This window comes from Squalius cephalus (assembly GCF_949319135.1).
Source record: "Squalius cephalus genome assembly, chromosome: 25".
NCBI classification, from domain to species: domain Eukaryota; kingdom Metazoa; phylum Chordata; class Actinopteri; order Cypriniformes; family Leuciscidae; genus Squalius; species Squalius cephalus.
In genome coordinates, this window is record NC_137146.1 from 6194882 (window position 1) to 6266970 (window position 72089).

Here is a 72089-nt window from a genome sequence, read left to right on the forward strand (position 1 = left end):
AAAATTGGAATTTGGAAAAAAAATGGATTTCAAAGGGCCCTATGTAGCTTTTTATAAAGCTTCAGCGATAAACTCATTTTACATTCAAATAAATATAATCATAAGAACAACTAGTTAAATTAGATGGACACAGTACCAATGTATTCTGTTATCTTACACAAGTGAGCATTCTGTCATATTCCCATTACCTGTGTCTCACTTGGCCCTAACTCTCCCTGTTCTGTGGTCTCTTCATCTCCTGTCAAAGTAACACATGTCTGAGGACACAGAACTCATTTTACATTCAAATATATATAATCATAAGAACGACTAGTTAAATTAGCTGGACACAGTACCAATGAATTCTGTTATCCTACACAAATGAGCATTCTGTCATATTCCCATTACCTGTGTCTCACTTGGCCCTAACTCTCCCTGTTCTGTGGTCTCTTCGTCTCCTGTCTAGGAAATTAACAAATGTTTGAGGACACAGAACTGGTTTCAATGCAAACTCTGATGACATGCCGTTGGCCTAATTTTACTGATCTAAAGTGCTTTTACTATGTGAATTTTAGAATATACTGTATGTAGCTATCCATACAACTTACAAGCTCGTTCTCCTCTGTCCTCTTCCTCTTAAAGTACTGTAGGATGCTCATCTCTGTGTGAACATTTTGACTAATGTTACTTCTACATAGTTTATGGACACGTATCAATGGCACATTCACACACTCTTGGCTGTTCATCGGCTTTGATAGCATATAGCTAACGTTAGCTAATTAGCTAACATTTGCCTGTTTTACACAACATAAAATTAGATAGTTTGCTTCTAAGTGGGCTATATTTGACAGTTTCAAAATACAACAAAACAACTGAAAACCAGCAATGTGCCAATTCATCGGCTGAATTAGCCTACTCCTACCTCAAATACAAAGTGAGTCTCTGAATGCTGTCGTTATTCTGTTGTAACGTCAACCGTCCACCAGTGTTGCCAGATCCAGCTGATGAATTCCAGCCCAAAAACTGTTCAAAAACCGCCAAAATGCACACAAAACCACCTAAAATATGTTATTAGTATTTATTTCAGTATTTTAACTTCCACGTTTCCTTACCTACTTTACGTTATATTTACATACAAGAAATAAACACCGGCTGCCGAAGCCATAGACAATATAAGAAATTGACACAGCGACCCCATAGACTTCAACGGAGAAAAGTGAAGCAAATTAGAAGCACTCACTTCCTGATGGCTGAGCGTACTGCGCAGACTCAAACTGAGCTTGCCGACGTAGATGTGACGTAGGCAACCTGTCTGACAGTTGTAAGTCTTCTAGTAGCTGTGCCAAGAGAAATATGAATCATTCCCTTCCGAATCTTGCAGAGACGGAGAGCGTGAGTAGGAGCTGTCCATGAGCTAGGAGCAGGAGCAACTTTATGACTCTCTATTGGCTTCTTCTCCCTTGACTTTATCGGACTTTATGCCTCCACGTCCGCCCGATTGACTGCGAGCTTCTCCTCCTGTCTATACGGTAATTTCCAGAGAGTCGCGTGGTTATGACGCAATCGTTAGCCTATTTTTACAAAAACTGCTTCTACGGGGCCATAACGTAGGATACAAGGTAATGGAGCCTTTTATACATTGTTGTGTTTCTTTAGAAATAAACAATGGACAAATGGAGTCTTTAAACGCCTCAGATGTAAAGTTATTCGCTGTCAAAGTGACCCCAAAATGAATGGGAGTCAATGGAGTGCTAACAGCAGGTGATGGCTTGTTAGCCAATGGCGGCCCCCGGGGGTGGTACGCTTTTCGGATGCTGGATTACCCCCCTGGCCGAAGCATACATAAATAAACCGTTTTAGGTGCATTAGCACCACCTCCTGAACTGGAGTGTTGCCCTCCTTATAAATAAATGACGCCATCAAAACCTTACGGCGAAATGACAATATCCTCCGCACACTCGTTTGTAAGGCGGCCTCCTGTATTTTTGCTAGTCGATTTTATTTCATCCAGTGACATGATGGGTTTTAACTTCATTCAGGAGATTTTGGGTAACTGCACACAAATGACTTTGAGCGCACCGCCAACGGTGTGTGTGTGTGTGTGTGTGTGTGTGTGTGTGTGTGTAACCATAGTGACAAAACAACCAACTTTCGGACCCTGCACTTAAGCCTATAATTTAGTTTTTAAAAATTTAATAAATGTATTTAAAAGTTGCAGAATGGATTCATTTGGAGACTCCGAAATCGGCAGAGACAGGCAGGCAATGCAAAACAAAACATCTTACATTGGGAAATAGTGGGGGAGACACAACTTAGATTTTGAAATTACATGTCTCCCCCCACGTATAATGGCTCCTACGCATATTTGTATTACAAAGCTATGCATGAAATAGCCCCTTCTTATATCTGTGACTTAATCAGCCTGTACGCGCCTACCCGTTCCCTTCGGTCTACTGATAAGCTTACTCTTCAGCAGCTTCCCTGTAGATTAAAATCTATGGGGGCGAAAGCTTTCTCTGTTGCTGCACCCAGGTTATGGTATGCACTTCCTCTTATTGTTGGAGATGCTCCCACATTAGCCAGTTTCAAGAAGGTGTTAAAAACTCATCTTTTTAAAATTGCTTATGTAGACTGTCATGATTAGTGTTGATTATTTTTGCACTATTCTTGTACTTCGGTATTTTATTTGCTTTTACTGTAGTGCTTTGGGTTTTAGAAAAGCGCTTTATAAATAAAATGTATTATTATTATTATTATTATTATTTCCAACTCCCATTGAAGTAGACACACCCAAAGTCCCTGAGCAGCTTTTGAAAATGTTCATGCCTGGGTGGTTACGTTGATGGTGCAGTCGATGTGATTTATTTAATGTGTTGTCCTGAAGATAGTGAACTTTCTCAGGGAAGAAAAAAATGTGTGACTGACATACCAAATATTTTGCTGTGTAAAATTCAGTTGCAGGTCAGATGCAAGCAGTTAGTATTTGGGATGTGGAGGGTGAGGTCGCTGTAAAGGATCTGATGTGTAATGCCCCTGTACTTTCTGCTCCTGATTTCTCCCGTCTATTTAAATTGGAGGTGGATGCTAGTGCTGTTGGAGCAGGTGCTGTACTATTACAGGAGAGTGAAAAAGGAATTGATCACCCTGTGGCCTACTTTTCCCTATGAGCTCAATGCAATTACAGTACAATTAAAAAAAAAATCTCTAGCCTTACTTTAGCACTTTGGCAATTTGAGGTCTATGTCTGTGTTACTATGTAGTAATTTATACTGATCACAATTCCGATTTTTTTTTCTTCTTGTTTTGTTCTGTTAAACTAGCAAGTGTGCCACCTTTTGTTTTTTACTTTATTGTAAATAGTGTAAATATTACAGTGCTTTTTCACCAAAAAGGCTGTAGGGATTGTGGATGCCATTTATTTTTTATTGTAAATCCTTTTCTCCTGTGTTTAATGCAGTTAGGAAGTCAGGGCAGAACGCTGTCATTTATTTGGCTTTATTTATTTATTTTTTGTAATTTTTTTTTATTTTTCGAGGAAATCAAAGACACTTGTAAGTATATGCAATTACATATATACAAAAACAGTATTAATAATAATAATAATAATAATATATAAATAAATAATAATAATATAAAAAATATATATAAAAAAACAGTTATCATTACAGACTGTATTCTCTCAGGCCTGGAAGCAAGTTTCAAAAGTGTTACCAATGCTTTGTTTCCTCCTCTTAACAGTAACTATATACAACAGAACATGGGGAGCTATTACTTACAGCAAATTCAAAAAGTTGCCATATTCCAAAAGTAAAAAAGAAAAGTAAAGAAAAATAACCTTTCAAAAGAGGTCTGGGCGTACTGGTTTAATGTAATCATTCCTGAGGATGCGTCCCAGTGCATCCATGAGATGTTTCTGCAAGATTTCCATTCATAAATTTCCATTTAGCACTGAGGTAACAATACTTGCCATTGAGTTGTCCCACAGTCCATAGTTCAGTTATACAAAACACAAACCAAGGGACAACAGAGTGTATAAACCCAAAACAGTGAATAAGCACAGCAAAATTAAAATTAAAAACCTGCCTACAACCCTTTATATCTAGATTTTTTGTTGTTCATATAATTGTTTTAATTATTATAATTGTTATAATTATTTTTGTTTAAATAAAATGATTCAACTTTTTCTTTGAATAGGAATATAAAATTAGTAAAGAATCACAGATAATACCGTGGGAGTTGTTCATTTGTCAGCCTGAGTCATAAGGTAACCTGACCTCCCTCACTGTTGCTAAACTTCCTGGAAACTAAGATACTATTCAAAACTCAGTAACAGAGACAAAGCTGATGCATCAGTCATGAGGGCCTTTATGTGGGTGAGTTAAATCAAATAAAATGTGTACACAGAGTACACTAGCAGTATTTAAAAAAATAATAATATTAACACTGATCGGCTAATCCTGTTGCGTTTAAACAGAGATTAAAGGGGCCCTAACACATGCACCTGCTGAACCCCTGGTGATACGTGGGATCTGGAGAATGCATTTACATTGAAGCTCCATAAATGGGCTATCCAGGATAGAGACAAACACAATGAATCCTTAAATAGCTAAAACATAACAAACTGAGGAAACAACAGCTTACTGTTCCCAGGAGAGTCTGGCGGTCAGAGAGCCGTCTGATGTGGAACTGTATGAGAGGAAGTATTACAGAGTTTCATATTCTCGTATATGTGCCTGTAAAGAGGGTAACGAAATGTCATGTGTAGCTCAAACATCACTAAATGGTGGCAGCACACAGTATAGAAGAATAATTCTGTGCAAAAACATTTTTCTTATTCACTAACCAGTTCTTTTTCCAGTTTAACTGAAACTGCGCAGAACTATCTATGTGCCATGAGAAAATGTATATTTTTACACTCATAAATCAGTGCTATTTGTCAAGGAGGACGGTTGGGGTTAATGTTGCACTATTACCACCAACTGAAACATAAGCCTGTTAGTGTACATTTTCACATGATGATTGACTGTTTGAGAAGATTAGATCGCAGCTCCTTGATGGTTCCATTAATGGTTCTTTTTGTTTTGTTAAGACACAAATATTTCACAAATACAGTGCTATGCATAAGTTTAGACACCCATACTAAAGTTGACTAAAAAGAGGAATAAAAAATCATCTTTTGGAAACTGAACTTAATGCCTTAATTTAAAAAATTAGGAAAAATCCAACCTTTAAGGACACCAATTTTCTTTGTAAATGAATAATGTATCGTAAATAAATAAATGTTCTTCCTTAAAATACAGGGTGCATAAGTTTGGACACCCCTATGTTAAATTCCCATAGAGGCAGGCAGATTTTTATTTTTAAAGGCCAGTTACTTCATGGATCCAGGATACTATGCATCCTGATAAAGTTCCCTTGGCCTTTGGAATTAAAATAGCCCCACATCATCACATAGCCTTCACCATACCTAGAGATTGGCATGGTTTTATTTCAGTTAGCCTAATAGCTAGTTTGATTTGCATTGAGAGATGATCTTATGGAAAGTACTCCATGCCAATCTCTAGGTATGGTGAAGGCTATGTGATGATGTGGGGCTATTTTAATTCCAAAGGCCAAGGGAACTTTATCAGGATGCATAGTATCCTAAAAAAACTAAAAAAAAAAAACTTAAAAATAAAAATCTGCCTGCCTCTATGGGAATTTAACATAGGGGTGTCCAAACTTATGCACCCTGTATTTTAAGGAAGAACATTTATTTATTTACGATACATTATTCATTCACAAAGAAAATTGGTGTCCTTAAAGGTTGGATTTTTCCTAATTTTTTAAATTAAGGCATTAAGTTCAATTTCCAAAAGATGATTTTTTATTCCTCTTTTTAGTCAACTTTAGCATGGGTGTCTAAACTTATGCATAGCACTGTATGAGATAATTTCAATGATAATTAAATGTAATACAATTCTTACAAAAGGTTAAAAAAAAACATGGTGACAAGCTATTTAAATAATTTATTTTTATTAAAATACAACAGCGAAATAATGTAAAGTTTCATCCAGGAATCTAAGGCAATGCTTTATGTTTTTGATTTACTAAAAGAAATTACTCAGAGTCATTCGTTCAGGAATCATTGGTCACACTGTATGGTTTTGATTCACTGAGTCATTCATTCAGGAATCATGGAAACTAAGATTCTATTCAAAAACTCAGTGACAGCGACAAAGCCGATGTATCAGTCATAAGTGCGATTTAAATAAAGTATGTACAGAGTAGCTGTAAAAAATAAATGAATCATTAAAATCATTTGTTCATGAATTGAACATGGGCTGTGCTGTATGTTTTTGAATTACTAAAAATAACTGGTTCTTAAGAGTCATTCATTCCTGAATCGGACTACACTGGTTGCACTATACTGTGTGTTTTACACAGTAGATTCAGTAGAGGTGTTGGTTTGTTGTTGAATAAATACGTCAAGAGTATTTTAGTATATTCCTGTGGAAGAATGGACAGTAAGCAGAATGGTTGCTTCTGCAAGTGTCAATAGTCTCAAAACGAAAGTGCACAGTATAACAATTACCACAATTCTCATTTCTCATTTCCTTTTTCATGACTTTACCAAGTCATTCAGTTTAGTACAAAAAGCTCCATGTCAGCTGATATTTATTGTTTTACCTCATGGAAACATTCAGTGACCGTAAAGTGACCTGTAAGAGCTTGATGTGACTAAAGATAAGAGCTAATCCGTCTAAAACACTACCATGAGCTGAGACAGTGATAACATTTAAGAATCCACATAAATTGAGATGCAACTGTCATTGTATTAAAGTCAGCATGAAACAGAAGGTGTGATAGTCTTTTCTTCCCAATGTACTGCAATGTATATGTGAAATGGCTTCTAGAACCAAAAAAAGTGAGGCGGGAATTGATTTTGTCTGTCGGGAATTGATTGGATGGTTGTGGTTTGCTATTGGTCAATCTTATGTGAGTGACAGGTGGCCCCGCCCTCACGCCAGTAAACACATCATCAGAGAAGAGATGTCGCTGGAAGAGGAAGGGAAAGTTATTTTGACTAAAGATTATGAGGCCTCATGAATTAAAAAATATATTTAAATAATAAATGTATTTATAATAATTACTGCAAAATTTCATATAAAAACAAGAATTGTCAGTTTTGATCTCTTGGTGACTTTAAGATAACAGAAACTTATCTGAACATAATTTTCCTTTCTTAACTCTGAAAAATAGCACACTTCTTTGTTCAGACTTTTTGTTTTGGGCAAATCCAACTTGAATTTGTTTAGTTTTTTTGAAGTGTGAGCAGCAGGAAAAATAAAAAATAAAATCCGATCTAAAACAACCCAGCCGTTTACAAACCCATGATCCTATATCAATTCCTGCCTGGAATAGTTGTAGATCCCTATTTACATCAGTACAAATTTTGCATTTGGGAGACACAATTACCCAAAGTGACATTGCATTCATATATATATATTGCATGCATATATTTTAAAGAAAAATTCTAAATGAATTTGTTGACTGCTCATGCACGCAACATATTTCATTTTGGTCCCTGCAGCTGTTATATCAGCTAGACAGAATGTGGCTTTCCCAGAACATACAGTGCTATGCATAAGTTTAGACACCCATGCTAAAGTTGACTAAAGAGAGGAATAAAAAATCATCTTTTGGAAATTGAACTTAATGCCTTAATTTAAAAAATTAGGAAAAATCCAACCTTTAAGGACACCAATTTTCTTTGTGAATGAATAATGTATCGTAAATAAATAAATGTTCTTCCTTAAAATACAGGGTGCATAAGTTTGGACACCCCTATGTTAAATTCCCATAGAGGCAGGCAGATTTTTATTTTTAAGTATTTTTTTTTTAGTTTTTTTAGGATACTATGCATCCTGATAAAGTTTCCTTGGCCTTTGGAATTAAAATAGCCCCACATCATCACATAGCCTTCACCATACCTAGAGATTGGCATGGAGTACTTTCCATAAGATCATCTCTCAATGCAAATCAAACTAGCTATTAGGCTAACTGAAATAAAACCATGCCAATCTCTAGGTATGGTGAAGGCTATGTGATGATGTGGGGCTATTTTAATTCCAAAGGCCAAGGGAACTTTATCAGGATGCATAGTATCCTGGATCCATGAAGTAACTGGCCTTTAAAAATAAAAATCTGCCTGCCTCTATGGGAATTTAACATAGGGGTGTCCAAACTTATGCACCCTGTATTTTAAGGAAGAACATTTATTTATTTACGATACATTATTCATTCACAAAGAAAATTGGTGTCCTTAAAGGTTGGATTTTTCCTAATTTTTTAAATTAAGGCATTAAGTTCAGTTTCCAAAAGATGATTTTTTATTCCTCTTTTTAGTCAACTTTAGTATGGGTGTCTAAACTTATGCATAGCACTGTATATTGCACATGAAGACCGACAGAAGACCTTTGACTATCTTTAAAAGGTTCTCACAGCGGTTTCATAAGGAACAGCCTGATACATCTCCTTATCACATGAACACACAAACCACACTGCTATTTATGGTGAATGCTGATTATGATCATTTTCGTGGTAACACTTTCAAGCAAAGACTCAAACTCATTTGACAGATCCAGGAATGCATTTATCATCTTGCATTTATGTCAGATTAATTGATATACAGTATAATAGAATAACAAGAACAGCACAATGGAAATATAGATGTTGCAAATGCAAACACAAATACCACTGAATTCAAAACAGGTCCTATTTAAACACACTGATTGTGATCAAACTTCCTCCTTGATGATAAGGCAGGTCTTAGAACATGTATGTACACACACAATCGTTCTGCAATCAGCCTGCATGTACCAGGCCGCCTGGCGCCTGTTCAAAAACAACTATGAGACAGTAAACAAGTGGTTTGTGATATGGCTAAACGACATCCTGGTGGTGTGATGTCTCCAAAGACAAAGTCACTGTCTTTATTTTCAGACGCAAGTTGCCCGCATGGGATTTCTGAAGATTCCTATCTTTTCTTTGACCTGTCACTGACACTTGGCTCTTCCAAATGTACAAGTACAAAAAATATTTACACAGAATATAAACAACTTCAGAATCATAAGCATATATACCAAGTAACTGCACATGATAAATGAAGCATGCTCAAAATAAGCATGCAATTATTTATTCAAATATTATCTTAAAAAAATATTATACTTGTCTAACGTGTTGATAAATATAAGTGGGATTATGCACTGGATTTTACATCACCCTAAAATCCTATAAAATCCTATAATATATTAATTATGTAAAATATATATTGATCAAATTAAAAAGCTTTTGAATCCCTATGTATGTACTTACAATACTTTCATTACACAATTGCATGGACAAAAACATCATAAAATAACGCAGAGGAAATGACAGACTGGTGATGAAAGAGTTCATCAACCACCAACCAATCAGTCAACATTTCCTTTTCGCATTCAAAATAGTTTATAGTCCCAAAAGAAGCTTATTGAGTAACAAAGCCTTGCATTATTTCGAATTTGGCTATTGGTCTAATGGCTCTAATTCACTTTGCACATTGAACTCAGCTGTTTTCCAGATAAATGAAAATGGAAACCCACAAGAACAAGTCTTTTGAACCCTAATTATAAAACAATATGACTCATTGTGAAAATGCTACCAAATTATGGCTCTACTTCATCTGTGCAATTACATCCTCACAGATCTCATTATCTTTATATAGAACATGGAGCAATAAGCATCTTAGCTAAATCCACATCGTTACGGCATATGGAGGCTGTTCCAACCCTTCACAACTGTATCTGTGGTATTAACTGAACATCTTGACACAGTTAACAGGATTGCATTACCTGGTTAATGAACACAGCGGCTACCGAAGCACATTAGATAACCGTGATATTAGTTTTTTATTGTTAGTACACTGTAGCCTACATTTAAACTAGATATTTCATATTTTCTAAGTAGAATGTGAGCAATGCTTGCCTCATGATTTCCAATCATCTCCATGTTATTATTTAAAACACCCATTTACCACAATATAAAAAAATTAATTGTTTTAAAATATTTGGCCAATTTACACTGGCCAGTGAAAAAAAAAAAAGTTGCTGTTTGCATTTAAATAGGCAAATGCTTAAAAGTCTCTGATTGGATCATTATTCCAGAGATTATTATGTTTGTAGGATGTTATATGTTTAGCACCAGTTCTTCTAGCCCTAACTGATGGAGTGTGTAGCTTTTTATTTCTTAAACAACCATGTATGAGACACATCATGACCATATTCCAGGATGACAATGTCAAGATTAATCAGGCTCAAATTGTGAAACAATGGTTGGGAGGGAGCATGAATAATCATTTTCACACATGAATTGGGATTTGGGAGTGAATTTCACACATGAATCATTTTCACACATGAAGTCCCAGACCTTAGATTCAGCGAAAGTTTCTGGGATGTGCTGGAGGAGACTTTACAGAGTGCTGGACTCTTGCATTGTCAGTACAAGATCTTGACCAAAAAAATGGATGCACCTCTTGATGGAAATAACATAACATTTATTTCCATAAATTTTTCAGCCTGATGAATCTTGTCATTGTCATCCTGGAATATGGCCATTATGTGTCTTCCAACATGGTTGTTTAAGAAATGAAACGCTACACACTCCATCAATTATGGTTAGAAAAACTGTTGCCAAAAATATATCATGCTGAAAAACTAAATAATCACTGCAATAATGATCCAGTCATAGAGTCTTAAGCATTTGCCTATTTAAACAGCTACTCACTCTTTTTTTTTTTTGGCCAGGCTGTGTATAATGGTAATCATTTAATGAAGAAATTATAATTATTGAATAAATCAAAGTGTCATGAAACCATTTATTGTAAGGGAAGTTTTGTACGTTTCTGTAAATCAATGTTCATGCTAAAACAAAAAAATTAATTCATAAAGCACCTGCCATGGTCTGAAATATAAAAATTATTAAATAAAAAAGCTGTTAAAACACCTACTCAAGCCGCGGGAGATGAGATCTGAGGATAGGCGTTTGCTTCTCTCTCAGTTTGACTGTGCAGCTCAGAAGGGATGCTGATCTCTGTTTCCTTCCTGGATAAAAAAAAGAGAGATCTGGGGAGTCATTTGTACTGTATATATACAGCCACCCATAGTCCACAGCATGTGCCAGATGCATGATTCATTTCTAAAGGATCTACCTTGGTGTATGGGCTTAGAAACTGCAGCCGATTGTTTCTCTCAACTCTACCTTTACATTTTTTATGTAATGTGTTGATTTCCTGACAGAATGGGACTGATAAACATTTATAGGAAGAACTGTTTTGCTTGGCCTGCTAATTTAGTCACACAGAAGAGCAGAGAATAAAAATATTAGTGGTTTCAGTGGTTTTAGGATATTAAAGAAACATTTTAATATCAGTACAGAGTAATTTCCTTCTCTGATACCGAAATTACTCTGAAATTAAGCAGTAGTCATGGCTGATGAGGTGTTGTTCTGAAAGTATCCATGACAACATGCTAATGTGCTTATTATGGGATGGTAAAAGCCAGATGTTTGGCAAGGACACTAGTGCAGAACTCATTATGTCAATGTAATTTGCACAGTGAGGCAAATCAAGTGCAGTATTATAAGGATACAGATACTCAAGGCACTTTGATTAAATGCTACTTAATAAATATTGCATTGTGTTTACATGTTCTCCAAATGGTATTTCGAAAATATCACCTTTGTATTCTCACAGTTCAAAAAAACCATACCACGGTACGGAATGGTATCAGATGGCAACATTATGATAATTTGATACATTACTAAAATAACATGCTCTTTTGGGCATGTACCATGACGATACATGTAAATCCTATAGTACATGAATTAATAATACCACTATCTGATACTATGGTATCTTGGATATGTACCAAACTACATTTTCCACTCAGAAACAGAGAAGTGTTCAAAATATTTTTTCCACCCATTTATGGTTCTAGACCCTGAAGGGATTTTGACGAGTACGAGTACATACTAAATTTAGCCTGCTTTGAGTTTGCATCATTATAAACTTTTAAAAACAATTATGAGCACCGGATTCAAAACTCATGTCCTAAAGGGGACAATTGATCTGGTCTGTTCTCTGACTACCGTCCGAACCAATAATTCACCAAATAGAGCAATTGATTTGCTACAAAAAAGGCAAGCAGAGGTTAAGGCAGTGACAGGGTGATCATTTCTAGCAGAACAAATGTGACCTGAATTGCACACAGAATGACCTCCAATAGAGATCAATATTGGGTGGTCAGAGTTTCCTTTCTAAAGGGAAAATGTTAGAGATACAAACTCATAGGAAGCCTTTACAAAACCAAATATATTCCGAATAACTTGTTGTCCATGTTGTGGTACACCGAAATATTGAATATTCGGAATACCAAAAGGAAGCTTGTTTCCAATATATATATATATATATTTTAATATAAAAGGTCATTTTTTTCTTGCAATTGGGAGTTTATATCTCACAGTTCTGAGGGGAAAAAAAATCAGAATTATATGAATTAGAATAAACAGAAAAAAAAAAAATCTACCCAAACTAACGTGCTACAGTATTCTGCCAGTGATGTTCTGCCTCAGGCTTTGATTTAAAAGGAATTAATAAGCAATACTGCACAAAAATATAAGCACTCCAAAAATAAAACTAGAGAAGGACAATGACAGAACAAACACATGAAGGACCGTCTTGTCATTTTTCCCTGTGAGTAACACGTGATGGTTTCTGATCTTTCCCGCTGAGGGATCCGGGAGAACATAGATAAGAGTTGGTTTATTTGTTCTGAGGCAGGAAAAGCTGTGCATTTCCTTTCTATTAGCCCAGAGTCTTCACACACACACAACTAACATCCCCCACTGACGCCAGTGTCCTGCGCTGAGGGAAATAATCTCACCTCTCTAACCTCAACCCTGACTCTGAACCTAACCTTAATATAAACCTCAACCCTGACTCCTGTAAATAAGGTCAGTGCTGAAAATAATAATAAATGTCATTTTACAGTATACACAGCATTTGACAGTAGACAGCGCAAGGGAATAAATGCAGAAGAAGCTTTTCTAAAACGTTGCTGATCAGGGTGACTTCACCAAGTAGGACAACATTTCAGTCAACCAATCAGATTTGAGGGAGTTTAGGTTAGTCACGTTTACAACAAGGATTAGGGGCTTTTACGCCATTCTTATTTACCTATCATTTCCCTCTGATTTTAGAGATAAGTTATGAGTAGGTAGGGATAGGGTTATGTTTTTGGACAGGAATGTTGTTCCAGGATCAACAAAAGATGTTGATCCAGGAACGTGTCTGACTTGGCAAAATCACGTTGACCTTAACACGCCATCTTATAAAAAAAATTGCACTGTGAAGGCTCTGCAAAAACAAAAGATACATTACATGTCACGAGGGGCTGCAACTCAGGAAATAGAAGGCAGGATTTAAATGCTGCAGTATTTTCTCTTCCATCCAACAAAAACTTAAAATACACTTCAGATAAACGGGAAATCAAACACGAGTAGCAGAACAACACCTATGACGAGAACAGACAAAGACTAAAACTAACTAAAACTGAGGGCTATATCTATATGTGTTCAGTTCAGTCTAGACACGTTACATGTAGTGTTTCTTTACGATACGCCAACTACTGGCCCGGCAGCATAATACAGCGTTTTTAATCGTTTCCGCGGATCCGTGTGAAGTGAACGTGGATCATTTTGAAAATGGTGTCATCCTGTCGTCGTCTGTATGCGAAAAACGCGAAGGAAAGACATTTCCGTTTTTACTAGGCCTACATCGTTGTCGTGTAAACATACACTCAGACTCAGACAGACCCTTTACATCACGACAGTCAATAGTCTGTTTACATACAGCAACAATTAAAAAGAATGTGTCCAAATGGACTCAAAATCACATATTTAAGGGTGAATATAAAAGACGAAGACTGAAAAAAAGTCTAATAGAAATAAAGGTTCCAAAAGCTGGTGATATCCCACATGGAAATAACCTATATAAACATATATGTTTTAATATAGGTTTTGATATAGGTTTTATGTGACATATATAAAATTGGGCGTTTTCCTATATGTACATATATGCACATATGCACATGTGTACATATATATTTGTGCATACATGTACCTATAGGTACATATATGCACGTATATATGTGTGCATATATGCACCTGTATGTTCACCTATATATGCACCTATATGTTAACCTATATGATTACCTATATATTAGTAAAATTATTAAAATCCATAGCTAGGCAACATAAATAAAAGCCCAAAATGTAGAAATTTGCATTATGTATTTACTTAAGAACAATCAAATAGTACAAGAACAAAAATAAGACAAAAAACTGAACAGAAAAAAAAGAAAAAATCTTTTTGATCTTCTCAGCTCCGTGAGCTTCGAATTGATAGATGTGCCTATCTGAGCTAGGCATCATGTACGACAGTTGCCAAAGTGAGATATGAGCTACAAAATGACCAGATCCTGCCATGAGCTATATAGGAGACATATTGTATGTACATATAGGGCTTATATGTGGATATAAAGAAGCAATACAGGAGACCTATATGGCCTGTATATGCACATATATGCACCTCAATTTTGCCTATATGTGGCATATATATGCATATATGCAGCATATATATTATCATATATGTGCATATATGCTGTATATAGGTTTCATATATGCGCATATATCCTCATATAGGTTCTTTCCATGTGGTATGCCATAGAAAAAAAAAAACACTTTTGGTTCCCCAAAAAATTTTTCAGTCACAGTTCTTAAATTAACCTTTTGTGCAATCCATAGAATATAGTGTAACATTTAGAATGCCATGCAACATACTTTTGCCATGTTTGTGTATCTTTCATTTAAAGATGATATAAATACAGCAACTTTGGTGACCAGTCGGCACATATCTCTTTATATGTGCATTTTTATTTGATTATTTATTTTGTGTGAATTATTCATTACATTGTACAGCCCAGTGGTCAACTGTTTTAATGTGTGCTCTATACATAAATTGGAATTGGAAATTAATTGAATTATACAACCTCACTGAAACCTATGCAAAGATTAAGGGGGTTTGCCTGGTCACTAAAACTGCACAAGTTAAACAGTATTAGAGTAAAGTATTAGGTATAAATTAGGAATAAAGTATTAGAAGCCACTGTGGAGGCAGATGCCTGCCGTTTGGGAATGCAGTTGAGTAATTATCCTGAACTACTTTGACAACAGACTTTCAGGGATTCCAGAACAACCAAAAGCATTTCAGATGCTGTGCAACGAAGGGTTAGTCCAACAAACCAATCAGTCTGCTGGTTAGTCCAGTTGCAGTTGTCTTATCACAGTCACACACCTATTGTTTATGATGCGCATCAAGGAATTTATTCAGTTAATGTGTTTCCAGTTTATGAGCCTGTATTCTTATCAGATAAAAAGTTTATCTGACTCAATTGAGCGCATATGTTTTTTTATGCACATTTTGGTATTTCCATCCAGCGGGGTTTTTTTTATGCGAATGATTAAAATGCACAAAACATTAGGTGGATGGACAGAACACATGAAGGACTGTATTTTTCCCAATGAGAAACACGTGATGTTCTGAGGTTTCTTCAAGGTTCTCTACTTGCTTGTAGTTCTTAAACCATCTACTCACCCAAAATTGGTTATACGGATGCAATGAGAGAGGTAGAGTCCTTGGACAAGATGTTAATCTATTTAAACGGCAACATGAACACACTTGTTAAATGAGTAAACATCTTGAGACATTCATGGGAAAAAAGAATCAGATATCCAACTTGAGTTATGAAGGTGCTGACTAACGGTTTTTAACTGTGCGATGAGATCTAGAGAGATGGATCTTACTCTCGATCACACTGAACACTTGATCTGTCTGAGCACGCTGGTTTCTGCGATACCCAACATATCAGTTAAGGGTGCAAGGCATGCCAGGCCATCGACAAGGTTTTAAATGTCAAATATGTTTGACCAATCATTTAAGTTTATTAGACATAATACCCACTCAAACTTCTCAATTACATCTAAATTAATTTCAGTGCCAAACTAGCACAAAAATAGCCATGGCTGTGGGTGTGACCCTGTTGAGATGAGTTATACTGTAGCTCAGGGCTCCTATGAAGTCACTGTAAGTCCAGGACAGTATTAACATAACCCACATTCATATCCATTCCAGAATGCTTCACAGAGACTTAAAACTCTCTCTTTGATGCAGAAAGCCAAAGCCATACATAGCGCAGGTCCTTATAGCACAAACACACTCATTAGGTTATGAAGGTGACCTGGTCTACATCAACAGGTGAGATCAACAGGAATTAGTGCAGGTAATTTAATCTCGGGAGAACAGGGATAAATTGGGAGTTGCATCTGGGACATTTCTATATGACACTTGAAAACACTGAAACTCGTTTGAAGTGAGTGTAGCTAAAACTTAATTGTATTATCTTCTGTTTGATGAGCTTATAGACTCATGTAGACTTATAGGAAAGAATAATTTTATTATCTCAATTGCTTTTCATATCGATGAGATACATTTCCGGGTTTTTATGCTGAGAAATGGAGCCCAGTGTAACCGTACTCAGATTTTCTGCAAATAAAATATTTCAACACTACAGCGCCCAAAAGCTTGGGGTCACTTCGATTAAGAAAAAAAAAGAAATGAATATATTTATTCAGCCAGGATGCATTAAATTGACTGAAGTACAGACATTTATATTGATACAAAACAATCCTGAAACAAATGTATCACGGTTTCTACAGAAATCAGCATTTGAATGATTTCTGAAGGATCATGCTGAAAAATCAGCTTTGCATCACAGGGATGAATTACACAAGCGTATAATAAAATAGAAAACAGTTATTTATAAACTGTAATAATATTTCACAGTATTAATGTTTTATGGATTTTTGATCAAATAATATATTACAGAACTGGAAATCACATGCCTGGAAATCAGCGAAGAATATCTGATTATGTAATTCAGACCCTTTTAACTTCATTTGAAAATTATAATACCCATTTTGTGTGTTCCTGTGGACTGTGTGTGTGTGTGTTATTCGGGGGGTGATTTATTTCTGTGGAATTATCTGGAGATCAAAAAAGGAACGATTCCAAAGAAAATTATGATGACACAGTTATCAACCCAGTTTTTGTTACACACACACACACACACACAAACAAAATAATCCAGAAAATGCCACCACAAGTACTGTACCTTGACTCAAAGAGGGTAAATAATGAATCACAATCGTCAAGGTATTCAGGAGAAGTGAGAAACTTGCACAGGTGACATCATGCAGAAACACATTCAAGTCTGAGACAGGTTCTTTGAGCTTTTGTTCACGCCAGTTAGTCGTGAAAGAACCTGAGAAGACAAACACAAAAGGAGAAATTCGAAGGCAAACTTGCATCTATCCTTCACAGAGTAGGCTATCCCAGAATGCACTGCTACAACATGGCAGTTGAGAGAGAATCTTGATTATAAAGTATAGCCTACACTCTAAAAACTGCTGGGTTGTGTTAACCCAATTTTGGGTCAAATATGGTCTCACCCAACGTTGGGTTAAAAAAATGCAATTTAAAAATGGACAAATTGCATTTTGGACAAAATCAAAAATGGACAAAAATGCAATTTAAAAATGGACAAATTGCATTGGTTACATTAAAAATGTAAACCAACGGCTGGGTTTGTCCATTTTTAAATTGAATTTTTAACCCAACGTTGGGTGAGACCATATTTGACCCAAAATTGGGTTAACACAACCCAGCAGTTTTTAGAGTGTATACTTCTATTTCAATCAATACTGAAAAGTATCAATAATGATTATTCAGCTCATTTTTGCATGTGCTGTATTTTGTAAGTTTGTGTTTTGATTGGTTCCTGTTTTCCCGCCACTCCTTTGTTTCTATGGTTACTGTCTTTTAGTTCAGCTGTATTACCTGTGTGTTTAGTTAAATCATCATCATCTGTGTTACCTGTGTTCCGTTAATCAGAGTCATCTGTATTTGTATTTAATGGTGCGTTCAAGTCATCTCGTATAGATCGTAATTACGAGTTGAACGCACTTGAACACCACCACAATGTCGTAAATACCAGTGGGGAGCTCCTGATTTTCTTTAATCCCCGATCTGTAGGAGTTCGGGGCGTGTCAGTGAGAAACATGGCGGAATCAATGGATGCAACGTCTGTAGTTGACGGTAAATTTTAATTGAGAGAAAAGTGATAGTAAAATATATATCATACTTACAGGCATTTAGCAGTGACATTGTAAGGCTTTTTCATTTATAACAAAGTAAGCTTTCTGCACAAAATATGATATCATTGTAATATAACAATTATATAATAAGTAGGCCTATATAATGATCCAATGTAAACTGTATCATTATATAGGCCTACTTATTATATAGGCCTAATTGTTATATTACAATGATATCATATTTTGTGCAGAAAGCTTACTTTGTTTAATTAATTAATTAATGACAGTTAATTAAAAACATAAAAAGAAAAACACACCTGATGCGCATTCTTTGTTCTTCCTTTTCTATAAGCAGGAGTTAACAAACCTTGCTGTATTTTCGTGTAATCCATTAAAAGAAGGTACACCGCCATCTTGCTCCGACGAAATTTTGACCTGAACGCACCTCACGTCGTAAACACGACTTCCCACCTCGTACGTACGAACTTCCCAGGAGGACTTGAACGCACCATAAAGTTCAGTCTGTTCAGTCAGTCTCGGTCCGATCTCTGTTATACATCTGCTAGCTGCCAACTTTTGAGTTTTGCTTGGAGTGGATGTAAAAAAAAAAGTGTATTGTGATTGTCAAACCATTTTAGTAGCCTAACTAAACTGAATTTTATTAGGTTTAGTGACAACATGTTACAACGTTTACATGGTACAATTTCTGGTAAGCTACACTTTTTTTATTATTTCAATTCAATTCAATTATTGTGAATTGATTTAATATTGACTCATTTGGATAAATATTAGGTAGGCTACACAAGATAGGCATTCATTTTTCTCAAGAAAAAAAACAACTCACCTAATGCTGTAAACATACAGAGAGCCCTATCAGCTGGCAGTATTATTTAAGGTTAAAAATAACTCAAATTTATAAAAAAAAATATAATAAATATGTAATATAGTACACATATTTAGCAAAACACTCTCTATAGCTCTTTTTTTTCTAGCCAACTAACGTGCTATCCCATATTATGGTCATCAAATGGCTTTCCTGAGGTAAATGTTGTGTGACATAATTGTTCTCCAGCTGTTTTATTGACCCCTTTGTTTGATTGATTGGTCGATATTATGTATGAGGAATATACATTTCGGTAAGTTGTACTGTATCTTTCAACAGTGTTCATTCGTGTTTATTTTACTATTAGCTAGAGATGATCGGTTCACGTGCCGCTAGGGATCTGTCGCGTCACATTTACAAGCGCCAAAACGGTATTTATTGTTTGAATTTCGTAATAAAAGTGACAGAATCTGAGAGCTGAGATTTTTTTATATCATAAGTAACCTGCAGCAGGTTACCTCTGTCTAGTCTCGGTCTCCGTGTCCTCTTTGCTTCGCGATTTTTCTGTGCGTGAGAAAATTGATGTGTGGCGTGTGAAAAGTGTCAATTGCGTGAGTCTCACGTGAATGCGTGAGAGTTGGCAGCTCTTAATTATATTTAGTGTGTGTTGCTACCTGTTCTGCGGTCCTGTGTATCATTACATTAAACCTTCGTTCTTTGAAATATGTCCTCGTCTGCCTTCCTGCAACCACCCGTGACAAATAGAGTATTGTGTCATGCTAACGTCAGACTCTATTGAATGTAAAGTCTCAATTTCATGAGCACAATCGCATACTACTCTAAGTATACTGTGCACATGAATACATGATTGTCCCATTACATTTGCCAAAGTGTGCAGGCATACAAATCACCTCAACTATTAATTCCGAGTGTGACAAATAAACCAGATAGAATGTCATTATACATTTGTATATATTGTTGTATAAATGTTTATAATTGCATAATGCATTATTTTTACATAATAAAAGGAAAATATATGTATTCATATACTGTGCAGTACACAGTAATCAACAAGCTTGTATTCGATTCCAAAGATAGAAAATATTTCTTTGAAAACAATGTTTTCACTCAGGTCCTGTAATTCTACAGCAGCCACATTCTTTCTTATTATTAACTAACACATATCATGTTGACAGACCAAGCAAAAGAAAGAAGGGCCCATATTTAGTATTGCACAGTGGTTCATTATAGAACCACATTAATGAGCTGGTCCAGAGCGCTCTCTCTCTCTCTCTCTCTCTCTCTCTCTCTCTCTCTCTCTCTCTCTCTCTCTCTCTCTCTCTCTCTCTCTCTCCTTCCATTTCTTCACCATTCTCCAGTGAAACCGTGGGACGGGAGGCGACAGACGGGGCGTTGTTAATTTTTGAGGAAGATCAATTTGTCCTGCCTTACTAGCTTAACTCATTTAATGTAATAAGGAGGGCTTTCCGAATGAGACTCGTTAGTCATTCAAGATGTTCCACTCATTTAAACTTGTTAAGTGAGTCATATTTGCATATCATTCTCAAGAAGTGAAGGTGTGGGAAAGGCTTCTCGTGGCAATCAGGCCTATAATTATTTGTATGTCCGATTTAAGTGTTTCAATATCTAGCTTGTAAACGTCACTTGTAAATCAAAAAAAGAGAAGTGCTGCAGAATGCATTGCACTTCAGGTTTGTTTGTTGGACTAACCCTTCAATGTGTCATCTGTGAGATGACTGTTAATCATAGCTCTCTCTGTGAATGTCCTGTTTTTTAACAGGTGAAGGAAATGTTTACTTACACACTATCATCTGATGGCTGACAACGCACTTCCTGTTTCAGATGCCTGTGTGCTTTAAATGTAAGGTGTCATAAACATTCATGGTGCACAAGCACACAATTGGGCTGTATATTCACTAATAAATCTCGCCATGAAAATCAATAAACACAGAAATTGAAGATGGTAATACTGCCCTCTGGTGCTATATATATATATATATATATATATATATATATATATATAATATATATGTGTGTGTGTGTGTTAAATGCATATGGCATTTCTCTGCATACACACACACACACACACATATATATATATATATATATATATATATGTGTGTGTGTTAAATGCATATGGCATTTCTCTGCATACACACAGATGCTGAATTACTAATAAGGGCATCCCTGCAATCTGAGAAACTCTGCTTTAGTCCTTTCTTAGACATAATATTCTTTTCATCCAATGTGTCTTAGAGCAGCACAGTGTGTTTGAGAGCGATGCTGCAGTTCCTGAGAAACATCACAGAGAAAGAGTGACATGTGGGTTGGAGTGTTAAAGTGTTGAAGCTAAAAATATGTGATGCTGGAGGATGGCAACCTTCTGACAGTTTCGGCAAAGTTATGAATTACTGAAATAAACTGGGGCATGAAAAGGCAGTTTTTGTGACTTTTACCAGAAGCAAACCGAAGCTGATTTGAGCTTTCTGAAGATGCATTTTTCACAGCACATGATCTATTTAGGTAATGCTAAAAGGTTATTAAAAATGGTGAAAATGGAATGGAGATCAAGAGAACATGATATTGCTGATAAGTATAATACAATATAAATATGTTTTTATTACATTAGAAATATGCAAAATATCCCACTTTAAGTCAATTGTATACAAAGCAAATATTCAGACGCCTGCTTATTTCTTTACCATTCCTCTACTGACATCTCCTGGTTAAACTAAGAATCACATCGTCTAGTCATTTTAAAATGTAAAATATGCCCATTCTCTCCGTTTTCCAGATACTACTGGTATATAAGTTGACATATAATAAATATAAAAATCAAAAATATTTTTGACTTCAAGAATTAATGTTTAAATAGAATAAAAAATAAAACCACGTAATAAAGGGCGGGGTTTACTGTCTCTGACCAATCCCAAACTACAACTCCACGATTCTTCCTTGTACGTCATCTGACTCCTCCCACTAGCGATAGTGCGAGCGTTTTGATCTAAGCTACTCAATTGATTTCTGCGTAATCCCACTAACTTGTTTTTATAAAATTTATTTTTTGTTTCTGGATACAAATCATCGTAAAATGCAAGCACTAAGGTATGTACAGAACTGTATATATTATATTTAATCGCTGTTATAGTAGATGTTGACAGTGAAATGTTGCACAATACCTTGTGTCGAGGAAGTAACGTTAAAGCAAAGGTATTTTCATTCATATATGATGAAATATTTCTGATGGTTTGAATACAGGACTGACCAGACATGACTGGGCAAAAACGAAGGATTATGAAAACATGTTTTATTACTTTTGAATTGATCACGCGAAACTAGTTCAATGATTTCAAATCAACGCCCATAGAAACCAAGTTGAGTAATATGAAATATAATTACCTTTATCCTTTCCTTTTCCCCTCAGAAATATGTTTCGGTCGTGGTCATCTGATGCCAGACTTGACGGTAAAATTGTTATAATAACTGGAGCTAATACTGGAATTGGCAAAGAGACAGCCATTGACCTGGCAAAGAGAGGTAGGAAACCCTATTTCTATAAAGTTTAATATTAATATATTGTCATATGGAAAATTTTTGTCTTTCTGCTGTCATTTCTTTAGGAGCACGGATCATTATGGCATGCCGAGATCTGGAGAAAGCAGATGCAGCCCTGAAGGAAGTTAAGGATGCTTCAGGAAACCAGGATGTTGTTACCAACAGACTTGACCTCGCAGATTCCAAATCAATCAGAGAATTTGCAGAAAAAATCAATAAAGGTGACTTATAAAAATTCCTCTATAAATGTCTTCCTCATATAGCACTACACTGATGCATCTGGAATTGTCTTTCAGAGGAGAAACAAGTCAACATCTTAATCAATAACGCTGGTGTGATGGTTTGTCCTTACGGAAAGACAGCAGATGGTTTCGAAATGCAAATAGGGGTGAACCACATGGGTAAGCGTATCTAATTTGTCCAAATCTGTCACCTTTTTTAAACCTTAAAAGAAATTAAGGGAGACATCAGAGCTGTCCTTCTTCCTGTAGGTCACTTCCTGTTGACATACCTGTTATTGGATTTAATTAAAAGATCAACGCCCGCAAGGATTATTAATGTCTCGTCCATGGCACACCAATGGGGGACCATCAACCTGGAGGACATCAACAGTGAGAAGAACTATGATAAAAACAAAGCCTACAGCCAGAGCAAGCTGGCAAACGTTCTGTTCACTCGCACGTTGGCCAAAAGACTAGAAGGTCTGTCAAATTTACATTGTATGTTTTTTATTTATTTAAATGTTTAAGCTCTATGTTTTTAATTTGTATATATTTTTATTATTTTAAAATGTATTATTTTACTTATTATTTGTTTTTCTATTATTCTTTAGTGTCTAAATAATCTTTAATTTTTTCACTCAATTAACTTTTTAATAAATTATTTAAATATCACTAAAATGCCTAAACCAGCTTCATAGAACTAAAATAGATTATAAAATATAATTTTAAATAATATACAGTGCTATGCATAAGTTTAGACACCCATGCTAAAGTTGACTAAAAAGAGGAATAAAAAATCATCTTTTGGAAATTGAACTTAATGCCTTAATTAAAAAAATTAGGAAAAATCCAACCTTTAAGGACACCAATTTTCTTTGTGAATGAATAATGTATCGTAAATAAATAAATGTTCTTCCTTAAAATACAGGGTGCATAAGTTTGGACACCCCTATGTTAAATTCCCATAGAGGCAGGCAGATTTTTATTTTTAAGTATTTTTTTTTTCTTTTTTTTTTAGGATACTATGCATCCTGATAAAGTTCCCTTGGCCTTTGGAATTAAAATAGCCCCACATCATCACATAGCCTTCACCATACCTAGAGATTGGCATGGGGTACTTTCCATAAGATCATCTCTCAATGCAAATCAAATTAGTTAGCTATTAGGCTAACTGAAATAAAACCATGCCAATCTCTAGGTATGGTGAAGGCTATGTGATGATGTGGGGCTATTTTAATTCCAACGGCCAAGGGAACTTTATCAGGATGCATAGTATCCTAAAAAAAAAAAATACTTAAAAATAAAAATCTGCCTGCCTCTATGGGAATTTAACATAGGGGTGTCCAAACTTATGCACCCTGTATTTTAAGGAAGAACATTTATTTATTTACGATACATTATTCATTCACAAAGAAAATTGGTGTCCTTAAAGGTTGGATTTTTCCTAATTTTTTTAATTAAGGCATTAAGTTCAGTTTCCAAAAGATGATTTTTTATTCCTCTTTTTAGTCAACTTTAGTATGGGTGTCTAAACTTATGCATAGCACTGTAATTGAATAAAAAAGAAAATAAAACACATTTTAAATTCATTTCTGTGCCATTTTTTGCCCCTGATCCTGGATAATATCTGACCGTGTCGTGGGTTGTGCATTTGTACTTTACATTATTCTAGTCCAATAATATGATGTTAGATGATTTCTCGTCTGGTATTTTCTCAGGTACTGGAATAACAGCGTATGCTCTCCATCCTGGTGTGGTTCAGACTGAACTGTGGAGGCACTTGAATAAAGCTCAGCAAGCCGCCATGTGGTTGGCAAAGCCCTTCACCAAAACATCTGTGCAGGGAGCTCAGACCACCATCTACTGCGCCGTGGCCCCTGAACTGGAGACAGAGAGCGGCAAATATTACAGGTCAGTGGATTTTCATTTTTCAAGTTTTACCGAAATTGCAGTAGAGCTTACCATGTAATTTCATCTACCTCTATAGTACAGCGTGAACACACAAAAGTCCAATAGGTCATGTTCTGTTATCTTTCAGTTCAATATCACTGTCATACCGCATTCAGTTACTGCTGATAATCTTTTAACTCTGATATCATGATGTTTCATAAAACTAACAGCTACAGTTCAGTCATGTTTTAAATAGTCGATTAGACGGTGCTTAATTTGAGCTGGATCCTGTTCTGGAAAATGTCCGATTTTGGATTTGGCTTTAAATGATCCGACATTAACAAGTGCATAACATGGTGACAGTGCATGCGTGTGAGAGTGACAGCGACACACAGGGCTGGCTTTGCCGACAGGCGACACAGTCACTCTGAAGTGGGTCGCACACCGGACGCGCAGCTCAGCGCCGCGCCGCGCCACGTCTAGGACAACTCTCACCTGAAAATCCGATAACATCAGCAATTTTCTGATTTCTGTAAATAAATATAAAACTAAATGTATATTGCAGCACAGGGTAAAGTTCGTATATACATTAACTAAGATTTGAGACACATAAATGTAAATTTAATATAAAACTATGTAAATGGCGCTCTGTGGCGCGGCAGGATTTTGAACACGGTCCTGAGCCGTTGCTGGGCGCCGCGGACAGACACTCTCGCCTTTGGCACCAAATTACCTAGAGCCGGCCCTGGCGACACAGAGCGAGCGCCAGTTTATGCGGATGTATTTGTATTCATGTATCGCTATTGGCCCTCAACATAGTTTTGACCAATCAGCTTTCTTTAGTTCAAAATCACTCTCATTGGTCGGTGCTTATTGTTTTGCGCGCAGTGAGTAGCTTAATGTTTAGAGAGAGTGTATATACCTGATTAATTATTTGAAAAAAAAAAAGTTACTATCACCAAAATGTAAAAAAAAAAAAAAAAAAAAAAAAAAAAGACAGTCAAGCATATTTACATTTTTCATATCCGCGAGTAAAGCTGATGGTGTTTCTGATCAAAAGAGATCCAGAGACACCTGGATAGCGGGAGACACAAGCAACTACAGTTCGATTTAATGGAAGAGCCAAGAGAGAATATCGGTAAACGCGTTTCCATTAACCTTCAAATTGCGAATTGAAAATACGCCCAATGGAAACAATGGTTTTTCATGCAATTCGAAAAAGAAATATTTCGCAAAACTGCTATGGAAACAGTTTTTGTGCATTTCCAGGTCACCTGACGTAGATGACGCGGTGTGTTTGGACAGAATACGAGACAGAGTTTTTTATTAAATTCATAAAAGACAAAAGAATGACAGGAATAATGGATTTTAAACCTCAAATAAATGCCACAATCAAGACCTCGAAGCAGATATGAGGGATAAACACTCAGAAACACCTCATATGTGCCGCCCACAAGTAGCCTATAATAAGGGTCGTTCCTTACCATTAATGCTTTGAAAACACACATACATCTCCTTCGATTAATAATAATGGCTAGTGCAGTGGCTGGGATATAGTACATAAACCTACCAACGTCCGTTGCTATGGTTTTTGGAATGATTTTACTTATCGCGAGAGGAAAAAATTACGTTTTAGTCGCATAACATCGGTTAATGGAAACGCCGTCATTTAGAAATAGTTTTTTGTCGACATTTAGAAAAAATCAAATCTGTAATGGAAACGCGCCTACTGATCAACTGAATGATATTTGGTCTCAGTGTAGCTATACACATAACATAATAATAATACACTAAGATGAAGTTAGGGCCGTGCAGAAACTTGTGAATGATGCTTTTATTGTGCCATCACCGTTTAGTCTTTGTATTCTCCTGGAAAACTGAAGTTGTATTGTCACCTTTTAATTGCTGTTTTTCATCCTGCAATTATTCATTTACAAATGAAGCACCGCTGTGAGACGATGGTAGCACATTCTCACCTGTTTTCTGCTCTCCACGCAGTGACTGCGCTCCTGCTAAATGCTCCCGGGCTGCCATGGATGATGAGACGGCCCAGCGCCTCTGGGAACTCAGCTGTAAGATCCTCGGCATCACATGGGAATGAAAACTCAACTCTCTTCCTGATGACTTCAAGTTTTATTGCAGTCTGCCTGAGATTGGCCCATCTGTCAAAATCAGAAATACTACTACTTTATATTAACATAATATCAAAATGAGAACTGAAAGACTACCAAATATAATCCAATATGATGGGCTTTACATTATGTGAAATTTAAAACATATTTTGTAGTTTTTGGTTTCAGGTTGCTTATATATAGTAATTAAGGTACATATGTATGCACTAAATTATGTATTAGATGCCAGATTCAGGTAGTTGAAAATGCACTAAGAGTTTATGTAAATATATATTTAATACATTAGATTTTTTTGTATCCAAGTATTTCCAATAAAAGGCTATGGATATTTATACATATATTTGTTTAATATGTCTCATATGAATATTGTACATTTTACATATTTTTTCTTTAGACAAACACAATGTCAAAAAACTTTATATATATATATATATATATATATATATATATATATATATATATATATATATATATAAAGTGCTGTGAAAGCGATATATTTACAAACATTTATATATATATATATATATATATATATATATATATATATATATATATATACATGATACTATAAAAAGATGCCAGTGCAGCAACTCTTCCTGATTCGGTATCCATGGCAATCTCTCATCTTTATTTTCACCCTGACCCAGTCACCATGACAACCTTTAATCAGCTCTGCCTTCCCCTCACCCAGTCTCCATGACGACCTTCAACTGCAGCTTTTCTCTCCTTGTGACCCATCACCATAACAACAACTCATTGCCCAACAGTGATGCAGGGGAATATGAAAAATGGTCACTTAGCACCACCTAGTGCTCAACAAAAATGTACATGGCCTGTTGTATCTTATTTCTCAGGAAAAAACTAAAACTGCAACATTAAATGAAATAATTTTTTTTTTTTTTTTTTTTTTTGATATTTCAACCAAACAGATGTGTTTGAACATGTTCCAAGTAAGGTACTCTTTGATACAGTAAAATAAGAGCTGTACAAACAAAAGAGCATGATAATAATTTGAGGCCCCTACTGGCAAATCACAAGCGCTATGAGAATGGAAGCCACTTTTGTTGAGGCAATTAACCACTGAGGTAATTGAAAGGCATGAATGGAGCTCTGTGTTCAGTAATGAACTTGCATGTCATTCTCTCCTCACATCACTCTGTCCTGATGGAGCAAAAGGAGCAGAAACCGCGACGTAAGTCCTGTTTTCGCCTTAAATCAACTGGTCTACATTTCTAACATAGCATTTGAGCTGAAATAGTTTATTTATGCAGGGATGTTAGCCTAATATTCATTCACTCTAAAGGTTCCAATCAGAACCAAAAAGGTTTTACAGTTTGGTGGCCATTTGATAACCATTTACACAAACTTTTTATTCTCTAGTTGTTTAGAAAACCATCTTGCTTTAAAGACCCCAGAAATATGCTACTAACCTGAAGAACCAATAATGTGACAGAAAGAATGTTTTTAAAGGTGCGTAGTTACGGAATGATTCTGAACTGTAAAAAGCCTTCACATGCTTGTAGAACTTGTAATTACAACGTGTAAACTCTAAAATGTTTATAAAAAGCTAACTTGTACCATGCAGCTGTACCACATGACCACTGCAAAAGGTGTGTTCGACTTGAAGCGGCGCTGTGCCGACAGATCGGCTTATGATATCAAATTAGAGAGCAGATGGCGCTTTATTTACGATAATTACGGCATGGCGTGAAAACAGCATAATCTCCAAAGAACCATAACGCCAATTCAGCCCTGTACAGCCAAATGTTTTTGAAGAGGATTCTTTGCTGAATCTGATGAAGTCCAAATAAAGAACCTTCATTTATGAGAGTTTTTAGCTTTTTAAACTTTTTTCAAATTTATAGGCCTATTAATTATGTGGGATACTGCTGCGTTCACTAACTATTCTGACTTGTAAAAAGCATTCACGTGATCGTAGAAGTCCCCAGACAACATGTAGGCCCAGATCTGGTACCAGTGGAATCCACATGACCCAGATGTGGCCAACACTATTGCTGTCTGGGTCGTAATTACAATTTTAGACTCCAAATTTTTGAGAGCTACGACTTTGTACCACATGACCACTGCAGATTTATTTTGAGCAAAATAAACATTTAAGTCCGAATCCGAGGACATGAACAGCTCTAACGCCGGTTTCACACTGCATGCATTAGCAGAGCGTAAGCAGCGCAGGAGCAGTGCATATGGTGAGCAGGAGCAGGACACGAGCGTTTTGCTTTCACACTGGCAGCGTTTGTCACGCGCGGCTGAACCGCAGCGTGTGTATAGACAGAGTACTCTATAATCAGGGTAAGTTGGCATTGCTTTATTTCGTTTACAAATACATTTAAGAGAAAAGACTTGTCAAGAAGCTTATTTTATTAATCATTTCATTTATATAACTTTTGATTCGTCTTTGTTTTTATTGTTCGGGCAACAAGTTTGTTTTTGGACATTTGTTTTCTTTTTAAATTGCTGTTGGTCATTTGAGTGACTGTTTAAAACACAATAGATATCATCAATGCGCTTTTGGGGTAAAACTGCGGTGTATTTTGGCCTTGATCAATGCGTGTCACTTTAATTCAGCGTAAGCGGCGCGTTAAAAATAGACTGGGCGCCGAAACTATCGCCGCACTGCTGTTCCTGCTCTGCTCCTGCTACGCGCTGCCGCGCCGCTTCTGCGTGCGGTGTGAATGCACTCATTGATTAACATGGACGCCGAAAAAAATACGTGCTGCTCACGCGCCGCTGACGCTTGCGGTGTGAAACCGGCGTAAGCCTACAGCGTCACGTGTTGTCTTCTCTTATTTACGGCAATTACGACATGGTTTGAACCCAGCATATAAACCTTCATTAAATCAGCAAGAAATGTAACTTTTTATGAAATACAGATCAGATCATGTGACTGATTATTTAATGTTCTGGGAAGACAGTTACAATAACTTCAACAAATATTTAATTAATAATTTTAATTTACCTCACTACTAGGCCTAGTGCCCTGCCCTTTTATGTATAGCTAATGCTGCACATTCAACATTCGATTTTTAATAAAATAATGCTAAATAACTTATTTTATAATGCATTATTTAATAACTCATGCATCAAGCTTAATTAAAGCACACTCCTACAAAAACAGGAACGTTTTTTGCGTTTGTGGCTATTTTGTCAGTCTAAATATAATTTTCTGCATGTGCCCGTCAGTGGTCGCTCTCGGCTTATTCCCTGTAGATTTTCACGCAAAAATGCGTCAGGATATTCAAATACTCCGCATGCATTATGCTCTTTCTAAATCAAATTTGAACTAGTTTATAGTTATAACTTTTCATGCTTCAACCACAATACTGATATAGAGAAACTGAGTTTTATGTTAATTTAATCCATTTAGCTCCCCCTTAACTTTTTCCCTTTAATCCTTCAAAATGCCGGTGAACATGGCTGGATGCACCACAGACTGCGTGGAGAAGCCGATCTCCATCTGCTTCCAGAAGTTCGGCCGCTTTGTGGGAACTTACCCGTGGTGGTTCTTCATCTCTCCTCTGGTGATCTCTGCGGTGCTGGGGAGTGGGTTTTATTTCTTAGAAGAACGTGAGGCCAATGACATTGAGGATCAGTTCACACCTGTGAACGGTCCTGCCAAACTGGAGAGGCAGTTTGTGCAGGAAAACTTTCCGCAGAACGACTCGGTGTTCTCCAACCAAAGACTCTACACGGATGGAGTTTACGCGTCCTTCATAGCGGTATCAAGATCCTCCAACATCCTCACAGATGCTGCCTTTCAGGAGATAGTCACTTTAGACAGGAAGGTCAAGGAGCTGAATGTGGCTATGGGTCACGAGGTGCTCACTTTTGAGGGACTTTGCGCAAGACGGTACAAGAAATGCATACCTAACAAGATACTGGATATTTACAAATATTATGGTAACAATTTAGAAAAGACCGAGCTCACCTTCCCGTTCTTTCGTTTCGGATTCTCGTACATTTTCCTGGGCTATTCGGTTGGTGGAGTGAATATAAACTCCACTGTTATTAAAAGTGCAAAGTCAGTGCGCCTGTTATATTTCCTGAAGGAGGATAATCGTACCAGAACAGATTTATGGCTGAACGAATTCCTTAAGGTTTTTCCATCTAATTTATCACTAAACTTCATTAAGGTAGGTCATATTTATGTATGTACTGTTTGAGGACTTTATTGATGGTAAAGTTGCTAGTTGTCACAAAATGCTTTTAAGTTTGTTAAAATGCTCTCCTGATGTAACTATTCTTTAAATCTGAAACGATGATGTCCGTATAATGGTAATGTATGTTAGTATGATCATTTTCCTCAGGTGACCCATTCCACATCTCTGTCAAGGCAGGTGGAATTTGAGGCAAACACAAGGGATGTGATTCCCCTCTTCTCTATCACATATGTCATTGCCATTGCATTCTCAATTCTTTCTTGTTTGAGGTAGGCTATGTTAACCTGAATAGTTAGGATATTTTTGATGATCAGTCTAGATAGGCTAATTTTAATGCACACCTGATTTGTTCAACTCTAGAATCCCTACTGTATTCAAAATGAATTAAGGAATCTTGTTTGAAAATGATTTGTATGTTGTATTTAACCATGAGAAATTCTTTCAAATATATGCAAATATATTTTGTCTGTTTTCCAGGTTTGACTGTGTCAGAAATAAAGTATGGGTTGCAACATTTGGGGTGCTCTCCGCTGGACTGGCTGTTCTGTCGGCTTTTGGGATGATGTTACACATTGGTGTCCCATTTGTCATGACAGTTGCTAATTCTCCATTCCTAATATTAGGTAATAACTTCATTAAACCAGTGCTGTACTATGTTAAAGGATTAGTTCACCCAAAAATTAAATTCTATCATGAAATCCTCATGTCGTTCCAAACCTGTAAGACTTTCATTCATTTTCAAAACTCAAATTAAGACATTTGAATTAAATCTGAGAGCTTCTATCCCTCCATTAACAGCTACGCAACTACCATTTTGACACTTTAAAAAGCTCATAAAGAGATTGTAAAACTAATCCATATGAATTGAGTGGTTTAGTCCAAATTTTCTGAAGAGACATGATCGCTTTATTTGATGAACAGTTTTAATTTAGGCTTTTATTCACATTTAAATATTGATTAGTGAACATAAAAAAAGCTCAACCGAACCTGCTTGACACACAAGAACAAACCTCATTGGTTCTTGCAGAAGCTCAAACGTGCTGCGTAACACGAGAATAAACCTCATTGGTTCTCGCACATCAAGGGAACATGCTTGAACTTCCATTTCCACAACTGATGTGTGAGTTGATGAATGTTTATATGTGAATAAAAGCCTAAATTCAATCTGTTTATCATATAAAGCGATCAAGTCTCTTCAGAAAATTTGGAATAAACCGCTCAATTCATATGGATTCGTTTTATGATTTCTATATGAACTTTTTGAAGTGTCAAAGTGGTAGTTGCGTAGCTGTCAATGGAGGAACAGAAAGCTCTCAGATTTCATTAAAAAGATCTTCATTTGTGTTCCAAAGATGAACGAAAGTCTTACAAGTTTGGAACAACATGAGGGTGAGTAAATAATGACAGAATAAACATTTTTAGGTGATCTATCCCTTTAATTTAACAGGGATTTTCTGTTGTGTTTTAAATAGGGATTGGAGTGGACGACATGTTCATCCTCATCTCCTGCTGGCAGCAGACGAATGTTCACGATCAAGTAGAGACTCGACTGTCTAAGACGTACAAAGAGGCGGCCATTTCGATCACCATCACAACGCTCACGGACGTGCTCGCTTTCTACATCGGCCTCATGACGCCTTTCCGGTCCGTCCGCTCCTTCTGCTTGTACACCAGCACCTCCATCCTCTTCTGCTACATCTACAGCATCACATTTTTCGGAGCGTTCCTCGTTCTTAACGGACGGCGAGAGAACAGCAACAAGCACTGGCTGACCTGCAAGGAAGTACCAGAGGAGTGCCCTATAGGTCAGTCGAAGTGGTATGAATTATGTTGCGTGGGAGGCGCTTACGACCATCACACTGGCAAGGAGGAGGTACAGCCCATGAATCACTTCTTTAAAAAATACTACGGCCCTTTTCTGACAAAATCGTGGACAAAGGTCTTTGTGATTGTGCTTTATTGCATCTATTTGATTATCAGCATTTATGGCTGCTTCCAAATTCAAGAAGGAATCGATCTTCGTAATTTGGCAGCCGATGATTCTTATGTGGTAAAATACTACGACAACGAGAAGGCATATTTCTCTGAATATGGCCCAAACATCATGGTTGTCATCCGACGGGAATTTCCGTACTGGGATGAAAAGTACATGTCAGATCTTGAAACTTGCATTGAAGATTTCAAAAATTTATCTTTCATTGAAAAGGATATATTCACCTCCTGGATCAAATCATATAAGTACTATGGATATCACTCAAAACTCAATCTGAGTGCTGAAGATGTCTTCAAAGATAATTTGGGATCATTCCTGCGATTTTATTCCGATTTCAAACAGGACGTCAATTTCACCAACAACTCCATTCACGCGTCTCGCTTTTTCATCCAGACCGTAAATATCTCTACTGCCCTGGATGAGATGAATATGTTGAATAAATTAAGAGAGACAGCACAAAAGTGCCCTGTTCCTTTACTGGTTTACCACCCTGCCTTCATCTACCATGACCAGTATGCAGTAATAGTCACCAACACCATCCAGAACATTGCGGTTACGACGGCCGTAATGTTGCTCATCTCCCTTCTCCTCATCCCAAACCCTCTGTGCTCTCTCTGGGTGACTTTTTCTATCGCATCAGTCATTGTGGGGGTCACTGGTTTCATGGCATTATGGGATGTTAATTTAGACACCATCTCCATGATCATTCTTGTTGTCTGCATTGGTTTTTCTGTAGACTTCTCTGCTCATATATCTTACACCTTTGTCTCCAACAAAAAGCCCAGTGCGAATGAAAAGGCAGTGGAGGCCTTGTTTCATTTAGGTTACCCTATTTTGCAGGGGGCTGTGTCTACTATTCTTGGGGTGGTAGTGTTGTCTGCTTCGAAGAACTACATCTTTAGAACTTTCTTTAAAATTATGTTCTTGGTAATATTATCTGGTCTCTTCCATGGCTTAACTTTTATCCCAGTTTTTCTGACCTTTTTTGACATGTGTAGTGGCACGCCAGCTAACAAGAAATCAGGCCCAGAAGAGCAGGCCATGAAGAACAGTCACGCCAATAATGTTCAAGCAATGGCAAGGGATGTTGAGGTGAAAGAGCGGGAAATTTACGACAATCGCAATTTTCAACCCGACAACCACCGAACATGTCAGACTCAGCCGGGCTCTGCCATATGGATGATAACCGGCAATAATCATCATGTCCAAGAAAATCACATGTGTCTGGCAAGCACCATCCCAATGTTCAGAGTGGACAGTAAGACCTATGAGGTTCACATGTATACACCCTCTGATGATACCATGTTAAGAGTCAACTGTCAATCAAAAGGTCAAAATTCTGAAGGTCAGAATTGTGTTTTTGGAAATAGCAACCACATTCAAGATTCAAATGTTCCCACTCTTAACTCTTCTGATTTGGCCATTTTGTAAAATCCTTATACTTCATTTTCTTCTGAATATATCCTGTTTGTATGTGTACTACATTTATATGTTTCAAATTACTAATTAAATTTTACTAATGTAATATAAATCAACAAGACAACAACATTTTTTTTCTACAAAAATATACTTGGGCCAATGGTTTTAGGACTCTTTAGGAGTTTCAGGAATTAGTGGCCCCGATTAATCTGTAAAAAAAAAAAAAAATTAAAAAGCCAAAAAACACTTTTAAAAATATGTTTACAAAATACATCACTGATGCAAGCAATGTACACCTAAATGAAACAACAACTAGATTCGTTTACGAAACACAAGGATTTGTGTAAATCGTTAATTAAAACCTTAATAAATTGTCAAATTCAATTGAATGCAACAATTTAAGTAAAAATGGGTTTAAATGTATTTAAACAGAAATGTAATGTTTCATGAACGAGCCCAATCTCTCAGAAAATTTTGAAATGTCTTATTTTTGCTGGATATGCAAATATTTCTATTTAGTTATATATAAAAAGTACAATTTTGTAGTTTTTCTTCATTTTTGTGAAATAAACTAACTGAATGCACAAATGTAACCGTATTTTGCTCTGTATTTATGAGAGGTTTACAGTGTTTTCTTATGGATTGTTCAATGTGTGAAAGCTCATTAAAGACATAACTAAATACACCGATTTTAACTATTTTTATTGGCTTATTTAAACAGCCACAAAATGATTCCTGCCTTTTATATTTTCACTGTGTTTTAAACTATATACTTTCCCTTTGCTTCTGTAGTGCACGTGCTGTTGTACTCTCTTTGAGAAAAGAGGATTGCCCGAGTAAGGATTATAATAAGAACTGTGAATAGTTTCATCTTTTACACCAGTTTTGGTGGTTGAGGATTATCATTTTAGGGAGAATATACATTTCTTTTAAAAACTATGTTTAGTTCACTCAATGTTTACAGTGTTTCATGAGCCTATTTCTGCACATAGCTTAATATGCATGCATAAAAACATCAGTGGATTTATGCATTTGGCAGTAAAATGACGAGGCATGCCTGACCTTTGATCTCTTTGAACAAAATTGATGTTTGAAATCAAGATTTTAATGTTTGACATCCAATATCTGTCACACATAACAATATTGTGGTTAAGATTGCAAAAATGAGGTTTAGATAAACAAAACATAAGCACAAAAAAATAAGCACATTTAATTTTTATGCAATTCAGTCTGATGGACAAAATACATAACTTTGCATTAACTTTACAGGTGCACAGAAATCTCACAATCCTCATCTGAACTCTGTTTTATCAATTCAGCCAATGAGGATAGTGTACTGCTTGGATCAAGCAAAGCAACAAGAGGAATATTCACACCTATCTCTTGAAACAAGCGATTTTGCAATGTCATGGCCAGCATTGAGTCAATTCCTAGTGCAGTGAGCGCAGTTTCATCACTAAGATCATCAGTATCAACACTGCATATTTCAGTCATAATCCCTTTAACACAGTCATCCACTGATGACTGAACATTTATCCTGGAGTGCTCATCAACTGTGGTGTTTTTCAGTTCTTCCTCCACTAAAGCAGACAGGCGAAACTTCAGAGACACATTCTGAGAAAGGACATGGTTCTTCAGGTTCCTGAAATTGAATTTGCAGACCACCTGCTGGGGATTGTTATTTAACAGACAGTGCTCTAGTGCTTCGTGGATCTCTGTCACATCCATGATCATCAGCCCTTTTGTTTCCAGGAACTTTTGAAAATTGTCTTTGTTCCTTAGCAGGCCCAGTTTAAGGGGTCCCCAATTGATTGACTGGCCTGCAAGTCCAATATTGTGTCGGTAGTGGCAAAACGTGTCCAGAAAAGAATTAGCTGCTGCGTAGTTTGCTTGTGCAGCATTTCCAATGAATGAGGAGATTGAGGAATAGCACACAAAGTAATCAAGAGTCTGGCTTTGCAGAGTGGCAAGGTGAAGATTAAGAGCACCACAGACTTTAGGTTGCAGGACTTTTTGAAAAAGAGATCTATCAAGGGTTTCCAGTAATCCATCATGTAGCACAGCAGCACTGTGAAACACCCCTCTGATTGGACATAAGAAAAAATGTTTTGCAATCACAGCAATGGCTTCCATCACCTCTTCTGACACAGAGACATCACACTGAAGAGTGAGGATTCTTACCCCGTATCTCTTCTGGAGACTGCTCATTTCCTCTTGTACCTTCTCAGATGGTGCACTCCTTGAGAGAGTGGCAATGCATCCCCCACCCCTGTGGGCAATAAACTTAACAGTTTCAAATCCCAAACCAGAGAGACCACCTGTAACTATGTACACACCTTTCTTTAAGAACAGCTGCTTTGTTCTTGGAAGCAAAGGGATGGCAGACATCTTGATCCTAGTGTCATCACTGGCCAGAGCTATCACATCCAGAGTGCTTGCACTGAAATAAGACCCAGACTGTTCAAACGACTGAGGAGGAATACCTTGAGGGGGAGCCATCTGAAAAGTACTGCTTTGTATTGATGGCCATGCTTTGTGTAAGTGCATTCCCTTTAGCCATTTCTGTAGAAGAACTCCTTGTGCCTTAAGACCTGATTTCTGGAAGATTTTGGACATCTCAAGTGTCTGGAAGCAAGTTCTCTCACTAACCCTCTGAATTCCATTTATTGTAGAGTAGCATGGCTCACGGATGCCACATACTGCAATGATGTGATTTGCATTGACAACTCTTACAATGTCTGTCAGAAGCAAGGAATCATATGGAGGAAGAATCACAAACAGAAGACACTGCTTTGTATTTTGGACTAATCCACTTACTTCAGTCTCTGTAAAAACTCTCCAGCCTGATTTACTTGCTATGAGTGTCAATAACTTGATCAGGGCTGAGTCACGATCAGTAGAGAAGATTCCCAAACTTTGCTGTTGTTTGGACTTGGGTAACACACTCTGCAAAATCTCCCAGATAAGGACAAAGTATGAAACACATGGTGCATCCTTTAGGAATGGAAGCCTTTTCATTTTGAAACACACATCTTCTGGGAGGATGACTTTGGAAGTTGCTTTTACAGGATAACAACAGACAACATGGTCTCCCACTTTAAGTTTGCTGACATCCTTTCCAACAGCTGTAATGATCCCACTGAAGTCAAGTGCCAGAAGACCGTGGTTCTGTGTTGTGTGCTTGTTCCAATACATTGTCTGACCAAAGTTTAAGTCTGAAGTACTAACTGGAAAATAATCGGAAGAGTGCACACATACCTTACTCAGCTGAACCTCAATGTTTTTACTCTCAATAGTGTGGACTGAACTCGCTGAAGGAAAAGCTGATAAGCTGGTCATCCTGTAGGGACTGGTTGTCTGCAAAGTGAAGTCCTGGGACTGTAGGGTTTTTGATTCAGTCTTTGCTTCCCTAATTGTGGTGACAGGAGTATGAGTTATTACAGCAGAGTAAACTTTCCCTTTGCTGATGAAGACTTCTGGACACTCTTGGGCTTTGTATGAGTTAATCACATGAGCCAGTGCTTCTATATCCTCTGTTGACACTGTGGAAAGGTCAATGAGCTGGAAAGAAGTGCCTGACAACTCTGCAGCACATGCCCTCGTCATGCCAGATAACACAAATCCAGAACTTATACTTTCAACTGTTCCTTCTGCTGACTTGTACGTAATGACACGGATGGAACAAACAGGACTGCAGCTTCTTAAAGACAAAACAACCTGACGGTAAAGTTCACAGCTGTCTACCAAGGACTCTAGAATGGCTTCAGATTTGAGGTGACTAATATTCTGAGCACCCCAGATAAACAGGATCTCATCCAGTTCCATGTCTGCAGCACTGCATGGAGACCTCAATAGTAATTCTTGGACCTGCAAGGCTGAGTTTTTTGTTAAATTGGGTGGAGGAACAAATACAGATTTTGGGTGCAAATATGGCTCCAAACCTTTAGCGATACCCAAGGTGTCCTCAAAGACCAAAGCCTTGATTCTATTGGGGAAACTGCTCTCAGCATGAATGTCAACCTTCTGGTTATAAAAGAAACATGATTCCCTAATCTGTGCTTGTCTTCCCAGAAAATTAATTCTGACATTTCTTAGCTCAATCAACACATGTCCATCTTTGTCAGTGAAACAACCACAAACCTCAAAGTAGTCTGGCATTTCTTTGGTCAGTCTCATATACATGAACATGTTTTCACAGGGAGGTGCAGATATAACCATACTACCAATTGCAGAGGGAAATCCAGGCCTGATGGTGCTAGAGACTACTGCTAAAACTGAGGACATTTGCAAGAAATAATCTAGGACCACTGGGTGCAAGCAATACTCATATAGATGATTGAGGACTCCCTCTGCAATCCTGACACTGGTCACTGCTTCCTTGAATTCTTGTCCGTAGTGAATGTCACCAAGTTGTTTGAAGTTGGGCCCGTACTCAAACCCTACATCATTAAGAGTGCTGTACACATCCTTTGCTTCAATGACTGATGGACATCTCTCCAAAACAGCACTGAGGTGAATGGTTTGCTGTTCTATCATAGCTGGTCCCCCTTCATGGCTAATGGTGCCTGATGCATGCACAGTACTAGAGGACTGAACCTGAAATGTGGTTGCGTCCTTTGATGTGTCAACTGTGATTTTCAGAGGAGGGCAGTTTTTAGTTAAAACAAACAAACTTTGAAAGTTGATTTTGAGCTGAAATGAATTAAGAGGCCTCTTTGGAATTGCAGTTTCCATTACAGATGCAAAAGCCAATTCAACATACAATGCCCCTGGGGCAATTGAGATGCCATTGTTCTTGTGTTCCCAAAGGTAGGAGGAAGTACCTGTTGACAGGTTGCACTTGATCACTTTGCCATCACGTTTACTTGGACTTATCAGTGGATGTGGACTGCGAGAAACTGTGTCATTTCCCCATCTTACGTCCTCAAAGTATACCTCATTTTTTTGACATTCAAATTGATACTTTGGGAAAGCAATAAGCTTTGTTTCAAACCCTTTGTAGAACTCGTCCCACTTCACATTGACCCCCAGCTCAAACAGTTTTGATACAGTGGTGAACATGGTCTCGTGGTCTTTATCTGGATGCACTGAAGTTAGCACTGTGGTGTCATTTCCCAGGATCTCCATGATGTTCCTCTGCAGAGCCCGTCTTGGACCAATTTCCACAAAGACTGTGTTCCTTGTGTGGTTGGAAACTAATTGAATTGCTTGTTCAAATGCAACAGGTTTTCGGATGTTTCTTGCCCAATATTCACCTGTTACAAAGTCCCCATGATTACACATTTCTCCTGTTACGGTAGAAAACAGTTCACACTCCATTTCATTTGGAGTTAAATGTCCAATGCTGTCTTTGATTTGGCCCAGTATAGGATCCATCATATGACTATGGTAGGCAGCAGGAACATCTAAGACATGAAGGAACAGGTTCTTGCTCCTAAAAGACTGAAGCTTTTGGTGCACATTATCAATAGCTTCTTTATCACCTGACAGCACACATGACATAGGACTGTTCACAGCAGCTACACAGATCTTTCCTGTGTATGCAGGGAGGATTTCCAGGATATTTGGGACAGCAATGTTACCAATGACCAGCATCCTCCCACCCATCACTTTGGTCTGTAGATCGCTGCGATGGTAGACAACCTTTACTGCATCCTCAAGAGACAGCAGACCAGAGCAATGAGCTGCAGCAACCTCTCCCACAGAGTGTCCAAGAACAATATCTGGTCTGATGCCCCAGTGCTTCAAAAGGTGAACAATTGCAACCTGGATTGCAAAAAGAAGTGGCTGGACAACATTTGGTTTAGAGAAATCTTCATTGTCATAGCTGCTTGCGATCTTTTGCAAAATACTGGTGCATCTGAACTTCTGGAAATAGTTTTCCACCTCTTTGACCTTTTCCCTAAAAACTGGTTCTTCTTTCAGTAGCTGCTTGCACATTCCCCTGTAAGTAACGCCATTTCCACAAAATACAAAAACCAACTTTAGGTCCTGCTTTATTGGGGCTAATTTCTTGTTCATACTAGCTTCAAGTAGTGATTTTAACTCTGATATAGATGATGCAGTGAAGACTTTCCTAAATTTGTGTTTCATGTGGCTTCTTCTGCAGGCAGCTGTATAAGCAAGAGCTTGTAGATCAACTGTTTCATCTACTAAAATCCTCTGATACGTGTCAGCTATGCACAACTGAAGAGACTGATCCGTGGCTGCAGACAGTGGAAGCAGTTTTAGAGGTTCAAGATTGTGGCTGCCGGGGGCTGTAGCATAAACATACTCGCTGATTAAGGCATGGGCATTGGTGCCACCAAACCCAAAGCTGTTTAATCCAGCCATCCTTTTCCTGGATCCAGAGTACAGCCATTTCTCACTTCTAGTGGGGATTTTAAGATTGAGAGCTTTAGCATCTATGCTGGAATTTTGTGCTGAGTAGAACACAGAGGGGACAATGATTTCGTGCTTCATCATTAAGAGAATCTTTATGAGTCCTGCCACACCTGCTGCAGATTCTGTATGTCCAATGTTACTCTTAACAGAGCCAATAAACAGAGGACCTGAGCTTGAAGGTCTTTCTTTGGCGATGATTTTTGAGATACTTCCTGCCTCAACTGGATCTCCTACTGGTGTTCCAGTCCCATGAGCTTCTACATACTGGACATTTACTGAATAATTCTCAGAGGAGTAGATCATGTGAAGAAGAGCCTCCTGTTGGGACATGGAAGGTTTGGTGATTGGTGTGACGGTGTGGCCATCTTGGTTTACTGCAGTCTTGTTCACAATGCCCCAAATATGATCAAAGTCCTCAAGAGCCTAAAAAGAGAATCACCAGCTTACTTCCACAAATAATTAACTGTATTTATTACATTTACATTTTTTATAAACCATAACTGAATGTTATATCAATATTTTAAAACAGATTTCTTTTTAACAATGTAAAATATCTACCTTTTTCAAAGGCTTCAGTAAGACTATACCACATCCCTCCCCTCTGCCATAGCCATCTGCAGTACGGCAGAATGGTTTGCTTGTGCCCTCAGGTGAGATCATCTTTGCCTTGCTGAGGGCCACAAAGACTCGAGGCTCAAGTATGCAGCTGACCCCTCCACACAGAGCCATTTCACAGTCCCCTAGAGATAAAGTAAACAAGGATGATTAACCATGTAAATGTCAAGCAATGAACAGACTTTAACATTGAAATAGTATCATTACCTTGCCTGATGGCCTGACACGCAGAGTGAAGGGCGACTAGGGATGAAGAACATGCACTGTCAATGGCAAAAGATGGTCCAGTCAGGTTGAAGATATAGGAAATTCTGTTGGCAGCTATACTCATAGCTGTTCCGGTGCCATTATAGTGAGTTATTGTGCTTGGACTGTTGTTCAAAAGTGTTTCATAGTCCCTGTTCATAAGACCTGAAATCAAACACAATATATGGTTTCACTATCCTAAAAACACCCAAAAGTTAAAAATGTGAACTACTTTTATTAGATGTATTGTATTACCTATGTAAACTCCTGTTTGGGTTCCGCTCACTTTTTCCAAGGGTATCCCAGCATCCTCTAGAGCTCGATATGCACACTGCAGCAACAGTTTCTGCTGAGGGTCCATGAAATCAGCTTCAGCATCACTGATGCCAAAGAACTTGTGATCAAACTCATTGAATCTGAAATAAGACATATATTTTATTACTTTATCATTTCACTTTTTAGTAACTATAAACCTCAAATGTATCATCATGAACTGATTATTCCTACCCTTCAATGAGAGCCGCTTTTGTCGTCTGTGTTTTTCCTGGTTTACTCTCATCAGGATGAAACCACTCTGATGTATCAAATCTTTCATCTTGAATCTGTACCACACAGTTCCTGCCCTCCACAAGAACTTTCCAGAAATTATCAACACCCTCACCTGTGAAGGTAGTAGAGAACTCATTCAAATGCACACAGCATTGTCACAAACTGTATAAGAGTTCATAAAAAAAAAAAAAAGAGTTCATAAAAATATATTTACCTCCTGGGAAGTTGCATCCAATTCCAATGATCGCGATATCCTCGTCCATTTAGCCGGTTTTCTTTCTTTTTTTCAAATGATCATTTTATTTTATTTTGCACTCTCTACAGAAAAAAAACAAACCTTAAGAATCTCTGAGCTCAGCTCAGTTGGTCTCATCATCTTTTTGACCAGAATTCATCAGTCTCCTACAACGTCTAGGCATTTTTATAAAGCCTTCCACAGCTGAAAACCAATGGGAAAACAAATTTCTTTCAACAAAGGGTCTTTAAATGTGCAATCCTTCCTCTTGTAACAAAACTCTGTAATTACAGACTTGGGTAGAGATGTAAAACACTGATTGCAGTTTCCTCTCACTGGAAACAATAAAGCTATTGTCTCAAAGCTATTGAGGTGAAACTCTAATTCATGATTGACTTTAATTGGCTTCCATAAAGAAACATATAGCGAATGATGAGAAGGCAGGACCTAAATGTGTGTAGACCACAATTTGAAATAAGATAACCAATGACTATCTCAGCACACCTAACCTGATACCTGCGATTATCAGACTGAATGGTTTACTGCCTGTCTTTTATTTTGAACCTTTGAAAAGGATCCAAGACCTTATTCATTTTTAGCCTTCATTTCAAACTCATTCAAAATCCCATCTTTATATTCTCACTCTCAGAAAATGGCAAGGTAATAGCCTTTATTTATGTATATAATTTATAGTCATATCCATGTTCATTTCTGATTCAGAAAAATGGAAATAAACATGGTATTCATTTCAAAAGCAAGCACACTAATAATTTTTCAAACACAAATATGTATACAGTGCATTCACCTGAGCTGTTTAAACACACACATGCAGGCAACCCAAATGTGACAGAGGAAAGCATACTGACATTCCGAAGTCACATTCATAACTGAACAATCTGTACTACTGTGATTACTGAAAATGAGACATCATGAGCAGCAGCCCACTGGCATTTGATTTCAAGCAAAATAATGCACCATTTATAAGTTAAAAGTTTCTGTGCTTTCTGTTTTTCTCTAATACTTAAAATAACAAGGGCTTAAATTTGATGACTGGGCAACAAAGAATTGGATGAATAAAGCAAGTTATGAACATCATCCTTTACCCTGCTATAGACTTAGCTTCTAAAAACAAAGCAAAACATTTACAGTTTAATTGATTAGTAACCATGTTCAGTGGTTCGCTGCTTAGGCATATGTACTTTAGGCATCAATATACCGTCTCAACTTAATAGAATGTCTGGATTTCTATTTGCATAGTGTCTGTTTGAAAGCCAACGTGTTGCCTGAAAAATGAAAAATATTAAGAGAGAAGGCTAGAAAGTCTCGCTTGTTATCGATGTTTATATTTACAGGTAAGGTTGTAAGATTGTAGCTTGAAATGTCTCTGTTAATCCAATAATTAATCATCTGGGTTCCAGTGACTTTCCCTCCAGGATCATCTGAATTTCCTTTGCATCCAGAGTCTCATAAGTCAGCAGGGCATCGGCCAGCAGCTTGTGTTCTTTGCTGTAGGTCTTAAGTAGCTTCTTTGTCCTTTCATATGAGCTCTGAAAGAGAAAATTAGGAAGCTGAATTTCCACAATCATCAGATCAAATATCAAAGACAAACAAAAACTAAAGACCTACCTGCAACAGCACCCTGATTTCCTGTTCTACAGCAGCCCGTGTCTCTGGGCTATGGTTTGTCAGATCATTGTAGGTCATGACCCCCAGCTGGTCAAAGCAAAGAGAGGTGAGTGAACAGCAGTTACAGGCACAACAGTAATTCAACAAAGGCTTCACACAAGTTTCTGATTACAACAGGATCCTGACGTTAGAGATGGGGTGAATGTGTGTGAAGTTTAGACCCTGCATGTGCTGGAAAAGTGCTGGAGAAGGGATTAGTGCGAAACACAGATTTAAGTCTGGAATGTGAGCGCTCACACAACGCTAATGGCTTTTGAACACGTGGAAGGACTCAAATGGCTTCTCCAAATAGCTATTTGCTTCCTTTCTTTTTGAATATTATAATTATTTTCACTTGAAATGTGATCTGATGTAGATGGGGAGTTTTATTTTTCTTAAATTTTTTTGTTTCCTGGAATCATCAGTTGAAATCATTTTGGAAAATTCTGATATTAGAATAGAAATACATGTTGTTTAGGTTGCAAGTTGCAAGTAACACCCTAAACTGTAAAATGACCATAAAAACTACGCAGCTTTGACCAAATTTAAAAGTTTTATAAAATGATAAGCTCACTCTGCAGCCTAATAAATGATAATGAATTGAATTTTATATATATATATTATTAATCTTTTAGTGAGTGTTTAATTTTGATTGTTATTTTGGTTTTGATTTTAGAATTAATACATTTCATTTTTATTAAAACAATTTTTTTTTTTACATTTATTCGTTTTTCATCAACTCACGAACCCAGGTTTGGGAAATTCGGGCCTAAATTATGAAATCATTACTAAGTACATACTGTAAGCATTTTTAAGTCACATAATGAGTTTTCACCTTGTCACTCATTCCAAACCGTGTCACCATCATCTGTGCTATTTTAGTGGCTCCATCAAAATCACTGGATGCTCCTGCAAAAGAAACAAATAAACCGTGATGTTGATATTTCCAAGAATTCAGAGTAGCAAGGATCAGTTAGGAACACTTCTCACCAGTGGTGATGTAATCATTTCCAAACACCAGTTCCTCAGCAACCCTGCCGCCCATGCTGATGTCCATCTGAGCCAGCAGCTGTGCCCGTGTCTCACTCCAGCGATCGTTCTCTGGCAGCAAGGAGACCTGAGAGAGACCAGAGAAACAGAAGAAACAGCACAATGAGTTTTTAACGTATAACCCTGTCATTCAAAATCTAGCAAAACACAAAACTGTTTAACAATGATATTGGTTTCTTTAGAAGCCATAAATCAGATTTCAGCTTAATTTAAATACATTAACATTAACTCTTTCACTGCCATTGTTGGAATTGTCCATAGTTTATCCAGCTTTCCATGTTTTCACTGATATATGGTAGGTGGCACTATTATGCATCTTCTGAAAGTGTACAGAATCTCCGGATCAAAACACAGGCAAAAAAAGGAGCACAAACAAGCGATAAAAGCATTGCTTATGCAACATTATTAATGTACAGTAATGGAATACTATAATGTACAGTACACATGGATATTCATTTAGAGATCTGATAAAGATTACATTTAACAGTACTTCTCAATTATTATTTAGTGAAAGTTAGATGATGGCAACCATAAAGTCAATGGAAAAATATTTGAAATGAGCCTGCACTATTAAATATTCAATATTGACTGATACAGATAAATGAAAAACTTTTATACTATCGGCTAATAAACTATATGGTGACAATATTTCATGCATCCAGATTTAGAAATCTTTATTAGTTAATCTGAAAAATGTTGGGGGGTATTTAGAAAATGAAAAATAACATGAACGTTATAATGGAACAGTGAGACCAATTACTCACATGTCCCAGCGAAGGGCCACGTGGCATGATGGTAGCTTTGTTGATGGGCATGGCGTCTTTGGTGTAATAAGCAACTATAGCGTGTCCTGACTCATGATAGGCCGTGATCATCTTATTTCTATTGTCTATCTCCACACTCCTGCGCTCTGGACCTGGATAGACAGAGAAGAGGATGTCAGAAAAGAATCTCTTTGTTCAAAGCATTAATCTCCATCACATGCTGCAGGGACTAAGCTGTACGGCCCTACTGTCCTCACCCATCAGGATCTTATCCTTCGCAAACTCAAGCTCCTTCATGGTCACCAGGTTTTTCCCATCGGCTGCCGCTTTCAGCGCCGCCTGGTTCACCAGGTTCTCCAGTTCGGCTCCAGAGAAACCTACTGTTCCCCTGGCAATGATCTCTGCATCAACGTCTACAAAACACACAAAAACAGATTATTTTATTCAGATTGTCCTATTGAGAATCTTTGGAAACATATTTGCTTTCTCTTAATAATTCTTACCAGAATCCACTTTAATTTTTTTCAAATACCACTGCAGGATTTCAGTGCGTCCCTTCACATCCGGTATTGGGACAGTGACCTGCATGTCAAACCTGCCTGGTCTCACCAGAGCACTGAAACACACATTAACAAGATGATGTCTATTTAGGCTAATCACAATGATTGCAGTTTTACTGAAATCATAATAGTGTCCTATTAGAGTAATATATATCAAGTGATTTTTGTCAAGTGAAACCTACTTGTCCAAAGCTTCAGCAAAGTTTGTAGCTCCAATCACAATGACCCCTTCATTGGATTTAAACCTGAAATCATCAAAAAACTCAAATAAGACCTATGTAACGTCTTTCAAAAAGAGGAACTAAATAAAAAGCCATGGACTCACCCGTCCATCTCAGCGAGCAGTTGGTTGATGGTCTGTCGCGAGTACGGGTGCATGGGAGACTCGATTCTCTTGCCTCCTACACTGTCCAGCTCATCAATAAATATTACACACGGTGCACTAGCTTTAGCCTCCTCTGTGAGGAAAAAACAGCAAAAACATTTGTTAAAGGGTCATGAATTGAGAAATCAAATTTTCCTTGATCGTTTGACATATAAGATGTCATTGTACTATAAAAAAAAAATCCTGTAAGTTTCAAAACTTCCTTGTTAGTCCAAAAACAGCTTTTTTTTTAAACCAAGCTCAGAAAACGTCTCATTTCGGATCTTGTCACATTATTACGCCATATTGCGATGAAAGACCTGCTCGGCAGATTGACGTCTACTTCAACATCATTGCCTCTTAAGCCCCGCCCACCGATTCGCACATGTCAGTAGTAGTAAATACGAGACTGATGCAAACACAGGATTACTCCAGCAACAAAACAACAGAGATGCCTCTAAGGACTAAGACATTTTGAAGTGCAAAGTTGTGGAAAAACAGTCTTTGCATTGCCATCCTTGTGATCCTAACATTAAGAAAGCGTGGATGAACTTTATTTTTAATGAAATTCCAGTCAGATGGCGTCAGTAAGACACGGTTTGTTTGTTCGCTTCATTTTCCTGCAGATTCGTTTTTTAACCAAGACAATGCAGTTGCCAACTTTGGATCCAACAGAAATGTCGCAACACACAAGTGTGAGTACCAGTGTTTTTACCATGTCTCACTATTGCTTTATCTGTTACAGATCGTTTGATATGTACTGAGTATTTATACTGTAGCGCCGCAGTCAAACTGAATAGTGAATGTTGTGATTTGCTGTTCTTTCCCTTTCTTCAGCATTTATGGGGTTAATCCGTTGGATTATCGGATACGGAAGAAAGCACGTAGAAAACATTTTAAACATTTAAAACCCGACACTGCTAATGACAATGTATACGGTTTTCACTTTATCGAATAGGATGAACTATGAATAGCCTATAAGAACGACAGTGTGACAAAAAACGGTACACTCATTTATAATTCAGTTTACACAAAACACCGTAAGACATCCTTTGTCAATTATAACAGTTGTAACTCCAGGAGCTTAAACTTTACCAAGACTCATAAAGCATATGTAATACGCAAAAAATGTTTCACATTGTTGGCAAATGTTTTAACTATGTAACGAGATATTTTTCAACATCGGAAGTTTTCAAAACAATTTCACACGTGTAATAACGGGGACTTATTTTAATATACAAAACTGTTACCCAATCATAGCAGTGGGCGTTTACTTCCAAGTCTTGAATGCGGCACGCCCATCAAAACGAGTGATCGAAAGAGAGGGTCAAAAACATGATAGAAAATAGCTGATTACTTCTAAATTAGGATGTATTTTTATGTAAAATTCTTGATAACATTATAAGTGGACCTCAGAGAACATTATAATTTACTTTAAAGGGATCATGAACTGCATTTTTTTTAGTTAAGTAAGTAGTTAAAGTAGTGATTTTATTCACATCATAAGCATTATGAACATTCTAAGAGCATTTTTATTTATAATTTTTATTATGAGCATTTATTCCTCAAAAAACTCACTGAAAAGGTTTCTGATGCGACTCGCTCCGACTCCCACAAACATTTCGTCAAACTCTGACCCGGAGGCGTAGTAAAAGGGCACGTCTGCTTCACCTGCTACAGCTCTGGCCAACAGGGTTTTTCCTGTTCCTGGAGGCCCCACAAGCAGGATACCTGAAATACACATCCAAATTAGACATTTCTACAAAATTAAAAACAAAACACCTACGACCATAAGTAAAAGAAGTGTTCAATTTCACCTTTGGGAAGTTTACCACCAAGCACAGTGAATTTCTGGGGGTTTCGCAAAAATTCGACAACATCCTGAAGTTCGTTCTTAGCCTCCTCTACACCTTTCACATGTTCAAAGGTGACATTTTTCATTTGAACAGGGTCCACGGCTGAATCCAGACCAGAGGTGGTGCGAAAACGAACTACAAGTAAACAGATCAAATAAAACATCAAGAAACGGACAATGATTTTACAGCACAGCAACAATGCCTTGCAGGCACTACATTGATACTTTATAATAAAAGCTGCAGAAGAAATTCAGCTACAGTCAACTATCAGTTCAATATATGTTAGGCAAGCAAATATAAGGAATGAATAAAATGGGAAACAAACCAGTGTCGGAAAATGACCCTTTACCCGAGAAGAGAGGGCTTTTGGACACACCATACAGGCCCACCAGCAGGAGGGCAAAAATAATCAGACGTGTCCTCTTTACAGAGTCTGTTAGAAACAGAAGAAGTAAGAACAAACTCCTTCATAAGAACACATTTTTTACTATTAAGCAGATGTACGTTTAAGATATGACCTTGATTTCTCCTTGTCAATGCCTGAGCCTTCATGAAGCCCTCTGTGAAGCCAGTCTTAAAAGCATCCTGGTGAGATTCTGACAAGTTATTCTGTTTCAATAACTGTTCAAAACTCCCTGTGTCTTGTTTTTCCTTCATGAGGAGGCCCTGAGGACAGAGAATAAGGAAAAATTAATCACACAGATAAAACCTGTTGTTTTTCTAAAGAGCAGACCAGTGTCATGCAGCTCACTAACCTTCATAAAGACAGGCGTATAATTCTCTGCTTCTACTGGAGCTTCAGGACCAGACTGCAGATGTCTGGTCTTGGACCTCATTGTCTTGAAACCTCTGTTTTGGATCCATACTATGCATGAAAACAAACAAGACATACACACATTAAAATAAACCCAGAACTCAATCCATACAATAGCTATAATGTAACAGCATGTAACTGAGTAAAGAACCTATTCACACCAAGAACAATACATATAACTATATTAGCATCCACACCAACAGATGATCATGTTTATTATAAGCACAGACTGCAGTTGTTTCATTAGCCACTTTAAATGCTCAGGCTCTATAAGCTCGGGTGGATTCTTATTGGTTGTTAATGTTTTTATCGTTTATCAGCTGTAAAATATAGCTTTGAAAGTGATTCCAATGATATTGTTCCAGCTGTGGTGTGGACTTCCCTATTCTCAAAGTATTAGATCAATTCATAGAACATTATAGTTATTGTTCTTAGTGTGAACGGGCTTTAATCCTTTATATTTTGGTCATTAAAGATTACATTGCAGATGGTGCAGATCTACGCAGGCTGTCTGGAGGGGGCTGGAGGTTTGCCTGCGAAACACCGGAGAGCCAAAGAGTCCCGTGTGTTTGTGAGAGAACCCTGTGGTAAGATATACAATTTACATTACACAACAAAGTCAAGAATAAATCACTTTGCTGACAACAAAATGGGGTCTTTAGTATGCAAATGACAAGACTTTTCTCACAGTGTCTGAAACAGTTCAATAAAGGATTCGGTCTTTCTAAACCCCTTCTTTCTGAGAGTCTACTCTGCTCTGATTGGTCAGATGGCCCAGACTGTTGTGATTGGTCTACAGTGTCAGAAACCAAACGACTATTAGCATATCTGAATTTCAGCTCCGGATCTTCCTTAGTACTTGATACACAGTGAGACGAACACAAAATATAACACACTACATGAAAGGTACTATCCGGAAGAGCATAATGGGGCAATTTAAGACTGGAAAGTTTTTGGAAATCAAAAAACTTGCTGGTGCACAAAATTTCAACATCCTAATAAATAAGTTATTTAGTTATCTACTTGTGACCTAGCTTGCACAAAGTATTCAAGTACAGTAGATTGAAAATGACCCAAAAATTGCAGTGTCATTTCCTGTGAAGCTGGAACAACTTATTTTTTAACAGATGTGGTCTACTGAAAAGAAGTGGCCGCATTCAAATTTTCTGGATGAGAATAAACCTAATTATTGAGCTAACAAAAATTCAGAGAGACAAATATACTTCAAAACATGATATTATCACTTTATGTTATGGTTAACCTTACCATTTTTGTTTTGGAAGAAGGAGGGGGCAGAAATGTGAGATGTTCTCCATGCTGTTGAGTTTTGAGCAGCGCTGGAGATGGATCTCTCCTCTGGATCTACAGAAGGCAGCAGGCGTTCCAGAACATCGCGTACATGACTGAACCTCAGCTCGGACAGACCCAGGTCCCTCAAGTTTACTTTCGGCTGTGAAAACAAGACGGTTAGAACCATGAAGCGCAGTGGAAACCAGTGTTATTTTAGTATCACTGAGATCATTTTCAATGTTGTTTTTATTTTTTATATTTTTCATTTTAATGATAGTTTTAGTAATTAGGTGGGTTTTTATTTTAATTTTATTTTTTAGCTTTTTTTTGTCAATATCGTTTTTTTAAAGGGGTGGTTGATTATGATTTCACTTTTCTAACTTTAGTTAGTGTGTAATGTTGCTGTTTGATCATAAACAGCATCTGCAAAGTTACGATGCTCAAAGTTCAAAGCAAAGGGAGATATTTGCTTTTAAAGAAATTGCTTTTTAAGGACTACAACAAACGGCTGGTAGAGACTACACCACATTCCCCCGGGTTAGTGACATCACTAACCCTAAAATTTATATAAACCCCGCCCCCCGGGAATGTGATTTATAGATTATCATGACAGAATTTGCTAATCAATGACTAGAAGATAGTTAACTCTACATCAGCTACATAAATTTAAACATAAACAAAAAAAGTTTTTGAAACTTTCAGGACACAAGCTGTTGTAGCTCCGCCCCCTGTGCTGGGAGCAGCAGCTCATTTGCATTTAAAGGGACAGACACAAAAATGGAGCATTTTTGCTCACTTTTAAAAAGTGACAATTTTAACATGCTATATAAAAATATCTGTGGGGTATTTTGAGCTAAAATTTCACATACACACTCTGGGGACATCAGAGACTTATTTTACATCTTGTGAAAAGTGCATTATACCACCCCTTTAATCATTTTTATTCAGTTTTAGTTATTCTACTACAAGTTAAACCAAACGAAAATGACAACTTGGGTCTTGGTTGGCAACTAGCTGAAATAAAATAAGTTTAAAGGGATAGTTCACCCAAAAATTAAAATTCAGTCATCATTTAGGCCTACTTAGCCTCAAGTTGTTCCTAACATGAGTGAATTTCTTTCTTCTGCTGAAGGCAAGGCAAGGCAAGTTTATTTATATAGCACATTTCATACACAATGGCAATTCAAAGTGCTTTACACAGAAGAAATTAAAATAATAAAAATAAATAAGAATAATTAAAACAGTTTTGAAAGTCAAAAGAAGATATTTTGAAGAATGTCGGTAACCAAAGAGTTTCTGTTCCCCATTGACTCTTTTTTTTTATTTTTATTTTCATACTATGGAAAGTATTATCTTCTTTTGTGTTCAGCAGAAGAAAGAAATTTATACAGGTTTGGAACAACTTGAGGGTGAGTAAATGATGACTGAATTTACATTTTTGGGTGAACTATCCTTTTAATTATATCGTATTTCAGTTAACATAAATTTTATTTAAAATTTCAAAATTAGTTTGAGTGAACTATAATAACCTTGGTGTAAACATGAACATGCACTGCTTTAAAACATTGTGAGTGCGGTATCCGTGACTGTCATACCTCATTGAGGAGTGGGTCATGTTCAGGTTTAAGGTCTCTCTGTAGACTCTGCACCGATGTGGTTACGGCTGAGTTGGCTGAACTCTTCAGGTACTGGACCACATTGATTAGATGGGTCAAAGGCACTGTTCCCTAAAAAAAAAAGTACCAAAAAAGTACATTTAGGTCACATTGCATAACTTGGTTTGGAGAATATTGGTTAGCAAATAAATAATAAAACTGTATTAAGTTGCCAGTCCTTAAGTTAACATAGTCACAGAGACAGATAAGCTCTCCATGTATGACTGATATACTATAGTGTGTAGATCTGTAGGTCAGTTATATCACTACTGACATACTATTGAAACACCCTTCAGACACCTTCACACTCAGTCTCACTATTAAACACACTTTCACAGCTGTTGTTGAACAACCAGAATGAATGTAATACATAACCATGTCATAAATAACACTATTATTGATTAAAATAATTAAATATATAGGCTAATACATGAATAGACCTACAGATAATCTGTATAATTGTGTTTTCAATCAACAGTGAAGAAAAACAAAAGAAATTCGCTACAGATGATTTTATTAAATAAATACAGTCAATCAGATGATGTAATCTGTTTGATGGTCCATCTAAATAGCGGCAGAATGTGCCAGAAATAGGCTGTCATTAACATAAACGTTCAATAGCAGACAATATTATTGTTTTAAATATCAATTTTCATCAGACTTAAATGAGCAAGACCAAAGTTTGTTATGAAAACCCCCATTCACACTGGTTTCTCGTTCACGTTCATTAATACTCTCGACAGTCACTCATTTATTTACAAAACGGGCTTTGACGACCTCTTTTTAAAACAATGAAATATCTTCATACCTGCGACTGAAAGGTTGTGGGCAGAGAAAACATATTTTGCTTAGATATTCGCTGAGGTATTCGTGTGCTCCTGTCAGATCCGCTTCTGTTATGTTCTTAGGTTGTGACAACAGGCGTTGTTAATCTCACCGATGACTTCACCATAATCTTTACTATACGAAAAGATAGCGTTGTTAAATTCAGCGAATTAATCGGCGTTACGTGAGCTTCATTTCTTCGGTGGTAGTCTAAACGAGCTATCGTTCTCTTTAGTGTCGCCTGCTTGACAATAACGGTAAGGCGCAAAATATGTTTTTACAAAAGGGTTTAGTCCATTACCTTAACAATTTTTAAATTAACAATTGCACACACATAATCACATAACAAGAAAATGGAATTACATAACGATAAAGAAAACATTAATTAAAAAAACTGGCCACTTCGCTTTGTTCCATTTCCTGTTCAGATCAAAATAAACATTTAAAATAAATCGAACACAAACCCAAGCAAGGATACTATTTTGGGAAATGATTTATTAGATGTCTGAATTCGATATCGTGCTTTTTATAATCACAGTAAAGTAGGCCAAATAATTTCTCTTTAGCGCCATCTAGTGTCCGCGTGTAGAATGTGGCCATGCAGCGCAAGTCCCCGGATGTAGTGGCTGGCTAGGTCTTTTGCCTGTAAAAGCGTAGGATTATGATATTTGCTATTTATAGAATAAATCACCACTTTGGAAGAGACACATATTTTGATGATTATATAGAATTACACTATAACCAAAATGACGTTTTGGAAAGGTCTGAAAACGTTCATTTAAGAGCAAAGCGATTGTTTAGCTTTCCTTCCGGGTTGTTTAAAGACCTCAAATTAAAACCACCTTGTCAAATATCATTTTGCTATCAAATATCATTAAAAAGTCTAAATAATTATAATAAAATAATTAGATATTAAACATTACAATGGTACTATACTCCTGCCACTATATATACATAAATAGATTAGGTTAGTGTGTGTGTGTATATATATATATATATATATATATATATATATATATATATATATATATATATATATATATATATTATCATGAATTTTTTATTGAGATAATCTTAAGATTATATCGGTTTAGTGAAAGATCCTAAATTAAATACAGCTGGCAATGTACTTAAAGCCTTTTGTCATCGCTCTCTGCAGCGCATTCAAGCACTTCCGCTGTCTGTGTTCCACGCGATAGTTGCATCAGGCAGGTTTAAGCAGCCGCTCTTTGTTTTCGTCGACGATTTATAAAATAACTACAAATCTAAGCAAGCATCTCCAAACGGCATTGATCGCCGACATCTTTCATCTGTTAAAGTTATCGCAGTTATATCGCATGTCCAATATACAGAACCTCCAGTCCTTCGGTAAGTTGCACGAGTTTACAAAAGGACAACATCTTGAGCATTGTGTTGTTTGGTGTCTGTGCACCAATGCATCGATACGAAAATGTTATTTAAATAGTCGATGCAAACAGTAAGTTAAGCGTTTTTATTTTTCCTTAAATTAAAAAAGCGAATTCCTATGCTTGGGAAAGTTCGTAGGGAAAATAATGGGGCCTTTTTTAATATATACTTTATATTTACATTTATAATCTATAAAAATGTTTTTGTGAAACTGCTGTTAGCGCAATATCTGTAAGATTATTCTTTTTTTTTTTTTGAAAGGCCTCAAAAAATTGAGGTTCTTTATTAACGTTAGCATCTGTGGTTCGACGAAGAACTGGTAAAATCCACTTTTCCACTGTACGAAAGGTTGTTTGTGGTCGAAGGTTCATTGAATTTTTAAAATGTTCTTCACACTAAGAAAAATATGATTTTAAGACCGGTGTTTAATTTTTTTTTTTTTTTTGGGAACCTAAAATGGTGGTTCTTCTATGACATCACCGCGAAAACCCCCTTTTGGAATCGTCAATCAGTTTCTTGTTTATTCATTGTTTCAAACGAGTGGCAAACCCTTAAAGGCGTAGTTGTCCAAAAAATACAAATTGTCATTTACTCCCCTTCTAATTGTTTTATACATTTCTTTTTTTGAACACATTATATTTTAAAGAATGTTGGTAACCAAACAGTAGCTTGCCCATTGACTTCCATAGCATTTCTTTTTCACGCTATGGACGTCAATGGAGACTAACAACTATTTGGTTACCAACATTCTTCAAAATCTTTTGTGTTCAGCAGAACAAAGAAACTCATACAGGTTTAGAACAATTTTGAGGGTGAGTAAATGATGACTCTTTAAAAGAGATGTCTGTTAAATGTTTTTTATCAAACTGCAATCAGATATTGTTCTTTATGATCTCCAACTTGATTCATTCCCAGTGTGCAACTTGGAAAAACAGGAAAAATCTCACAGCCCCAGGTTTTCTTGTAACAAAGACTGAAGTGTTTCATTGTTTCTGTAGATCCCTTTGCTGATGCAACTAAGGGTGACGACTTGCTCCCGGCTGGGACGGAGGATAAAATCCACATAAGGATTCAGCAACGGAACGGCCGCAAAACACTGACCACAGTTCAAGGCATCGCTGATGATTATGATAAAAAGAAGCTTGTAAAAGCCTTCAAGAAGGTACTTTCTGACTCCTAGTTATTTGCAAGCCTTTCTCCCAAGTGTTGTTTGGTGTTGAGTAATCTTGTGCTGTTTTATTCAATAGAAATTTGCCTGCAATGGTACGGTGATCGAGCACCCGGAGTATGGAGAGGTGATTCAGTTACAGGGTGACCAGAGGAAGAATATCTGTCAATTTCTGATGGAGGTGAAGTATACTGTGTTTGTCTTAAACATGTTTAAATGGGTTAGTTTGGACTTCAAATCAGTTTAAGTAATTACTAATTTCCATTTTGCTATTTTACAGATCAACATCGTAAAGGAGGAGCAGTTGAAGGTTCACGGGTTTTAAAATGGTGGCCCCTCCAGGGCTTTCTAAAGGACTGCACCAGCATGTAGCAATCCTAGTATATTCATGGCAGGGTTTTTGTGACCATATGCTAACAACACTGACAGCAGGGTAAATCTGTTTGTTTTCATGCTCGAATCTTCATAATGACCTCAACCGGACCACTAATTCCAGGCTGGTCCGTATTAGATACTGAATATGTGTTGCTGATGCTTGTGAACGTTTTATGATAGATGCACTCAATTGCACAATCTTTTTATCAAGGACAATAAAGTTATGTGACTTTGAACATTTGTGACTGTCTTCTCTTTCCTCGTAACGCTTGGTTGAATGCTACAGATTAAACATTTCATGTAGCAAAGTATTAAGACTTTGAGCTATCTGAATACATATTGCTAGTTTAAATCAAAAAATGAAAACTTCATGCACTCATTACACATAATTTGCATGAAGTTGAAAGAAGCCTTTAATCAGAAATGATGTGCATTTCAGTGGAAATTTAGTATTAAAGCAATGCTTTTTAGCATGTTAAACATGAACATGATGGAAATTGTCTTGTATGGAAAAAGCTTGCGTTCGTTAGTGGTTTATAGTATTAACAATGCTTTTGGTTGGTAAACCACTTTTGTTCAGTCTCTTGTTTGGCTCATTGTCAAGGCTGAAATCCTTTCAGCTGTGGCCTAAGCCTGCAGTGTCCTGGCTGTCCCGTCAGGCTCAAACATGAGCGTAATCCGCTTTAAGGGGCATGGAATAGAGTTTATGACGAAGGGACGCCAATCTCTCACTTGCTAAGGCTGCATGGGCATTTCAAACACTTTACCAGAGCAAAGACAGTTTGAAGTTAACTGTCTGAATAGGAATTACTTGACTATTTTCAATGAATATGACATTTCATGTTCTGGGAAATCACAAGGCTTTTTTATTAACACAAACTCAAAATATACAAGTGTAAGGTTAATAATCCATAACTTGCACCCCTGGTTTCACAGACGTCCTGGACTAAAATGCATTACTATTTCAATTGAAAGTAACTTGCACTGACATATCTTAATTTCTAATGCACGTTCATAAAAGCTACTTAAATGTCCTAATTGAACTAAGGCTTAATCTAAGCCCTGTCTGTGAAACCAGGCCGCAGTGTTGGACATTTTGATTCATCCAAGTGATTTGAATCTTTGGAGCACTTTCACCAAAAAAGATGAATTCACTGACCCGTGTGTTATAAGCAAGTCAATGAATCATTAACCATAGCCAAGAATAAGAATTTGTCCTCTCGTTATAGTAAACCATGGCCACAAGTTAAGAATTGGTTCTTTTGGTTTAGTAAATCGAGGATAATTCGTTCCCTTGTTTTGATTTAACTAAAACGAGGGCACGAGTTATTACAACATGGGTCCGCCATTGAGTAAAACTAGGTACTTAATTCTTAATTTGTGACCATGATATATATATATACGTCCACATGTCATGTGCAGGGTCTCTGTACTAAATAAATAAACATCCACCAAAAATGTTTAAATAATATCATTGCATCAGTTTAATTGGGTATAATCATCAGTCACTTTTACATATTCATAACTCTTAAACCCCATGTCTTGTTGTGAATGAGATGTTCATCATTGATAGTGATGAACTAGTTCATTCGGTTTGTTAATGAACGAGATGTCAGTCTTTCAAGGAAGTCACTTCACATTTTTTTGTGAACCGGTTCGAATGATTCATTGAAAAGATTAGACTCAAAGAACAATTCGTTCGCTACTCAAAATAATCTGTCAATAGATTTGCTAAAACTTTACAATGTTGTCTTATTAGTTAACTTTAGTTAATGCATTAACCAACATTAACTTACAATATGCAATACATTTGTTACAGTATTTATTAAACTTTGTTAAAAATAAAAAATTCAACTATTCATTTTAAGATCATGCTAGGCCCATTAAAGGGATAGTTCACCCAAAAATGAAAATTCTGTCATTAATTATTCATCCTAAAGTTGTTCCAAACCTGTATGCATTTCTTTCTTCAGCTGAACACAAAAGAAGATATTTTGAAGAATGTCGGTAACCAAAGAGTTTCTGTTCCCCATTGACTTTTGATTTTTTTTTTTTTTTATACTATGGAAGGTATTATCTTCTTTTGTGTTCAGCAGAAGAAAGAAATGTATACAGGTTCGGAACAACTTAAGGGTGAGTAAATGATTAGAGAATTACAATTTTTGGGTGAAGATATTGAAAAGAAGAAGATAACCCTTTTAAAAGACGATATTTTGAGGAATATGGACAATGATAGCTGACGGGCCCTGTTAGTGGAGCGGCTAAGTGCTTATGTTTGGCAGAATCGTTCAGTTTATGATACAAGCGTGAAAATTGGCATGAGCAGTCTCCATGGGTCACTTGACAAGAAAATTGTCCGAGCCACTTGAAATTTCAAGATGGCGGCCATTTTTCAAGATGGCCACCACCTTAGTGGAGCAGTTAGGCTTAAGAAATCATTTAGTTGGTGATACAAGCATGAAAATTGCCATGAGCCTAATTGCTCCACTAAGGTGGTGGCCATCTTGAAATTTTAAGTAGCTGTGGGTGGCTTATTGTCTAGTGACCATCAGAGACTGCTGATGCCAATTTTCAAGCTTGTATCACCAAATAAACCACTATATCACTTAACTGCTCCACTAAGGTGTCGGCCATATTGAAAAATTAAAAATCTTGAAATTTCAAGTGGCTCGGACAATTTTCTTGTCAAGTGACCCATGGAGACTGCTCATGCCAATTTTCACGCTTGTATCATAAACTGAACGATTATATCACTTAGCCGCTCCACTATGTTGAGCAAATGATGACCAAATTTTCATTTTTGGGTGAACTATCCCTTGTAGTGGCAAACAATTTTACATCACTGAATAAGAGACAAACATGGATCAATTGTCTTTAACAAATATTTATTCCCTTGCAAGGAAAGGTCAGCAGTCATACAGTCATTACAAAGTGCCTGCAGAGTGTGACAACGAGTGGGGGGTATCCTTCATTCTTTATAGTTGTTCCTCCCCCAAGGTTGTTTTCCAGAGGCTACATCAAGATACAGCTTAGCCATAACTAACATATTGTTTAGATTTCTCTATCATACTTAATCATATTACACCCTTGAATGGAGACTCTCTGTCTCGGTCATACATTCAGTCACATCAACTTTTGTCCGGTCATATACAAGGACATACACATACATATATTAATAAGAATATGTATCGACACCACATTAATCTAATTACCATCATATTTCTAAGATTCTATGAATATAATTAAGTGCAAACATAATACAACATTACATTTCTTCCACACCCTTTAAATGCTGAAATTAACATGAACTAAGATTAATAAAAGCTTTAGAATTATTTGTTCATGTTAACTAATGATGAAACCTTATTGTAAAGTGTTACCATAGTTTTTTCCCCCTCGAGTCCAGCTTGTAAAAAGCAAAGACACAGTTTTCCCACTAAGACGTGTAGAAGTGAACGAGTGAGTTTTGGTCTGAATCAGATGGAAACAGACGGAGCACGTGCGGATGCCTGGGGCCGTCCACCGTCCTCTCCGCTCCACTCCATTACCTCCACCAGAGTTAATGATGGATGTCTCCCATTCATCAGCACACTCTTCCTGCTCTTAATGCTTTATTGTTTTCTTTTCCCTCACTCATTTTAACAATCAGTCCATTCATATCTGAACAATTGATCTCTTATCAATTTTCGAAGAGACATTTTACAGCTCACCGAGTTTTTATTGCGTGTTTAAATATGAAAAAGAAAGGAATGGCTATGCATGCATATGTATTAATTCTACATGAGAGCTTGATATTGGACAAAACTGTTAAATGCCTGTCTGGCAGACAGCAGATTCCATTATTTTTGTTTGTGTTTAGCCAGAGGCCAGCCAGCTGTTATTGTTTTTGTGTGGTATTGCATTCCCGAGCATTCACCCCTCTCACGTCTCTATAAGCAGTGATTCAGTTTCAGATGCTGTTTCTCTGCAGAATGATATTGGCCATAAATAATCGTAGTGACACTGACCCCGACCTCCAGCTTTATTGGAAGTGCCGCTGTCATTTCTCACCAACAGGCCGGAAAGTAGATACATGCAACAGCTTCTCTGTCCAGCTTGCATATAATGAGACGGAAAATTCATCACGCCGTTTTCCGATGCAACAAATTAATACCCTGAAAAATTCCAACTTAAATCAGTCCTATTTGCTGGTCTCACAGTCTGGTGTTTAGTTGATTTAGATGATGTGCACGCTGGTCTCTCGTCGTTACTGGCTAAAGATTGTCCGAACCCCTGTAAAACATGCTCGAGTCGGAGAGCAAACCGGCAAACCAATTAACTGTATGGTTAAAGATATTTTTTCAGAAGGTTAAATGCACCAAAAAGTGCTGGTATTAACTTTGAGATGTAGGAAATGAATTTATGAATTCTTACCATTCATTGATGCAGGTGAAGGTAAAATCTGTAATGAAAGTCATCAGGGGAAAATAATTACAACCAGCATCATGCTGACCAAACAAAACAAAAATACCTAAAAAAAAAAACCTGAAACAATTCTGAAAGCAATTCATAAGCAGTGAATGAAAATGGTACTGCACAGTGATTAAACCGCAGATAAACCGCATGTAAAAATAAATCAAAAATTATTTATTTATACAATATTATTGTGCCAACCTGATATTTATGTGAAATACCCTTGTCTTGAGCAGGGTTCTTATCATTAACTATACATATTAAAACTATTTTTTTGTTAATTGAAGTAAAGCTGGAATAAAATAAAATATAAATATTAGAGATCTAAAAAAAACTTAAATTAAACAGAAATTAGAAATGTTGTCTTTGCAACTAACTGAAATAAGTTTCAGCAGAAGAAAAATTATTAAACCTAAATAATAATATTTAAAAGTAACACAAAAATGACAAAAAATTTGACAAAGTTTTTGACAAAAAACTACAATAGTATATAAATAACACTGAGCTTGAGAACATACTTAATTTTTTAGTTAACATTGCGTAGTTTATTCTTGCTTTAATGTATTCCATTTTAGTTTTATAGTGTTCACTTGTTCATCCAGCAACTATTACAAAATATGATGTTACAGGAATTTTTGTTTGGATGACAGAATTTACAAAAAGTATTCTAATTTAACGCTCTTCTGTAATTTTTGACTGAAAAATGTTATGTTTATTTTTCTTCATTTTTTTATATGTAATTTTTTACTTCATTGAAATGGTTCAAAACTTGAAAAAAAGAAATATCAACCTCACATTTGGAACACAACTTGTTTAGATGAATGGTTTTGATGTTCTATTTTGGAAAGTCTATATTTCATATACAAATTAAAAAATATATTTTTCATAACAATAAATGTAAAATTCTAACTAAAGTTCACTTTTTTAAACTTAAGCAATAATCTGCCAAGTGTCGTCTTTAAAAATAGACCAAAATGAAGCCCTAGGCTACTCCAAAGCATCCAAGATTTATGACAGTTTAAGTTCGAAATTTCATGCTCAAAAACTGAAAAAATGGATTATAACTACTGCATAAATATAATTCAGTACCATAAAATCCCCTAAAAATATCTAGGCAAACTAAAATATAGTAGGACTAGGCTACATACATTTATTTGAAATCAAAAAAACCTGTCATTTTTGACCGTCACGCGAAGAGCACCAGAGGGTTAAAAGTATTCGTTGTTTGAAACATAAACCTACTAATGCAATTAAACTTTTGAGTCTCTATAGTTGCTGAGAACAAGCCCCATCTTCCCTATTACTCAATTTAGCCAATTCCCTTCCTACTGCTATCAGCAGACTCTTTTATTTCGATTCATCATTCTTTACTCCTTTGAGAAAGACAGAAATGCTCAGAGGAGAGAAGTTCCATTGTTTATCCGCTGATCTCCATGTGCCTCTTTGTGAGAATGCTGTCTGTACAAATTAATCTATATGTCAGTACTTTTGAAACCACCAGATGGCGATATATAATTGATATCAGTGTACACCTACCTTGCCAATTTATCACTTTTGATAGATTAAATATCAAATATTAAAACTGTTTTCTGCACACATCTTTAAGCAGACACATCCTATACACAGATAAAATATTCCGTTGAAAGCAAAGCACTGTAGGCCTCTATAAAAGTGTAATGAATGCTGACATAACATATGGTGTCAGCCCCTTAGAGCCCAAACACCCCCACTCTTTTCACTCTACACACTCAACCTCAAAACAGCAGCTCCTCAACATGATGGCATACATCCAGTTCTTCTGTTCTAGTCTTAGCCCAACCTTCATCAACAGAGCAGGTTGCCAAACACATCCCCGCTTTCCGTTCAGAGACACCTGACTTCTGAGATTGTACCTGGTTCAGTGACCACGACAGGGTGCATATCTGCATCCGTAATGTTTGGGGAAGGAGGTGTGGAGCTAATAGCACTAAAATATCCCAATTAAAAGAGGGAACAGGGGACTATGCGTTTTCGTTGGCTCGTACTCGCGGTGTCGGCAGCTGCCAGGGAAACGGAAGGTCTGGCGTCTCTACAATATGTTTTTCCGAGTGATCCGTTTTTAGAGATGAGAAGGGAGTCATTGAAAATGGCTGCATACCATATGCACGCAAAAAAAAGTTCACACTTACACTTTTTTTTTCATCATGCTCAGATACGTACCGGGTTAATTGGTGAGACGCAACCAACTTTATCGTAATTACATCTTTTGGATTTTTTATGCTGCTTCTTTGGGGGGGTTTGTGGGTCGTGGTGGACACCTCGCGTGTTTTGTTCACTGAGATACCCTTCACAGAGTCAGCCAGAGAGTGTTAAACTGCTTTGACTGGAGATAGATAGAACTGGGGATGAAAGCAATGCTAGTAAACAATAGCTCTGTTCCAATGCCTAGTGAGTTGCCTATGTAGACAGTATTTTTTGGCCTGTTCTCCACATGAAGGCTGTTTGAAACAGTAGGCAGAATACTAATTATTACATCTAAGAGATTCTAGTCAGATTTAAGGCAGAATCGCATGTGTCCTTCGTGGTTAAGGCTGTCCCACAACACAGCAAAGAGATAAAATAGAGAACATTTTTCTTATATTTTCAATATTTTCTTCATTTTTCGAAATATTTTAATCATTTTCGGTTACCGAAAAATTTGCACCCTGTTGACTTCAATGGGGCAAGTTTTAAACCTGCTTTTAGCCTCTTAACATCCTTGATGTGTCATTACAAGTGCCCAGCCATGTGAGTGATTCCTTCAGAGTGAACACGGGTGAATCTGACTGCAGTAGATGTGAAAGATATGAATAAAAATGATGTTATTTCAGCCAGCGCACATACCTGTATTTACATCCTGTTTTCGGTTGAAGTCCACAGTAGTCGATTGTCGAGTTCGGGCGCATGATCATACATACTAAACCTATGCGCGTGAACGCGATAATCGATTACTCTGGACTTCGACCGAAAACAGGATGTAAATACAGGTATGTGCGCTGGCTGAAATAACATCATTTTTATTCATATCTTTCACATCTACTGCAGTCAGATTCACCCGCGTTCACTCTGAAGGAATCACTCACATTGGCTGGGCACTTGTAATGACACATCAAGGATGTTAAGAGGCTAAAAGCAGGTTTAAAACTTGCCCCATTGAAGTCAACGGTGCAAATTTTAAAAAGAGGATAACACGGTGTAGGCAACACCGATTTTTCTCTGTACTGACAGCACTCCAAATTTACAAAAAAATGAGCTCAATGTTAAAATTTACCGGAGTTCTCCCTTAACCACGAAGGACACACTTTATTTTACAGTGTCCTTGTTACATATGTTACATGTACTTACAATAGTAATAACACTAAATTATGCATAATTCCATGCAACTAACCCTCAACTAAACCCTAATCCTACCCTAACCCTATAGTAAGTACATGCTGTTAATTAATATTACTCAGTACTTCAATTTATAATTACACTGTAACAACGACACCTTAAAATAAAGTGTAACCCACTATATTTTACAGTGTCTTTGTTACACATGTTACATGTTGTTACTAAAGTAATTATAGGGGTGTAACAATATAGCGTGACATGATATATCGCAACACAAAAATGCAACAATATTTATCGTGGATAGTGACAATATGTACTGTGTATAGTTCACCCAAAATAAAAATTACTGCGTGAGAAAAAATTCTAGTTTTAGTACTACATTAAACCACTTTATATAATATTGAATATAATGTATAATAATGCAATGGGGGAATATTTGTGGGTCCTGATAATGCCAGATGTCTTATGTTACCAGTAAAAAGTGGCCTACATTATTTAGTGAGGTTCAAGCATATTCGTCTAAAATAATTCTGTATTTTCAGCTTCAGAATCATGAATATTTTTATTCTGGTGTCACCATTGTCCTGTGCATTGAGTTACCAGCACCAAGACCAAGCCTATTCATTTACACCCACAATGTAAAATCAAATTTAGCATTTTAATCAACTACATTTTTTGTTAACCTTTTATCATATGTCTTGGAGTATCGCAATAATAAGGCATCGCATCTTGAGTTCAGTATCGTGATATGTATCGAATCATGACATGAGGGTATCGTTACACCCCTAGTAATTACTATAAATTGTGCTTAATTACATGCAACTAACCTAAACCATTATAACCCTATAGTAAGTACATGTAGTATTACTCAGTACTTAAATGTGTAACTACACTATAACAAGGACACCTTAAAATAAAGTGTAACCTCATTTTCTCATATTTTATTCATTACAGCAAATCAAAAATGTCCATTTCACTCAGTATTTGTTTATGCTATGTATTTATATATATATATATATGTTCTTATAGACCTTATGCGCCAGAGAAACAAGTGCGCAGCCTTCTTTAGAATTCTGTGTTTGAACCTTCGTTTTTGGCGGTAGCTCTGTATATTTCTATGCCATCGCTGTCGAAGATTAGCCTAATTAGCTGGTGAAGTGGATTTACTTATTGTAGAGTTAGTGAAAGTTATCATGAGCATTTGAAGTGGATGTCATAACAGATGTCAACTGACCGGGAAGATTTTAAAACAAGCAGTTCATTCATAAATCCGTAAGATCTTACCTTCATGCTGTGGAAATACAAACCGGAAGAGAGCGCTGGGCTGAAAAGAGGGCGGGGCTGAAAAGGGGGCGGGGCTACATAAGATCTATAGAGGGCTGATGATGGATTTTTGTAGGTTTGCACACTCTCAGAAAATAAGGTACAAAAGTGGTCTCTGGGGCCGTACCCTTTCAAAAGGTACACCTTTGTGCCAAAAGAGTGCATAAGTACCTCATATTGGTACCAAAAGTATACATATTAGTACCTAAATGGTACATATTAAACCCGTTTTAAAGGGTACTGTCCCAGTGACAGCATTTGTACCTTTTTTTCTGAGAGTGCATAATTTCCCGACAAAAACCCAATAAGACTTTCTATCTTTTTGATTGTCACAGAAAATAAGCTCTTTGTCCAAAAAATTCATGATTCTTACATGTTTTGTTCCTCATGATCTTCACAAATCAACACAACTTTTATGTATTTTGAAGCCTAAATACAACAGTCAGATATTAAAAGGTAAATAGGCTATGAACAAACTAGGGCATACACCAGGATCACTAAGCTTCCAACAGCTTTCAATCTTTATTAAAACATTTCCCCTGAAAGATTGAGTCAGAAATGTTTGCATGAGCTCAGTTATAAACACTCCGCAAACTAAAACAAAGGAAATCATTATTTACTCACCTTCATGCCGTTCCAAATGTGTGTATGCCCTTCTGTTTTCTGCTGAACACAAAAGGAGATGCAGTTCTTCATGCAGATCTTTTCCACACAAAGGTCATAGTGGCTATGTCTGTCAAACACAAAAAAAGGACAAAAGGCACATAAAAAAATACCACGTATAACTATATTCAAGTCAGTATAAAACGATACAATAGTTTTGTGTGAGAAACACATTTAGGATCTGATTGTAAGCAGCAAGAACCTCACTAGATTTATAGCTATTTGTCAAAAAAAATAAGGATTAAAAAACAAGTGTATGTTAAACCAAATTTAAGGACTTTACATCCTAAGATCTGTGTATCAGTGTCAGGTTTTTATGTTATGCAACGAGTATCTGTGAACTCGTAAGCTTTCACAATCTGTGCATCCTCGACATGCTCTATACATGAGGAATGTGCATGTGTCTCTGTGTTTTTGGCCAGTTGCTGCGGTACGTGTCGGGCCGGTCTGTTGCAGTTTTGAGGCAGGAGAAGATGACGACCCCCTACAGAGAAGCCTAGCTGCTCGCTGCATTTCTGAGACATTTACAGTGATTTACAGCCTCCTGTCGCACACAGAAAGACAACTTGACAGATACACACACACACAGTCACACAGGCACGTAACATGCAGACAGACACACAGACAGACAGGACTGAATACATCCACCTGCTCTGGATAGAAGACAAACATGCTTTTTGTTGGAATTCTTTCGGAATCGAACTTCAATATCAGCCATGTTTGTGGCTAGGAAAGGATTTGTTGTTCAGTTTCATATAAGAAAACATTTAAAAAGATTGTCCTTGTATAAAGATAACATTGCACTTTTAATCTAGCCATTTGTTTTTTTGCATTGAAACCTTAAAATGCTACACCAACACTTAAACCCAAATGTTCTATATCCATCTCATTAAAATAGATTTGATCTAAAGATATTTGTTCATTGCGTGATGTACTGTGTTAGTAGGGTCAAATATATAGATTATCGTTTCTTAAACTGAGAAAACTCCTGAATTGTGGAAATAAAATGGCATGTGAATTTTCATCAAGGGTTTCTAAAGAATATAATCCCCATTCATTATCGTCATATGCATTGAAAACAAAATCTTCAATAAAGATTATAATAAATAATCAAATATAATATATAATACATTTCCTATTTGAATCAACCCAATCACTTGTAAGATGAACATTCCAACATTTAATTTAAAATGAAAAAAGAAGTAGGCTACTTGTATCTTGTACTGGATGAATCCAAAAAGTATGTGGTTATGAAAAGATTCTCCGGTTCAAAATGTTTGAAAAACCCATTAATAAGTTTACACAAAGCATTTTACACTGAAACGAGTAACACTTTCACCTAATGAGTAGAGGGGACGGGACAGCAAAATGGGCGTGGTTAAGGTGGAGTCATTATTGTTTGACAGGATTTTTATCTGCCAAAAAGATTTGTAAAGGATTTTCCATTGTTCAGAAAAGAAGCCAATTGGCTTCATAAAAGTACTGCATTTATATCGCTTCATTTTCATAATTATGGCTTTGATCTCCCTATTTTTTTCTGGAAAGGGTGGCAAAAACGTAATCATCCATCCAAAAATGTAATCCATCACACTCGAAGAAAAGCCTGTAAAAAATATTGATTTTTCACAGGTGTTTTACCTGTTTTTTAAAAAAAAAAAAAATTTAAATTACACATTTTATTGTGTTGTGTTTTAGGGTTAAAGGAAATGTCTGTAAACTTTATGAAAAGTTGTGCATAAAAAATCACTGGTATCTTTCCCATTTTCAGATCTGAGCAAAACTCACTTGTGTTTTCATGCAAATTCACTGATGAAGACATTTCCTCCATAGAGGCAGAACACAGGCTACTGTAAATATCCTAATTGACTAAACAAACATTTGTCTTGATCAAACAGCCTTAATGTAAATACATAATCCCACTTCCTCTAGATTCTAATGAGCCGCACTCATTTCAAATAGCAATTGTATTAAAACTTAGAACATCATTAAGAAAATGTAATGAATGCGTTTTGTTTTGTTCGGCTTCTGAATGTATTTACAACGTATCATTTCACCATGAGCGTTTCAAAAACGTAATTAAAAATCATAATATTCGAGTTTTGTCAAATTCAAATTTAATTTCTCAAACTTCAAATGTCTCAATATATTGATGAATAAACATAACAAAATGTCTTATGTGTCTAAAATTCAAAGATTTTGATTTGTTTTGACATTTACTTTTCCCCAAAAGACAGGATGTAATATACAAAATCCTTCCTTTTCCTTTGTCTTATTTTAATCTTCCATTCTCATTCCAATACTGTCAAACTTTTAAAAAGTGGACCAAAGTGCTTTTAAATAGCATGGAGCATGACTAATGAGAGAAACATGTTAAAATCATCGCAAAAAAAAAGTCCTTGGAAGACAAATGAATTTTCAGCAGAATAATTAACTTAATTAACAAATTTGCATGCATATTCATCAAGCTATTGAAGTCTCTCCAGCCCGGCTTGATGAACGTTGCCGTAATAACCATCTCATTTACATTCTACCATCTACAGCTATTTAGAGATGAAAATGAAGAATAAAAGAAATGGCAGATTTCTGAATGCATGCGCACGCGGGATCGTCTGGTATGTGGTTTTGCAGAACCGCAGCCCACGTTTGCTCTATCGCGTTGAGATGTCGCTGTAATGAGCTCCAGAGGAAGGCTGTGTGTGTGTGTGTCTCCTGCCCTCGGCCCCTTCCTCTCTCTCTCCTGGGCATTGTGTTGGCAGGCGTCCCTGACTCGCAGTTCTCTGGGGCTGGCAGACTGTGCTACCCGCTGTCTCTGCAGGGCAATCTTAACAGGCAGCAAGGTGTAACAGCACAGACTGCCACACAAGGCCCGAGGACACCATCACAACCCATCCCGTCCAAGCAGCCATCAGTACTTTAATTCTAGCTGCATATTTCTGCATTATCCAAGCAACTTATTTTTTCTTTCGCCACTTTTATTTACAGTATTGTAATAATGAATTTACACTGCATTTCGCAGATATTTTCTCCAAAGCGATTTACATTACATTCAAAGTACGCATTATCAGTTTACACATTCTCTGAGAATCGAACCCATGACTTTCGCATAGTTAGCGCTGAGCTCTACTGTTTGAGTTACAGGAATGAATATTAAGGGTTGCACAGTTACTGATTTCTCCTAGTCAGTTACTTGAGTTAATCGCATACTCATGGTTTATGTTATCATTTATAATAAATTATTAAAATAATAGTTTGTGTCAACAAGTGTTTATTAATTGACAGCCCAATGTTTGCATAAGCTACATCTCTTACATGTATTGTAAAAACAGGTTTCATTTTGTATTTAACAGGAAAAAAATAACACGTTGTAAATTCACACACACATCCTACGAACAATAGGGTTAATTCATGTTGATTGGAAAGTGTCAAAAAAAGTGTTCCGATCAATCTGAATTCACCCCTGTGTGAATACGTATATTAATACAATTCATTTTAACAGTTAGCCTAGGGGGTTTTATACAACATTAGCCTCCTTATATAACATTTCCCAATAAAAACAATAACGGATCAGTACTCACATCACTTAGATCTTTACTCAACCAGTTCTAAATAGTTTATAATAGAATTAGACAAAATTCATGTAGTCTGTCATCGTCCTCCTGCCACATACTCTTTTTGATAAAGACCATAGAAATCCGGTCCTGGAGGGCCTTGAGCTCAAACCCTGATCAAACTCACACACCTGTGATTTTCTAGTGATACTGAAGATCTTGATTAGTTTGCTCAGGTGTGTTTGATCAGGGTTGGAGCTAAACTCTGCAGGGCAAGATTTGAGGAACCCTGCCAGACTGTAACAAAGATGGACGACGTGTCTCCACTTTCTTCCACTATAGAAAAATTAAGTCAAAATATCCCAGAAATAACAGTTGACATCTTGCATCGTTAACGTCATTTGGAGGCCGAGTCTTACCGAGATGGGGTATCACTCCCGCTTCAGAAGACTAAATCAATAGCACAGCTGTCAATCATGACGTTACGTCCCGTTTTTATAGCATCGAACTAACTAAAACCAAAAAAAACGAACACTTGAACATACATCAGAATGATAAGAACTACTGATCTTTGGGAAAAAATAATTGGCAGTATAACTGGATTTCTAGGTTTCGTGTCCCACTCGATTACATGGAGAGGGTGGGGTTTATGCTTTGGCTCAGGACACAGCACACTTGAGCTGTGTTCAAAATCGCCCCCTATACCCTCATTCACTATTCCCTACATTACTCCACCAATATATTTTAGAAAATGGATGGATGGATGATTCAGCTCATTTGGCGCACGACTCTCACAGTGCATTATGGGTATTCTCTAGCCGTTGAGCATACAATGGTTGTACACTCATTATTGTGGTGCTTTGTTTGATCGAATGAGAGCACTCAATAATGTCCACTATGGTTTCGGAAACCACTATAAATAGCTGTCCCCTCAAATAGTGCACTATTTAAGGGTATAGGGGGCGATTTCGGACACAGCATTGGTCATGCCTCGCTGGTTTGCATAAAGAAAAATCATGCACACTGACATGTGAAGTTACGGATATCGAGCTCAATGGCTTCGACAGGTTGAAGTAGTCGATTACTCAACTAGTCTATGCACGCCCTATGCAAACAGGAAAAAAAGGCAAATAGGAAAAAATTAAGGAAAAATTGGGAACAGATTTTCAGCAACAGAAAATGTTGCAAGTCAGATTCAAACTTAGTGTCAGAACACATACACTAACCACAAGGCCAAGGCTCCATTTGGAATACGTAATTAATAAAAGGAGAATAAAACAGTAACATATTCAAGCAATTTTTTTACAATTCATTCCCTAGGAATTAAACCCATGACCTTGGCATTGTTAGCACCATGCTTGATCTGCTTTTTGTCTGTGGAAACACAAAAAGAGTTTAAAATAGATGCACTAAAATATGTCTACACAAGTCATATTTAAGTTATATGTATTATTTTTCGCTTTTATTTTTTTGTGATTTTCAGAGCTGCATCTTGTTTGTGTATCCACAGAAGAAATAACAGCATATGGATACAATACAACATGAGGGTGATACAATTATGACATCATTTTCTTTTCTTTTTTGGAAACTATTCCTTTAAGTGTGCATGTGTTGAGCATCTTGACTTATGAATTTATGGCTGTTGACAGTTTTTATACAAAATTGCAGTAAAATGCTTCAAACAAATGTTATGATTGGAGACAAATTAAGATGAGGAAGTTTTATTGGTTTATTTCATTATCTTTTTGTCATTTGAAATTTAAGAGAGTGTGTTTCTTTGCATATGGAACAATTAGGAAGTGACAGCAATTCACAGACAAGTTTGAGAGGTTCATTAGAATCGTTCTGAAATAGAGAAATCACCCAAAGGCCTAACCTGATCACCAATCTTATGATGGTTTCAACTCGACGTAACATATGCTCAACATATTCTAGAGAGCTATGTTTCAAACAGCAGCATCTCCCAAAAGATTCATTCATCAGATTTATAGAGTAGCGGATTGAAAGCAGGGAGACGAGTCTGTATCGTGTTAATGCTGTCTGTGACATTTTTATTAAGTTTCACGGAAAGTGAGGAGATAGTCGAAGGGGGTTTTGTAATTGTGAATAGTTTGCAGACTGGAGATTTTAAAAACCTCTAGCTGGTTTGCACAAAAACTCTCCATATACAGCATTTTGAATGAACAGTTGCAAAGGAATTTTTGCTACAGACATCAGCTATTTGTTCAGCTTTTGTAAAAGATGAAAGGCTAAAACTTTGAATAGAGGTTTCTGCTTATGCTGTTTCTAAACATTGTTGTTTGAACAGTTTAGATGATAGATCTGTCTCGAGGGTGTCTCTCAAAGTTGATATTTATATCTGTGCTTTTGCATGTTTTGGGGGGATATTCAGACATAAGTTGTGCTTAAGGTGTTTTACCCTCATTATCAT

General features: G+C 36.8%; 5 protein-coding genes and 1 long non-coding RNA gene across 8 annotated transcripts; 3 read left to right on the forward strand and 3 right to left on the reverse strand.

The window, feature by feature from the left end:
* Nucleotides 1–22089: 22089 nt before the first annotated feature.
* rdh12l (retinol dehydrogenase 12, like) lies at nt 22090–27240 on the forward strand. The gene is made up of 7 exons (XM_079862383.1): nt 22090–22216; nt 22536–22648; nt 22732–22887; nt 22963–23067; nt 23158–23367; nt 24606–24798; nt 26776–27240. The coding sequence occupies exons 1-7, from the start codon at nt 22203–22205 to the stop codon at nt 26876–26878; spliced, it is 894 nt and encodes a 297-aa protein (XP_079718509.1). The 5' UTR covers nt 22090–22202; the 3' UTR covers nt 26879–27240.
* On the reverse strand, nt 26780–30490 carry LOC307153168. Its single transcript, XR_013820117.1, has 2 exons — nt 30422–30490; nt 26780–26939 (listed from the first exon to the last, which is right to left on the reverse strand). It is a non-coding gene; the product is annotated as an uncharacterized lncRNA (long non-coding RNA).
* ptchd3a (patched domain containing 3a) lies at nt 28064–35187 on the forward strand. Of its 2 annotated transcripts, XM_079862382.1 has the most exons (5): nt 28064–28101; nt 30360–31060; nt 31235–31356; nt 31565–31710; nt 32560–35187. In XM_079862382.1, the coding sequence occupies exons 1-5, from the start codon at nt 28074–28076 to the stop codon at nt 34509–34511; spliced, it is 2949 nt and encodes a 982-aa protein (XP_079718508.1). In that variant the 5' UTR covers nt 28064–28073; the 3' UTR covers nt 34512–35187. The 2 variants fall into 2 exon arrangements, with proteins under 2 accessions (XP_079718508.1, XP_079718507.1); XM_079862381.1 differs by lacking the exon at nt 28064–28101 and having other exon boundaries at nt 30134–31060; nt 32560–35180.
* Nucleotides 35188–35590: 403 nt separating this feature from the next.
* pks1 (polyketide synthase 1) lies at nt 35591–42568 on the reverse strand. The gene is made up of 6 exons (XM_079862857.1): nt 42508–42568; nt 42252–42405; nt 42000–42160; nt 41706–41909; nt 41442–41623; nt 35591–41306 (listed from the first exon to the last, which is right to left on the reverse strand). Exons 1-6 carry the CDS (start codon nt 42554–42556, stop codon nt 35763–35765), a joined length of 6294 nt encoding a protein of 2097 aa, XP_079718983.1. The 5' UTR covers nt 42557–42568; the 3' UTR covers nt 35591–35762.
* A 615-nt stretch (nt 42569–43183) lies between these two features.
* Nucleotides 43184–53506, reverse strand: yme1l1a (YME1-like 1a). Of its 2 annotated transcripts, none has more exons than XM_079862860.1 (18): nt 53355–53506; nt 52487–52618; nt 50868–51051; nt 50082–50183; nt 49543–49652; nt 49306–49453; nt 49137–49220; nt 48749–48922; nt 48510–48662; nt 46893–47025; nt 46750–46812; nt 46511–46623; nt 46265–46420; nt 46008–46159; nt 45184–45310; nt 45029–45102; nt 44155–44241; nt 43184–44075 (listed from the first exon to the last, which is right to left on the reverse strand). In XM_079862860.1, the coding sequence occupies exons 1-18, from the start codon at nt 53385–53387 to the stop codon at nt 43932–43934; spliced, it is 2169 nt and encodes a 722-aa protein (XP_079718986.1). In that variant the 5' UTR covers nt 53388–53506; the 3' UTR covers nt 43184–43931. The 2 variants fall into 2 exon arrangements, with proteins under 2 accessions (XP_079718986.1, XP_079718985.1); XM_079862859.1 differs by having other exon boundaries at nt 49113–49220.
* Nucleotides 53507–54506: 1000 nt separating this feature from the next.
* eif1b (eukaryotic translation initiation factor 1B) lies at nt 54507–56557 on the forward strand. The gene is made up of 4 exons (XM_079862867.1): nt 54507–54739; nt 55777–55940; nt 56026–56127; nt 56227–56557. The coding sequence occupies exons 1-4, from the start codon at nt 54709–54711 to the stop codon at nt 56269–56271; spliced, it is 342 nt and encodes a 113-aa protein (XP_079718993.1). The 5' UTR covers nt 54507–54708; the 3' UTR covers nt 56272–56557.
* Nucleotides 56558–72089: the final 15532 nt, after the last annotated feature.

Excerpts from the sequence above, each read along its gene's own strand:
- eif1b (XM_079862867.1), top strand. The coding sequence starts at position 54,709 with ATGTCCAATATACAGAACCTCCAGTCCTTCG. Across the intron at positions 54,740-55,776 it reads ACAGAACCTCCAGTCCTTCG|ATCCCTTTGCTGATGCAACT; the intron begins GTAAGTTGCACG and ends TTGTTTCTGTAG. Across the intron at positions 56,128-56,226 it reads TCTGTCAATTTCTGATGGAG|ATCAACATCGTAAAGGAGGA; the intron begins GTGAAGTATACT and ends GCTATTTTACAG.
- rdh12l (XM_079862383.1), top strand. Across the intron at positions 22,649-22,731 it reads CATTGACCTGGCAAAGAGAG|GAGCACGGATCATTATGGCA; the intron begins GTAGGAAACCCT and ends TCATTTCTTTAG. Across the intron at positions 23,068-23,157 it reads AATAGGGGTGAACCACATGG|GTCACTTCCTGTTGACATAC; the intron begins GTAAGCGTATCT and ends TTCTTCCTGTAG.
- yme1l1a (XM_079862859.1), bottom strand. The coding sequence starts at position 53,387 with ATGTTTTCTCTGCCCACAACCTTTCAGTCGCAG. Across the intron at positions 49,221-49,305 it reads ATTGACAAGGAGAAATCAAG|ACTCTGTAAAGAGGACACGT; the intron begins GTCATATCTTAA and ends TGTTTCTAACAG. Across the intron at positions 46,160-46,264 it reads GAAGGATAAGATCCTGATGG|GTCCAGAGCGCAGGAGTGTG; the intron begins GTGAGGACAGTA and ends CTGTCTATCCAG.
- ptchd3a (XM_079862381.1), top strand. The coding sequence starts at position 30,329 with ATGCCGGTGAACATGGCTGGATGCACCACAGACTGCGTGGAGAAGCCG. Across the intron at positions 31,357-31,564 it reads TCAATTCTTTCTTGTTTGAG|GTTTGACTGTGTCAGAAATA; the intron begins GTAGGCTATGTT and ends TCTGTTTTCCAG. Across the intron at positions 31,711-32,559 it reads TTCTCCATTCCTAATATTAG|GGATTGGAGTGGACGACATG; the intron begins GTAATAACTTCA and ends TGTTTTAAATAG.
- pks1 (XM_079862857.1), bottom strand. The coding sequence starts at position 42,556 with ATGGACGAGGATATCGCGATCATTGGAATTGGATGCAACTTCCCAGGA. Across the intron at positions 42,161-42,251 it reads AAAGCGGCTCTCATTGAAGG|ATTCAATGAGTTTGATCACA; the intron begins GTAGGAATAATC and ends GTCTTATTTCAG. Across the intron at positions 41,910-41,999 it reads CCAAACAGGAGTTTACATAG|GTCTTATGAACAGGGACTAT; the intron begins GTAATACAATAC and ends GTTTGATTTCAG.